At 37.6% G+C, this 72089-nt stretch overlaps 1 long non-coding RNA gene and 1 pseudogene across 1 annotated transcript; both read right to left on the reverse strand.

Annotated features, from left to right (window-relative positions):
• Positions 1-1853: 1853 nt before the first annotated feature.
• On the reverse strand, positions 1854-2883 carry LOC131221666 (uncharacterized). The gene is made up of 3 exons (XR_009159515.1): positions 2798-2883; positions 2551-2715; positions 1854-1946 (listed from the first exon to the last, which is right to left on the reverse strand). It is a non-coding gene; the product is annotated as an uncharacterized LOC131221666 (long non-coding RNA).
• Positions 2884-15918: 13035 nt separating this feature from the next.
• Positions 15919-16932, reverse strand: LOC131220241 (cyclin-D2-2-like; annotated as a pseudogene).
• Between the last annotated feature and the right edge of the window lie 55157 nt (positions 16933-72089).

A 72089-nucleotide genomic window follows, 5' to 3' on the forward strand; every position in this document is an offset into this window, starting at 1 on the left:
ATCATTCATTCATTCAATAATGAATCAATTACAATCCTTCATTTAATCAATTACAATTACAACAATCTAGTTAAAGTTTTCAAAACAAACTTAATTAAACTGTTACACAACATTAGGTTCCACAAATAATAGAAAGTCACAATGCAAGATTTGGGTATGACTTTTGCTTGGCTGATGAACAACTACAGCTTGTTCGGTTGTCTGAAAGCATCTGCAAAGACATTAGCTATAATTTATAGTGTAGTACATCATGAAAAACATATTACACATAAGACAACAAAACTAAAATACACCATTTCCAATTCTTGGAAGAAGAGGGAAAGTGGGAAACCACCATGCCACATCATGAAAAACTAACGCAAAGAACAAGCATAACCCAAAGAACCTTAAAAGCTGACTGGATGTAAAACCTGGACCAGATTGGATGAATGGACTAGTTTGTGCTGGAACCAAGCATGGAAACAATTATCTTTGTGATTCACAATACAAAACAAATATAATTCTAAATATGAAACAAATAAAAAAGTAAATTAGAGAACTCTAGGAAAATAGGTACACACCAAATAGATGGGCTGGCATTTGCAATAAATGTTGTTTTTGAATTTCCACCAAGAGCGTCTTGGAATCAAAGACTTGTATTGAGGAACAATCAATTATAAGCAAATTGGACCATAAGCTCATTTTATGAGGAAAATAAAGGCTTATCTTGTAAATCATGAGATATATTGTCATATTCACATCATCCACAAACTCAAGGGATATATTTACCAGTAAAGTATTTCTGCAGAGGTAGCTTTCAGGCAACTTTGGCAAGATGTGATGGTTGATATATGTGGGATACAAGTAACTCAAATTAATATAAGAGTTAGCGATTTTGTTATTCCTAGTTGTAGAGCTTCCAAGATCCTATAGTATGAGCATGGCTCAAATATATGACATGTGACTTATAGTTAGGAAGATATATGGGCAGCCTGACTGTAGGAACAACAAACCTACATGCCTTCAATATTATTGATACCAACACCAATATCAGCCTCTTGAATCATGCCAAACAGCTCCAATCCAGTGAATATGCACCAGCCGATGCATACTCGATTTCATTCTCATTCTGGGATACATCTAAACATGTCTTCAAATACAATACATAAATGCAGGTGAGAGTACTGGGATATTAACATACAATACACAAATGCAAGTAAGTAATGGTGGATTTTACTACGTTACAAGCACAGAGAAATACTCTATAATGAGAATTTCAAACTTTAGATGTTCCAAAACTCAAAAGTCGGGACTTATACAAACATAAACACAACCTGAGATGTTCTAAGAAGGCTTAGGACTTCTTAACGTCTGATTTAAGATAGACTATTACTCACAATTTCTGTACCAATGAAAATAAGTGTAGCTTAGGGTGCAGTTGGTTGCACCAAACATCATGACATTCGGTTTATACCATTGAAAACTAACCTTCCACTTTAATCTTGCCAACTACTTTCTTTGCCACTCCATATATTCACTCATATCCAATCGTATCATGGCTGCTACGACAGCAATGTTAGCAAAAATGAAATTAGCTATATAGTTAAAAGAACCATTGTAATATAGAACTCTCTCTGGCCATTAAAAAAAGACCAGATTTATTTATTTATTTTTTTAAAAAAAACCCATACCGTTTCTACCTAGATTTTTGCATTTTCCACCACCTGCATAAACATAATAAAGACGAGATCCAGAATGAAGCTCTAGCTAAACCATCAAGAACCCAAATTCCTCAGTTTAAAAATGACGAATAGAGTCACAGTAATTACAAAGTAGACTGCAACTCAAGCCAACAACTAAAAATCTATAAACCTCTTGATGGGGTTTACTCCAATGCCTTTCAAAACCTAGCCAAATGAACATGAAAACCAAGCCATCAACAAGCTCGTCTGTCCTTCTACACCATGCTGAAAACAAAGACCATAGCAGCACAAATTAAAATTCAAAATTCAGTATGGTGCGCTGTATAGAAAGTGGCTAAAAGATAATGATAGTGCACTCATTGTGTTGTAGTGGATATATCCTCACGAACAACCATGCATACATTAATTTCCAACTATCGAAAGAGAAGTTGGTTTTTCAAACTATCACCAATGAATATTTTCTCCTAACAGTCCCAGGCGTACATGTGTCGCTGGCAAACCTGAAAACACAATTTTATTCTCTTAGTACCAAAAAGAAAAGAAAGAAAAAAAAAGAAATGTGAATATCCAACAAATGATTATAAGCCTGTCAAAACAATAAAACTCAAATCTTTTCTTGTGCATTTTTCTACTCTAAGACAAGCATGGTCTTTAACAGGCCGACTCAGACCAACTCATTCTGTCGATGAATAAGTCATGACTCGCCCATTTCAGGGGCTGACAAGTTCCAGTCGGGCCTATTTTCACCACTGACTCGTGGTGTCAAGCTGGACCTTATAGGAGCATTTCCCACACACACATATAGTGACATTACCATGAATCAGAATATTAAAGAGGTACTCTCCAGTGCATGTGACACAGTACTTACTTGACTGTCCATTTCTGGAAAGGGTGTTTGTCACCCAAGATATATGGAGTTTCAGTACACAATGACAATCTGGAGAAGCATCTCCACTTGTGCAAGTCACAGCAGCTGCCCACTTGCCATCAGTCCTCCCTTACCTGGGCTTGGGACTGGCCGACGTATCACTTCCTAGCATTTTTTTTTAAAAAAGGTAAAAGAAAAACCAGCACAAACCATAGTTCAATTCAGTTGAAAAAGAAGCAGCAAATACCTATAGGAGATGGATATCTCTTGACAGAACAACTTCTTTTTGGGTGATGGTATGTCCTTTGAGTCAAACTACTTTAAGAAACTAGATATATTTTCCATCAAAAAAGGAAACAAATCAATGCAAAAATAAATAAATAAAATAAAAATAGGGAATTCACATTATGAATACAAAATCAAGAGAGTTGCCACATTTATCCTTAGAGATTCCTAGAAATTTTCTATAACTGAAATTTCAATAAAAAGAAAGACGCACTTTTCATTGTTTTAAAAAAATAAAATCAATAATGTTGTTAACAGGAATGTCTATTGTCAATACCTTGAATTTGTTTTGATGAAGGGGAATCCAAACTCTGAAGTTTCTCTACATCACACCATGTCTTGGTGAAAGATGCACTTTTCATTTTATTTTATTTTTTAAAAATCACTAATGTTGCTTATGACAATTATGGGAAAACATACCATGAGAATGAGGCAACTTACTGATGAAAGTCGTAAATTAATCTATTCTGATCAATAGTTGGTTGAGGGACAGAACGCTTAGCGTACTCAACCCATTTTGAGATTCCTCTCACAAACTCTTCTTCAGAGAGTTGATTATCTTTCGATGTATCAAACTCATCCATTACCTTTTTCATAGCATCATCCCTATCAAAATCTATCTTGTCAAATTTGATTCCAATGATCAGTGCTGTTAACTCGCGAATTGATAAAAATGTGTTGTTATCCTCATCGATTCTCTTAAATAATTTGTAATTACAACAGGAAAGAAAATAAATATCAAACATGTATAAAAAGATGTTGAAAAATGCAGAAAGTATTTGTTGGGAACTAACTTCTTTATGATGTCTATGTCAAGCTGATCACCTTCTTTGAGGAGCCTTCCTAGAGTTGCTTCTGAGTGCACGTGCCTTAAAATTCCTGCTATTACATGCTTATGTTTTGCATATGCTAGTCTTCTCTTCTGAATCCAGGGCTAAAAGAATTGGGCAAGTGTCAAGAAGAAAGCCATCAGTCTCAAACACATTACAATCCCACCTGGGCTCTCAGATCTGACCATGGCACATGCTCACACCGACACCATTCACAAGAACATTATAGTCCCACCTGGTAATCTGGTATTGATTCCCAATACCAACTATAAAATGCACACACCAAAGGGCAAACAAAGCATGGTAGGGTGATGGAGGGGTAGTTGCTAGGCAACTACATGGTAATTTGGTATTGATTCCCAATAACAACTATTACATGCACACATCAAAGGGCAAGCAAGCATGGTAAGGCCATGGAGGGGTAGTTGATAGGCAAACCGCTAGGTAAAAAGCACCTTGACATGTAAAACATCATGCCAACTCAAAATAGTAGGGAACCCATTCATGCGTGATTGTCAAATAGGACTCACATGCAGACATGGTCAGTCACTAGGCCATACCCTAGAACCACTGCAGTGCCATATGAATTACCTTGAGCCAGGTAATATCATTATCAATGATTGAAACGTTGGATATTTCTTAACCATGCAAAATGAATATGCTACAAACAAGAAGACCTGAAAAGAAGCAAGGTGGATTAAGAACTGAGTCACCTTGGACATTGTGAGAGTAGGGCTCCAGTGCTCCTTCAAAATGTCGAGGCAGATGCTACCATTACTGTTGATGTTTGGATGCAAAATTTTGGCACGGAAGGCAACCTGAATATTGGATAGATTCAGTCCACTTACTTAGTTTCTCAAAATTGAAAATAGGAAACTGACAAAATCTCATTGTCACATTAGTCTTCCTCAAGATAATAGATCAAATTGAAGGTTAAAGTACTTTTACCACTGCATAAACTACAATAATATATATATATATATATATATATATATATATATATATATATATATATATATAATAAAAATAAAAAAAACATTTGACATCAGCGACAAAACTTTATGGAAGGTGAGAAACAAGGACAATATCCTTTCAAGATATAAATAATAAGAGGCAACGACAAATAGAGCAAGACTTTTTTTCTTTTTCTTTTTAGTTAGCATAGCAGTACACACACCCCACTGCTAGCCCCAACAACAAATAGAGCAGGACTAGCCACACCCAATTTGACTTATATCATCCACCATGGAATTTTCTTCTCAATGGAGTAAGTTAAAGGAGAAAGACCATTTATTTCAGTAAAGAAACTTCCACTTCATCCTGAATAAATAAACCAACCTATCCAAAATAAATATATTCTATGTTTTTTTCTTCTACTAAGATCTGGATGTCAGTACATGCCAAAATTGTCTCCTAGTTAAAACTTCAAATGTTACAAATATTCCTGATTTCAAAGTTTCCTTAAGCATATAACCTTTTCCTATCCCCTAAACTTCAAAACCCACCTTTCTTCATTCAAGGTCCCCAACTGCTCACTAAAATGAGAGATCAGCTGTAGTCACCTTGGGAGGCTTAAAGGGATAATCATCTAACCCATGGCATGGTTAGCTCCATAGAGCAGATTCCATTATTAAATAAAGGAGAAGTTTACTTGGTTAGTCAGTTCCTCAGTTTCCTCTTCGGCCTCATCATCGTCTAAGACATTGTCAAGCGATTCTGACATCATCTCACTCTGCATGGAGGCATGCACTTCAACTAATACATGCTTAAATTGAAGAAACAACAATTTTTTTGTCATTTACTTACTACAAGGATTACTAGCCAATAGAGATGATACCTAAGAAAAGTGTGGAAGGTTTTCCTGGTCTCGACTTGAATTCAGGATGAAACTGGACACCAACAAAGTAAGGATGACTTGGCAGTTCAAGAATCTGCAGAGCAAAAATATAGAAAAATAATAATAATAACCAAGGGGACCAAGCCCTGTCCATACACAACTGGGCCACAACCATTGCCACTCCTATTCAATCATACACATGGGATAATTGTCCCGTAATCCAGACCAGCCAAATTGCTGATATAGCTTAACCGAAAAAGAGAAAAAAGAAGTTGTGCGTATGTGACATCCACTTAATCCATTATTTTACAGTACATACCCCTAAAAATTAGGTCAATCTAAAGCTCAACTGGGCCACACCACAGTGAAAGGTATGGATGGGGGATGCCTGACATTGGAACTGGGGCCTCCCATTATGTTTGTATGTCATCCAACCCGTTCATAAGGTGACTCTAACCCACATCGAGAAAACCAAATATAAGCCTGACCCAAAATTTCGATAAGCTGAAAGGTGGTCTTAATGGTAAGCATCCCAATCTACCTTTTTTTATCTCATGGCGTGGTCCACTCGGTATAGAACAGTGGCAGTTCAAATCTTCACTTGTCCCATCCAAGTGACCATAGCAGCTGGGCATGAGAATCCTGGAGCAACAACCATCAGCTGAGTATGAAAGCTTGAAGAAGGCTCTATGCTGCTTGCGTCTGATCAGGTGTCCCAGATATGATGACCATCCCATCTCTTGTACTATGCTAATCTGACTACAGAGATTGGTGAGAAAGTACAGATTGTTGGTGATGATCTACTCATCACCAACCCTAAGCGTGTGGAGAAAGCAATCAAAGAAAAGGCCTGCAATGCCCTTTTGTTAAAGGTGAACTAAATTGGGCCTGTCACTGAGAGCATTGAAGCTGTGAAAATGTCCAAATGGGCTGGTTGGGGTGTGATGGCGAGCCACCGTAGTGGTGAAACAGAGGATATGTTCAATGTAGATCCCCTTCTAGAGTTATGAAGGTGGAGATCTTAAATGAGTGGGTTTCTTAAAAAAAAAAAAAAAAAACCCAATCCAATTCCACCAAAAAAAAAGACAGCAATATGAATATTCAAAAGAGAAAAAAAGAAGAAAATCATTCTTGCGTACCTAAAATGGACGCGGATTATGGCGTTAGAGAGGGATGTCTTCATGAGATCGAGAGAGAGGGGGTGGTTAGGGAGAGAAAAGGGGTTCGTGAGAGGGGAGATCGAGAGAGAGAAAGGGGCGCTGGAGATCGAGAGAGAGAGAGAGAGAGAGAGAGAGAGAGAGAGAGATGGATGCGGGCGGGGGCGGAATGGGTTTTTTTTCCCAGAGGAGGGAGATGAAAAGTTTTGTGCAAGGGGGGAAATGAAAGAGGGCAGCGCGGGATGAGTTTCCGCTTTGAAACCTGCTACGGCTCTTCTACGGTTTTAATCCGTAGCTAAAAGCCCCATGGCCGTAGCCGTTTACCGCACATCAACTTTCACACGGTTTTAACAGTGACAAACGGCCGTCTCAAGGGCTGCTTTATGGGATCTATCATGATGTATTTCATATATCCACTCCGTCCATTAATTTTTTAATTTTATTTTATAAGGAATGACCGCAAAATATAGGCAATTTGAAGGTCAATTTGAACCACACCATCGATCAATGGTAGGTATTTAATCTCCACTATTTCCAACCATGTGGTCCACTTGAGCCTTCGATCTACTTCCTTTCTTGGGCCCTTGCCCAAAATGCTATTTAAAAATAAATAGATGTCTTAGATGGAGCACACAAATTTTAATGTGCATCGTAGAGTCCCTTATGGGGTCGTCCCATGTTGTAGGTGCGAGGGGTGGTGTTAGCTTTTAGCTACAGTACGATTATTTTTAGCTACGGATTTAAGCCATAGTAGTTTAGCTACGGTTTATATCCGTAGCCAAAAACTAGCATAGTCCGTAGCCATTTATCATTTTTTTGGTAGTGTCTACGTGTCAATGTCACCCTCGATCTCTCTCTTGAGTTCGAGTATCTTCAATGTTGAAACCCTAATTAGGATTTTACAATGGTGAATTCCTAATTAGGGATTTACAATGTTGAAACCTTAATTAGGGATTTACTATGTTGAAACCAAACATTTGAATCTTCAAGCTATCATCCCGTGGGTACGAAACATTTGAATCTCCATGCATGTCATATGCCATATTTTATAGAGCATTTACCTTTCTTCTCTTTTCTTATTCCATATAAACTCACCCTGATTTTTCCCATGTCAATTAGTTCTCAAGTGCTCATGGATATGTTCATTTAGTTAATGTTGTGAACATGATGTTTGAAACACTCTTGATTTGTGCATTGTCTTTAACTTAGCTACTTGATCTTTACTCCTACATCGGCTCTGATTTTGTAGCATTAATTCTGATTGGAAGTTTGTTGCTGGATTTTGCATTTTTTTTCTTGGTATTGTCTATTTTATGGTAAAACAAGAAGCAGAAATATCTTGCTTTACCATATAGATTGTCTGGCGCTTCATAGGGCACTTTGGTATTTCTTGTCATTCTTGCTACGCCTGTTATGTTATTTTGTGATTACCAAAGTGCCATCTAGATAGCTAAAAATCCGAAGTCCAATGAGTGTCCCAAACATAATTGAACAGCCATGGATGATTATAATATTTCACAAATGATACTCTGCTATATGAATGTGGACTCTGCTACATGAAAAGGAAAACACCTACCTCTAGCCGTTTGCATTATGAATATATTACTCAACGTCCGACATGAAACAGGATGTGCCCATTTGCATGAACACAACAGTTTGGGCCCTGACCTAGGGATTAAGATGATCCATTCAACAAGTGGGGCACAACTTGTTGATTTTGTGCAGCCTACATAATAGACTATTACATAACTCTTGTGGGAGTTTGTGCTCTCGTTGTCTGTCACAAGCTGAATTTATCATCGCTGGTCCCGTGCGGTTCGAAAGAATTGAGTGGCAGCTAGCTGAAACATTTGCTGCAACTTTCATCGTAATTGAAGTATGGCCCTTGGTAGAGTGGAATGACGGAACAAGATACTAATAGCTGATTTCTGTTTGTTGGGATAAGGTTTACATGATGGTGATGACGATTCAACTGGTGGGATGTGTAAGTTTAACCTGTATTGTCAGCCAAATCGATTTAACTGTCAGTGGGTTTTTTGGACAGCTATTGGGAATTTTAGCCTGATTCTTGGGCTGGGAAAGCTAACCACTGGGGCCCACCTAAGGGTCTGGACCATCCAAATCATCACCTCATGCATGGTCCAAAATCAGTATGTGATCCTAACCTCTCAATTGGTTGCTGCCACTTTATTAGACTGATAATCAATTCAATTCAATAGTGTCCAAATGCACCCTAAGTGGACTATTTTTTTAATGAAATTTCTAGACATACCTGCTATCCGTATCTATTTTAAAGTAACCATCTCAAGTGGTTCTTATAAAGGGATATTAGATGAAGGCTTTGCAGAAGCTTAGTTTGATTTTTCTCGCTGCTTTTTTATTTCAGGTGCTAGAAAGTGCAATTTACTTCATTGAAGATGGGAGGATGGTTACCGCTGCTTAAACATAAATTGCATGTTTGAGTTTTGAGTGTTTTTTTTTCTTCTTTTTTTTTTTAATTTTTATTTTTAAATACCAGTGCTCCATTGGGTTTGCCTTGCCAGGAAAGTATAATGATATCCCTTTTTTCGCCAAATTATTATGCTCTAACTATAAGGATCACCCTAGATGTGTGTCCTGCTACATCAGTGCTGTTACTTATGGATGTTTATCAAATTTTCCAAGTTACATATATTCAGGTTTCCCGATCTTGTTGCAGAGAGTTTGGTTTCCATTTTCGCACTCAGAAACATGGATATTAATGGGCGTGATTTGTGCAAAGACCATGAAAGAGTTTTGTTGGTTTTTTCTGTGGAATGAGATATTCATGGACATGAATCCGTAATGATCAATTTTGCCAAACAATCTCTGGGAGGGACACATTTTCTCAATTTTGTTTCTGTTTGCCTTTTTGCCCTTTTGGGGGATTCAAAATGCAGAAGAGCAAGAAACTTTTGTTTTTAACGGATAAGAGTAAGACAATCATTCAACTAAATACCTTTTTATACTGATAATGAAGGTTGGATCGGAACATACTTGTAGAGTGGGAGGTGTCTAAAGGACAAAACTTAAGAGTAGATAAAGAACTAAGTTTTTAATATTTTGGAAAACATGTGCACTATTGTCAGAAGTCCAATACACAATGTATTCATGCACCTTGGTATAAATGACTACACAGATATAGGACTAAAAACATTGTCATCCTGGTGCACATGGAATAAAACCATTCAATGTCAAAAATATATAAAACTGTAATATTTTTTCTTCTTTCTAGCCCCACCGATCCATCAGGATGGCCTGTTACGTCTGATTATATCTGATTGATTGTTCTCATGCTTTCTTAATTATGCAGGTCAGCCGTCATTTGGACTTGATATTTCATAGTCTGTATAGCCACAAGGAAGTATTTCTCTGGGAGCTTGTAAGGTCTGTATCTTGCTAACCTAAACTTATAACCTTAACCTAAACCTATTCTCAAATCCCAAAACCTATACTTATAACCTAAACCTAAACCGTAACCTATAACCTAAACCTATACTTATAACCTTAACCTAAACTTTTAACCTTAACCTAAACCTATTCTCAAATCTCAAAACCTATAACCTAAACCTAAAACTTAACCTACAACCTAACCTATAACCTATAACCTATACCTATAACCTATAACCCAAACTCAATTCCCTAAACCTTATCCTATAACCTATAAGCAATAACCTATAACCCAAACTCAATTCCCTAAACCTTAACCTATAACCTATAACCAATAACCTATAACCTATAACCTAAACTCAATTCCCTCAACCTTAACTTATAACCTATAACCTAAACCAATAACCTATAACTTAAACTCAATTCCCTAAACCTTAACCTATAACCTATAACCTATAACCTAAACCTATAATCTATAACCGAAACTCAATTCCCTAAATCTTAACCCATAACCTAACCTAAACCTAAACCTATAACCTACACTTATAACCTAACTATAATCTAAACCTAAAACCTAAGCCTAAAACCCAAACGTAAACCCGATCCCAAACCCGAACCCGATTTCCTAAACCTAAACCTTAACGTATTCTCAAATCTTTAAACCTAAACCTACACCTAATCTTAATCTCAACTCCCTAACCTAAACCTAAACCTAAACTTGAAAACCCAAACCTAAACCCGATCCCGAACCCAAACCCGATTTCTTAAACCTAAACCTTAACCTATTTTCAATTCCCTAAAGTTATAACCTATAACTTATAACCTAAACCTAAACCTAACCTAAACCTATAACCTTAACCTAAACCTAAACCAAAAATCTAAATGTATTCTCAAATCCCTAAACCTAAACCTACAATTAATCCTAATCTCAACTCGTTAACCTAAACCTAAACCTACAATTAATCCTAATCTCAACTCGTTAACCTAAACCTAAACTTGAAAACCCAAACCTAAACCCGATCCCAAACACGAACCCAATTTCCTAAACCTCAACCTTAACCTATTATCAATTCCCTAAATCTATAACCTAAACCTTAACATAAACCTAAACCTAAACCTATAACCTAAATCTAAACCTTAACTTATAACCTAAACCTAAACCTATAACCTATAACCTAAACCCATAACTTAAACCTATAACCTTAACCTAAACCTAAAACCTAAATGTATTCTCAAATCCCTAAACCTAAACCTACACCTAATCCTAATCTCAACTCCCTAATCTAAACCTAAACTTGAAAACCCAAACCTAAACCCGATCCCGAACCCGAACCTGAATCTGAATCCCTAAACCCTTACCCTTAACCTAAACCTATAACCTAAACCTATAACCTAAACTTAATTCACTTAAGTTAAACCTACACCTAAATCCAAGCATATAACTCGAACCTATATTCTGGTCAAACCTATAACCTTTAACAAAAAACCTAAACCTATAACTCAAACCCAAACTTAAACCTATAACCTAAACCTAAACCTAAACTTTAACCTATAACCTATAACCTAAAACCTAAACCTAAACCTAAAACCTAAACGTATTCTCAAATCCTTAAACCTAAACCTTCACCTAATCCTAATCTCAACTCCCGAACCTAAATCTAAACTTGAAAACCCAAACTTAAACCCGATCCCGAACCCAAATCTGAATCCCTAAACCCTTAACCTAAACCTAAACCTAAACCTATAACCTATAACCTAAACTTAATTCACTTAACTTAAACCTACACCTTAACCCAAACAAATAAACCGAACCCGAACCCAAACCTGAACTCGAATTCCTAAACCTAAACCTAAACCTATAACCTAACCTAAACCTAAACCTATAACCTTAACCTTAACCTATAACCTTAACCTAAACCTATAACCTATAACCTAACCTAAACCTAAACCTAAACCTATAACCTAAACCTATTCTCAAATCCCTAAACCTATAACCTAAACCTAAACCTAAACCTATAACCTATAACCTAAACCTATTCTCAAATCCCTAAACCTATAACCTAAACCTAAACCTTTAACCTATAACCTAAACCCAAACCTAAACCTAAACCTTAACCTAAACCTATAACCTAAACCTATAACTTATAACCTAAAACCTAAACCTAAACCTAAAACCTAAACGTATTCTCAAATCCCTAAACCTAAACCTACACCTAATCCTAATCTCAAATCCCTAAACCTAAACTTACACCTAATCCTAATCTCAACTCCCTAACCTAAACCTAAACCTAAACTTGAAAACCCAAACCTAAACCCGATCCCAAACCCAAATCTGAATCCCTAAACCCTTAGCCTAAACATAAACCTAAACCTATAACCTATACTTAATTCACTTAACTTAAACATACACCTTAACCCAAACATATAACCCGAACCCGAACCTGAACCCGAATTCCTAAACCTAAACCTAAACCTATAACCTACAACCTATAACCTTAACCTATAACCTATAACCTAACCTAAACCTAAACTTATAACCTAAACCTATTCTCAAATCCCTAAACCTATAAACGAAACCTAAACCTAAACCTAAACCTATAACCTAAACATATTCTCAAATCCCTAAACCTATAACCTAAACCTAAACCTCTAACCTATAACCTAAACCTATAATCTATAACCTAAACCCAAACCCAAACCTAAACCTATAACCTTAACCTAAACCTATAACATAAAACCTAAACCCAAACCTAAACCCAATCCCGAACCCGAACCTGATTTCCTAAACCTAAACCTTAAACTATTCTTAATTCCCTAAGCTATAACCTATAACTTAAACCTAAACCTAAACCTAAACCTATAACCTTAACCTAAACCTAAAACATAAACTTAAAACCTAAATGTATTCTCAAATCCCAAGCTTGTTTAACTGTATCACATGAAATGATTGTTTCGTGTGTCATTCCAAGAATATCCCAGGCTTCTTTAGATGTATCACATGAAACGATTCTTTTGAATTTATCAGGTGATAGAGCATATGTAATTGCATTTAAAGTCTTAGCATTTACACTTCTTTCATTTTTCTGAGGTGTAGACCATAAATAAAAAGCAGTTTCTTTAATGGACTTGGTTCCATCACTACATAGAATCTCAAACACAGGTGGTTTCCATTTGGTTACCGTAGCTTGCCACACGCTTTTATCAATGGATTTTAAGAACATCCTCATTCTGGCGTTTCAATAAGCATAATTTGAGCCATCAAAGGGTGGTGGCCTGGTAATAAATAAGCTATCAAAATTTGACATAATAAAGCTCTAGATCTTTAAACTCAAGTAACTTAATCCAAGTAAATGAGCAACTTAGCTCTGGTACCACTTGAAAAAGGTAAGCTCTCAGTCCTAGAGAGGGGGGGGGGGGGGCTATGCCAATTTAAAAATTAATGAACTGAAATATTAAATAAATCAAAAATCAGAGATCTCAATTGTAGTAGATTTCTTGACAATAGTCGTTCCTTCGTGTATCATTTCAAGAATATCCCAGGCTTGTTTAATAGTATCACATGAAATGATTCTTTTAAATTTATCAGGTGATAGAGCACATGTAATTGCATTTAAAGTCTTAACATTTACGCTGCTTTCATTTTTCTAAGTTGTAGTGCATAAATGAAAGGCAGTTTCTTTAATCACTACAACAAATAAGAATAACAACGGTACTTTAGGTACCTCTTACACCGGTGCTGTGTAAAATAAGGCCCACGATTGTTTTACCATATATATATATATATATATATATATATATATATATATATATATATATATATAAAACCCTAAGGGCCAGTTTGGATGCCCGTAACTTTTCTAAAATGTGACAAAGTTACAGGTGACTTTGTTATAGTTGGTGTTTGGGGGGAGGAAAGTCACAGGTGACTTTCTCTCAACCTGTGACTTTCTTATAGGAGAAAGAACCGAAAATCTTACAGGCACTGGAGTTATTTTTCAAGTTACATGTAAGTAAGTTACAGGTAACGGTTGAAAATTTTGAAATGAAAATCATTGGGAAGAATCGCACCTGAATTGAAGAAGCGTACCTACCTTCTCAGACGGAGTGAAGGCTGAAGGGCCATTGAAGACTATAGGTGGCATTGAAGGTGAGGCTACAAGAGGCCATTGAAGTCTATCAAGTTACATGCAGGCGCAATGAGGGCTACGAGGCTGACATTGGGGAGAATCAGAGCTCTGTATTGAAGAAGGTTGATGGTCATTGCTGTATATATAGACATCCATCCCTTTCCAATGTCTTCATCTCCCTCTCTCAGCCTCCGTTTCCCTCTCTCAAGTCTCCTTCTCCCTCTCTCAGTCTACTTCTCCCTCTCACATCGAGCTTTCGCAAGGTACGAAACCCCTTTTCTCTCTATTGCGTTTTTCTTTCTTTCCTTTTTTTCCCTTCTGCGTTGACGGAGGCAGTTTGGTGAGGTGGCGTGGATAATGCAGATGATATGTGGGGCCCACCATATTGTATTTGTTTTATCCATGCCGTCCATCCATTCTTTTGGATCGTTTTAGGGCTTGATTCCAAAAATGAGGGATATCTAAATCTCACATGGACCACACCATCGAAAACAATTATGATTAAAAGTCCACCATTAAAAAACTACTAGGGTCCACTGTAATGTTTGTTTCACATCCAAGCTGTTGATTAAGTCATAAAGACCTGGATGAAGGGAACAAAACAAATATCAGTTTGATCGGAAACATTGGTGGCCCACCAAAAGTTTTTAATGGTGGGTGTTCAATCAACATTGTTTCCAGTGATGTGGTCCACCCAAAATTTTGATGTACCTTATTTTTGGGCTGATGACCTTAAATTTTCTGGAATAATGGATAGATGGTGTGGATGAAACAAATACATCATAGTGGGCCCACAAAACACGTCACATAGCCTTCATGACTTCTGTTGTTTTTTTTTTTTTTTTTTTTTTTTTTTGTTTATTTGGTATTGCTGTGGATCCGAAGATTTAGGTCTATTGATATTATTGTAATGAATTTCTTTTTCATGTTTTACTTTTCGTTTTCTTTTTAAAAATGAGGATCTATTTTTCAGTTTCCATTTTGTGGGTTCTGATGATTTAAGATCGATGTTCTTGTTTTTTTTCCATTTCATGGGTAAGAAATGATAGGATTGCTGTCATTTCTGTTTGATCGGAAGATCTTGACCATTTGATCTTTAGCCTTCATCAATTAAAATCTGATTGTTGCCTTCTGTTTTGTGTGATAATGGTGTTACAACTACCTGAACAAGTGAAAAACCAACCCCAGCATGTTTTACCACAGGGGTGAACTGGTCCAGCTGTTTCTTGAAAGTATCTATCTACCACAGGGGTGAACTGGTCCAGCATGTTTTACCCTAGCATGTTTGTGCAGGTGGTTCCGACAAAATGGTAATCCAGACTATTGAGGGACTGTATTATAATGGAAAAAGTGTAATATTGTTGCTAATAAAAATAGAAAAAGAAGTATTCACTTTGATGTTATACAATGGTTCACAGTACATTCAAATTTGTCGTGCTCTTTCAAGTGCTTATCATCGGTAAATTACTGCTAGTTGCAGCCAACTGTTAAGAAGTCCCCACTATGCCTGCATTCATCAATTTCCCATCCATTGACATTAGCCACTATCTGTTTCAAGTCTTTCAAAAAACACTACACCAACCCCTTAATGAAGAGTACACCAACCCCTTAATTTCCCTCTCTTGTATGTTCTTTTGGCACCTTCTAAACCACACCAAAACTCCCACTCAACCAACCAAACTGGCATGTGTGAGAAAACCCCCCCTTATCAAACAACATCATGACTACATGTCCACCTCAGATGATCTGTTTAGCTTCCTCCTCTTAGAGGCTGGGCTAGTGTGAGAATTTGCACATGACCCAACTGTAATTTCATCACTTTTATAGCTCAAGCATGCAGCATCCAGCACCCCAATGGGGCTCTGTGGCACTGGTGAGACTGGCCTACTTACACATTTAACAGGCTTACTGATCAATGTTATCTCTTGAATTAGTTCAAAACACTTCTATACTCTCTCCTGCAATCCAAAGACAGATGAACAAATTGATCAGATGGTTTGAATTTTAAATTGAACTATAAATGATGGAAGATGAAGGAAAATCCTTCTTTAGGTGGGCACAACTATTTACCTTTTTTACATGCATGCCATAGGAAATGGCCTTGTCCAAATACACCGTTTGGGATTCTCCTGATACAGATATTGCCACTGTTAAAGCAATCTCAGAGGGCCTAAATGCCAAGAATTCAATCCATGCATTTTATTTTTAAAAATTTCTCTATTAGAAATTTCCCAACTTTGCAAATCTTGGAGAAGAAGGCAAGATACAGACCTTTAATTGTGCTTAAGATGAGTTTGATGCATCGACAAATTGTGGATCTTGACAGCAATTTACCTTCATTGCTCCTTTGAAGAAAGTAATCTATGAACATGAATGGAGTAACAATTTGCATCCTCCACTTCAAAGTGCTTAACACCAGAAGCTCCATTCTCTGTATAGTCCTAGCTTCAAAGACGAATTTGATTCTCCAACCTGATAAAACACATGATATTGGCATTCAGATGTGAAGAAAAAACATATAACATCTTCCAAAAGAAGAGGACTATAGCAATCCCCAAGCATATTAGATAATTGTCTAAAGAATTGTCCAAAGAATGGATGGCTAGGATCTTCTGATTTGTTGGTTATTTCTGACCTTTATGTGCCTTTTATGTGAGACAGTTGGTTATCTATAAAATTTTATCCAAACACACCTTAAACATGGCGGATTTAGATCTCATGATGGAGCTAAACACCATGGTTGCAGCAGCTGTAGCAAGTGTATTAATGATTTATTGGCTTGAACAAAATAATATGCTAGAAGAGCCTCATGAACAACAACAACCATGTAATTGGACTGGTGCTCAAGCTGCAAATGCGATTATTAATGGGCTAGGGCTAACGTGCTTCAATTACATTCGTATGTACAAAGATGCATTTTTTCACCTTTGTGACATTATATGAGAGATGAGTCACCTACAATGCACATTAGGCGTATCCTTAGAGGAAGGATTGGTGATTTTCCTTCATACACTTAACCATCACGTAAAGAATCGTATTATGCAGCATCAATTCAACCATTCTAGGGAAACGATTAGTCGTCACTTCAATAGGATGCTTAATGCAATCATCGGGCTACATTCCGAATTTCTAAAACCGCCCGAGAAAGGGTTGCCTCCTGAGATATTAAATAGTACGAGGTTTTTCCCTTATTTTCAAGTTAGTAAGTACATATTTTGTATTTTATAAATTCAATCATAAAGTAAGGAAAAATAAGTTATACTTCTTTTCCTTAGGGTTGTGTTGGAGCCATAAACGGCACACACATTCCAGCCATGGTCTGTTTGAAGGAACAAGCTAAGTGGTGCAATTGAAAGGGATATATCTCCAAGAATGTCCTGGCGAGTTGTTCTTTTAATTTATAATTCCAATATATACTAGCTGGGTGGGAGGGATCAACCTCAGATTCACGAATGTTAGCAGATGTTGTAAGCCAAAACAATAAATTGATTGTCCAAACAGGTATTAATTCAAGTCAATCAATAAATACATATTAATTAGTTAATATGTACCTTAAAATTAAGTGACTTCGGGCTTATGTTTCTTGTAGGCAAATATTATTTAGTTGATGCTGGTTTTGCAAACATGCCCAGTTTCCTAGCACCATTCCGTGGAGTTCGATATCACTTTAAGGAATTTAGACAGGGTTGCGAGCAAGGATGAAAGAAGAGTTGTTTAATCTTCGTCATTCCTTGTTATGGAATGCTATAGAACGTGCGTTTGGAGTATTAAAAGCACGATTTCCTATATTGAAGACTACCTCAGCCTATCTTATGCACACACAAGTGAATATAGTTCATGCATGTGTTATCTTGCACAATCACATTGTGAATAAAAATCATGATAAAGATCTTGAGTTGGAGTATAATAATGATAATAATGACGATGATATGGGAGAAAATGTGGACGTAAATGGATATATTCACGGAGAATTTAAAGCGGGTGATAATGAGGATGAAGACGAATTTGAGAATGAATCCATCATAGTTAGAAGGGAGAAGAAGCGATGGAAAGGTTTTAAACTTGCAATTGCATCTGATATGTGGGCAAACTATAATCCACGACTCAACGATAATTAAATGCTTCTTTTTAATTTTTTTTGTAACGAATATTAATGCTCATATCTTGATTTTAGTCTTCGTATATGAATGTAATATTACACGGATGCAATTTAGAGTAATGTTTTTCAAATTCATTTTTTTTTTTTTTTGCAATTGATATATCTTAAGTAACTTATAAATGTGATATCTTTTCAAGGAATGGCGTAACCTTTAAATCTAAGCAATAAAGGCCAAAAGACACAGATCAACTGGATCGACTATATAGACGAATGTATGGCTAATATACTAGTTGATGAAGCATTATTAGGAAGAAAAGCCAATAATGCTTTTAGAGAGGTCACTATCAACAAAGTGTGCAAAATGGTGGAAGAAATATTTTCTGTGCATGTGAGTAGTGAGAACTGCAGGAATTGATTATGACTGTTGAAGAGCAAATACCTATTAAATAAGCTTGTGGTGAGCAAGAGTGGATTTGGCTGGGATAATGAAATAAAATACGTGACTGCCGAAGCAGCGGTTTGGAATGAGTTAATACAAGCAAAACCTGAGATAAAAAAGATTAGAATAAGCCATTCTCACTGCTTAAGCAATTCGAGTCTATATACGGAGACGTTTCTACCACGGAGAGTTACGCACGAACTCCAACTGATCCTGATGAAGAAGATGTCATGCCAACTCATGCCTTTGATGACATCCAGTTGTCTCCAGTTAACTCTGATGCGTATACACCATTTATGCCCATGGACTCTTCATTTTGGGATGGGACACAATTTGAAACTCAATAATCTGGAGGAAGTGGTAAAAGGACTACAGGAACCTCAACTCTAGAGCCATTGAAGAAAAAGAAGGGTACTATCGGATCAACTGTCGTAGAAAGATTTGATGGCCTTTGCAGATCAATAGACAAATTTGTCGTCAGTCTACAACTGATGCTGCACTTATGACAATGAAATTTTGGGAGGAGTTGGAGAACATGGCAACTATCGATGAAGACATGATGTACAAGGCTTTTAGGTTCCTTTCAGATCGGCCGAATCTTATACATGGGTTCCTTCATAGTGTATCCCCTACCCAAAGACATGTATGCTTGGAGAACATGGTTCCTAAATAGATTACTTTAGTTTAATATTATTTGTATTTTACTTTCTTTTTCTTAAAGCATTGTAAACATATCTTGTGAAGAAAATGAAAATTTTTGCTTGGATATGTTACATTCAAGTTTTTTGCTCTCATTACTAGCATTTTGAAAATATGGCCCACTTTTATGGCCCACTAGTTGATTAGTTTAGCCTAAGAATTTGCTAAACTATTCATTTACATGGGCTTAATAAAATGGAATGATTTTATCCCGATCTTTTTTATGTGTCAATCTGATTTTTCAATGATTCTCTATTTCAACACTATCTAGTGTGAATATCTAACTTATTACCTGTAACAAAGTTACAGGTTATCCAAACATAAAAAGAAAGTTACCTGTAAGTAAGTTACAACTTACATCTAAACAGAATTACCTATAACTTACTTACACCTGTAAGTAAGTTACATGTAACTTTCTTACAACTTAAAAAAGTTTCAGGCATCCAAATAGGCCCTAAGGGTCATTTCACACCCGGACCCCGCGCCACTCTCTCCCTCTACCTATCTCGCATTCTCTCTCTCTCTCACATCTCTCTCTCTCTCTCTCTCTCTCTCTCTCTCTCTCTCTCACACACACACACACACACACACACACACTTACATCATCTCCAGATCTCGCACCTCTCTCTCCATCTCTCTCTCTCTCTCTCTCTCTCTCTCTCTCTCTCTCTCTCTCTCTCTCTCCCTCTCTTCCTCACTTGCATCATCTCCAGATCTGGTGCGGCCAGCAGCCCCCTACCCTTCATCTCTTCCCTGGCCAGGTACTCATTTCTCTTAAATAGATATTTAGGTTTTTAATTATTAGATCATAAATATGCAGATTATTAGAGGATACAATATTGGAATTAGGGATTTCCTAAACTCTGTAATGGGAAAAGGATTAAGGCTTTCCTAAAAAATCACTTTTATGGTTTAGTGGTTTGATTTTCTTTAGTACTTCTCATTATCCTTATGTCCATGGCTCAAATCGCTAACAGATGATGTTAATCATTTGTTAGTGGTTCAAATTCCAATATGTGGAAATCCAAACTATCTATTGGAGGTTTGGATGTCTTCAAACTTGATTGCTCTCTAAATCCTGAAGGTTTTGACATCTTTTGCCTAATAGAAGTGAAATCTCTGATAAAATGCTGGGACCGAGGTTGAAGCGTTTGAGTTTGAAGGAAGAGATAAAGAATGTAGGGAAGGATGCAGAAAGAAGGATCGATTAAAAAGAAATAGAGGAAGAAAGCTTACGTAGTTATTTTTGAGGCCGTGTAAAAGACCTTACAAATTGCTTTTCAGGGTGGAAAAAATGAAAAGAATGCATTTCAGCCAATCTAAAAGTCAAGCTCGGTCAAGTCATATCACTCAATTCCATTCACTAGAGTGATGGATGTGCCTTGCCCAAGTTCATGGTTTAGACCAGTCATAAGCATAAGTCGTCTCACTAGTGGATGACTTGAGCAGGCTTGGAGTCACCGAGTTGACTTCCCTGTAAACGAGCTATCATTAGAAGTGTTTTTAGAATATTTGGTACATAATAAGAGCATGTAGCCTCTGATTTTTATTTAGATCTGATCACTCTTTGTTAATGATCTGAAATAGAGATAAGATATATATAGATTCCAAACACTGGCTTATAATGTCTATCAATGAATATATGCGCCACTATAATTGTAATCCTGTGGTCTTATCTCCTTATCAAAGAGACATATTGGGTGGATTCGCAGAGATTGATGAAGGATGTTTTGCACTGATTGTTAGCACTTCACTTTCAGATGTTGTTTGCCTACTTTCATGGGTTTGTGGTTCAAATTTGTGTACCATCATTTATACATGTGTTGATTACATTTCAGTTTTGGACGTTGACTTCTCACTTCTCAGCTGCTGCTTTGAATTTCTGTGTTGCTGTGAAACTTGTTCCTCTGACTGCCATGCACTTTGGATAGAGTTAAACGTCATTGGATTCTATTAAACTTTGATTGATTTAGTTGACAGCTTTTACTTGGAACTTGTATTTTGTTGCTTCACCAAGTACATTTTACTTTTAGTGTATTGGCTTAATTTGCAGGTTTCCTTTTACAACAATCTCGTTGTGGATTTTTTAATGCTTGTAGTCAATCATGAGCTCACTAGTTTTTTGTTGTTGTTTTTTTCTGCCTCTCTTTATCTTGTTGACTTGTTTCTTTTCTTTTCATTTCTTTTTTATTTGTATCCCTTCGACATGTTATCTCTAATACGTTAGAAAATCCTTTTTTATTATGTGACTATGGAAATTGTCATGCTATCCTTCTTAAAGAAAATCCTTTATTGAGTAGGGTTTTTCTAATGTCCACCATATTGGTCTAGTATTTAACGTTTACCAGATGACATGTTTATGGATCTGAATTGTCAAATGTATAGCTTGCCTCCTGGCTAAGTCTTATTCCAAAATGTAAACCAATTAGACACTCAACTTCCTAAAATGGACATTTTGTGGATGCTTGTCAAATTCGCAGCTACAATTGGCTGTAACATGCTACAGCTCATTTTATACCCTACAGGGAGAATCTCATATTCATTTTGTGGTTTACTCTGTGGTTTTTAACACTCGCATTTTCTGTTATCATCCAATGAAGTTCTTTTGAAGTCAGAGAATTAAATGTTGTTGATTTAATATTGCAGTGTGCAAGACCACTATTGTATTCACATGTTGCATTACAACATGAAACACCTTGGCCATTATCATCTGCACATTGTAGATATTGATGAAAACTATAGTTCTGACAATGACCAGAGATGTATCTGTTTTATCAATGGTAGGAAAGATTGAAAGAAACAAACACACACACAAACACAAAGCTCTGCCATATCTAGCTCAGTTGTGCTAAAGGGAGCGCCATGGAAGTCAATCGCTTGTTAAGGAAACAAACTCGAAAATGAAAAACTTTGCCTCTTCAGATGGTTACCTCGGGTATTCGTATTTCACAGTTGGTAGCTTCATCAGCTGCAATGGAAGGGTCGGTGACCATGCCATTTGTGACTTCTTTAAAAAATGCTTCCTCAGTTGATGACTTTGGAGCAGGAGTAGGGGTCAAGCCAGGAACTAGAACCGGACCTCCATGGCTAATTGGGATCCTAGCATCTTCCACACTTATCCAGTTCTCATTGTTTACAACTCTTATATTGCTTCCTACTACATGCCCTACGAGGTTTGGTTCCTTGGTCAGGTTAGCCATCGATTCTTCTGCTAAGCTAACCAATAAATCCCCTGTTGCATTAGCCTTTGATACATTTATCAGATCAGCCAGTGGATCTGTTGGATCGGATGGCTCCACCGTCGATCATAAATGGCCCAAGATGTACCCTTACTGGATGATTATGTCCATTTGAATACGGGACTGTAAAATGGAAATAATGAGCATTTTTAAGGACTTGAATGGCCTGTAATCATTGGTGAGCCCTTGGGCCCCATGTAGGGATTTGCATCATGATAATAAGACAAGAAGAATTCTCATTGCTCCTATTTCTATTATTTCTATATTTTCTTTCTTTCTTGATTTTTGTAGCACTACGCCAAAACTGTGAAAAAAGGACGGTCCGAAACTGTCTCAAATGACCAAAAAGGACGGTCATGGACCGTCGCAAGGGCCGTCAAATTTTGACGTGTCGTATTACTTAATGGACGGTCGAAAACCGTCATTTTTATTGATGAAAAAAAAAACGGTCATGGACCGTCCTAAAAAAGGACGGTCGTGAACCGTCCTTAAAAAAAACGGTCTTAGACCGTCTCTTATAAGCCTTTAAAGGACGGCCAGTGACCGTCCTTTAAAAGGACGATCATGGACCGTCCTTAAAAAAGACTGTCGTAGACCGTCTCTGATAAGCCTTTAAAGGACAGCCATGGACCGTCCTTTAAAAGGACGGTCATGGAACGTCCTTAAAAAGGACTGTCGTAGACCGTCTCTAATAAGCTTTCAAAGGACGGTCATGGACCGTCTCTTATGGGCCTTCTAAGGACGGCCATAGACCGTCCTTTTTATCAGGGTCAATATACACCTGTTACAATATATTTCATCGTATTCTTCCTAATATACACCTGTTATATAATATATTTCATCATATTCACATTCACATCCATCTAAACAACCCAAACTACGTAAATCCAACATAAACTACATTCATCCAAACATAAACTACATCCATCCAAACACAAGCAATTTTATCCACATTACATCCATCCAAACACAAGCAATTTTATCCACATTACATCCATCCAAACACAAGCAATTTTATCCACATTACATTCATCCACACATAAATACATATAAGTTTAACATCATAAATAAAAAAAGAAAAAAATCAGCAACAATTTTCTTTTTGTGTCTTTCACCTGAAAAAAAAAATATTAAACCAACAAAACATTATAATTCAAAATCATGAAGAATTGCATAAACTTCTTCCAAAAAAGTGGGCACTTTTTAAAAATAAAACTGATCATTAAAATAAGTTTAGGTTTAGGTTTTAGGTTTTAGGTTTAAGTTTAATTTTAGGATTAGGTTATAAGTTTAGGTTATAGGTTATAGGTTACGGTTTAGGTTATAGGTTACGGTTTAGTTTAGGTTAATGTTTAGGCTTAGGTTATAGGTTTAAGTTAAGGTTTAGGTTTTAGTTATAGGTTATAGTATATAGGTTATAGCTTTAGGGAATTGAGAATAGGTTAAGGTTAAGGTTTAGGTTTAGGAAATCGGGTCCGAGTTCGGGATCAGGTTTAGGTTTGGGTTATCAAGTTTAGGTTTAAGTTTAGGTTAGGGAGTTGAGATTAGGATTAGGTGTAGGTTTAGGTTCAAGGATTTGAGAATACATTTCAATTTTAGGTTTAGCTTTAGGTTTTAGGCTTATGTTTAGGTTATAGGTTTAGGTTATAAGTGCAGGAAATAGGTTTACGTTTATGTTAGGTTATAGGTTAAGGTTTAGGTTTAGGAAATCAGGTTCGGGTTCAGGATCGGGTTTAGGTTTGGGTTTTCAAGTTTAGGTTTAGGTTTAGGTTAGGGAGTTGAGATTAGGATTAGGTGTAGGTTTAGGTTTAAGGATTTGAGAATACATTTCGATTTTAGGTTTAGGTTTAGGTTTTAAGCTTATGTTTAGGTTATAGGTTTAGGTTTAGGTTAGGTTATAGGTTAAGGTTTAGGTTTAGGAAATCGGGTTCGGGTTCAGGATCGAGTTTAGGTTTGGGTTTTCAAGTTTAGGTTTAGGTTTAAGTTTAGGTTAGGGAGTTGAGATTAGGATTAGGTGTAGGTTTAGGTTTAGGGATTTGAGAATACATTTAGGTTTTGGGTTTAGGTTTAGGTCATAAGCTATAGGTTTAGGGAATTGAGAATATGTTAATGTTTAGGTTTAGGAAATTGGGTACAGGTTCGGGATCGGGTTTAGGTTTGGGTTTTCAAGTTTAGGTTTAGGTTTAGGTTAAGGAGTTGAGATTAGGATTAGGTGTAGGTTTAGGTTTAGGGATTTGAGAATACATTTAGGTTTTAGGTTTAGGTTTAGGTTTAGGTTATAGGTTATTGGTTTAGGTTAAAGTTTAAGTTTAGGTTTAGGTTTAGGTTATAAGCTATAGGTTTAGGGAATTGAGAATAGGTTAAGGTTTAGGTTTAGGAAATCGGGTTCGGGTTCGGGATCGGGTTTAGGTTTGAATTTTCAAGTTTAGGTTTAGGTTTAGGTTAGGGAGTTGAGATTAGGATTAGGTGTAGGTTTAGGTTTAGGGATTTCAGAATATATTAGGTTTTAGGTTTAAGTTTAGGTTTAGGTATAGGTTATAAGCTATAGGTTTAGGGAATTGAGAATAGGTTAAGGTTTAGGTTTAGGAAATCGGGTTCGGGTTCGAGATCGGGTTTAGGTTTGGGTTTTCAAGTTTAGGTTTAGGCTAGGGAGTTGAGATTAGGATTAGGTGTAGGTTTAGGTTTAGGTTTAGGTTATAGGTTACAGGTTTAGGTTTAGGTTTAGGTTTAGGTTTAGGTTATAAGCTATAGGTTTAAGGAATTAAGAATAGGTTAAGGTTTAGGATTAGGAAATCGGGTTCGGGTTCGGGATCGGGTTTTGGTTTGGGTTTTCAAGTTTAAGTTTAGGTTTAGGTTAGGGAGTTGAGATTAGGATTAGGTGTTGGTTTAGGTTTAGGGATTTGAGAATACATTTAGGTTTAGGTTTAAGAAATCGGGTTCGGGTTTGGGATCGGGTCTAGGGTTGGTTTTTCAAGTTTAGGTTTAGGTTTAGGTTAGGGAGTTGAGATTAGGATTATGTGTAGGTTTAGGTTTAGGGATTTGAGAATACATTTAAGTTTTAGGTTTATGTTTAAGTTATATGCTATAGGTTTAGGTTTAGGTTTAGGTTAAGGTATAAGTTTAGGTTTCGGTTTAGGTTATAAGCAATAGGTTTAGGGAATTGAGAATAGGTTAAGGTTTAGGTTTAGGAAATCGGGTTTGGATTCGGGATCGGGTTTAGGTTTAGGTTAGGGAGTTGAGATTAGGATTAGGTGTAGGTTTAGGTTTAAGGATTTAAGAATACATTTAGGTTACAGGTTTAGGTTTAGGTTTATGTTATAAGCTATAGGTTTAGGGAATTGAGAATAGGTTGAGATTTAGGTTTAGGAAATTGGGTTGGGGTTCGAGATCAGGTTTAGGTTTGGGTTTTCATGTTTAGTTTTAGGTTTAGGTTAGGGATTTGAGATTAGGATTAGGTGTAGGTTTAGGTTTAGGAATTTGAGAATACATTTAGGCTTTAGGTTTATGTTTAGGTTATAGGTTATAGGTTTAGGTTTAGGTTTAGGTTTAGATATAGGTTTAACTTTCGGTTTAGGTTATAAGCTATAGGTTTAGGGAATTGAGAATAGGTTAAGGTTTAGGTTTAGGAAATCAGGTTCGGGTTCGATATCGGGTTTAGGTTTGGGTTTTCAAGTTTAGGTTTAGGTTTAGGTTAGGGAGTTGAGATTAGGATTAGGTGAAGGTTTAGGTTTAGGGATTTGAGAATACATTTAGGTTTTGGGTTTAGGTTTAGGTTATAGGTTACAGGTTTAAGTTTAGGTTTAGGTTAAGGTTATAGGTTATAGGTTTAGGTTTAGGTTTAGGTTATGGTTTAGGTTTAGGTTTAGGTTATAAGATATAGGTTTAAGGAATTGAGAATAGGTTAATGTTTAGTTTAGGAAATCCGGACCGGGTTTAGGTTTAGGATTAGGTGTAGGTTTAGGTTTAAGGATTTGAGAATACACTTAGGTTATAAGTTTAGGTTTAGGTTTAGGTTATAGATTTAGGTTTAGGTTAGGTTATAGGTTAAGGTTTAGGGAATTGAGAATAGGTTGAGGTTTAGGTTTAGGTTTAGGAAATCAGGTTCGGGTTCAGGATCTGGTTTAGGTTTGGGTTTTAAAGTTTAGGTTTAGATTTAGGTTAGGGAGTTGAGATTAGGATTAAGTGTAGGTTTAGGTTTAGAGATTTGAGAATACATTTAGGTTTTAGGTTTATGTTTAGGTTATAAGTTATAGGTTTAGGTTTAGGTTTAGGTATAGGTTTCGGTTTAGGTTATAAGCTATAGGTTTAGGGAATTGAGAATAGGTTATGGTTTAGGTTTAGGAAATCGGGTTCGGGTTCGGGTTCGGGATCGGGTTTAGGTTTGGGTTTTCAAGTTTAGGTTTAGGTTTAGGTTAGTGAGTTGAGATTAGGATTAGGTGTAGGTTTAGGTTTAGGGATTTGAGAATACATTTAGGTTTTCGGTTTAGGTTTAGGTTATAGGTTACAGGTTTAAGTTTAGGTTTAGGTTAAGGTTATAGGTTATAGGTTTAGGTTTAGGTTATGGTTTAGGTTTAGGTTTAGGTTATAAGATATAGGTTTAAGGAATTGAGAATAGGTTAATGTTTAGGTTTAGGAAATCGGGATCGGGTTTAGGTTTAAGATTAGGTGTAGGTTTAGGTTTAAGGATTTGAGAATACACTTAGGTTATAGGTTTAGGTTTAGGTTTAGGTTATAGATTTAGGTTTAGGTTAGGTTATAGGTTAAGGTTTACGGAATTGAGAATAGGTTAAGGTTTAGGTTTAGGTTTAGGAAATCGGGTTCGGGTTCAGGATCAGGTTTAGGTTTGGGTTTCAAAGTTTAGGTTTAGATTTAGGTTAGGGAGTTGAGATTAGGATTAGGTGTAGGTTTTGGTTTAGAGATTTGAGAATACATTTAGGTTTTAGGTTTATGTTTAGGTTATAGGTTATAGGTTTAGGTTTAGATTTAGGTATAGGTTTCGGTTTAGGTTATAAGCTATAGGTTTAGGGAATTGAGAATAGGTTATGGTTTAGGTTTAGGAAATCAGGTTCGGATTCGGGTTCGGGATCGGGTTTAGGTTTGGGTTTTCAAGTTTAGGTTTAGGTTTAGGTTAGTGAGTTGAGATTAGGATTAGGTGTAGGTTTAGGTTTAGGGATTTGACAATACATTTAGGTTTTAGGTTTAGGTTTAGGTTATAGGTTACAGGTTTAAGTTTAGGTTTAGGTTAAGGTTATAGGTTATAGGTTTAGGTTTAGGTTATAAGATATAGGTTTAGGGAATTGAAAATAGGTTAATGTTTAGGTTTAGGAAATTGGGATCGGGTTCGGGATCGGGTTTAGGTTTAGGTTAAGGAGTTGAGATTAGGATTAGGTGTAGGTTTAGGTTTAAGGATTTGAGAATACACTTAGGTTATAGGTTTAGGTTTAGGTTATAGATTTAGGTTTAGGTTAGGTTATAGGTTAATGTTTAGGGAATTAAGAATAGGTTGAGGTTTAGATTTAGGAAATCGGGTTCGGGTTCAGGATCAAGTTTAGGTTTGGGTTTTCAAGTTTAGGTTTAGGTTTAAGTTAGGGAGTTGAGATTAGGATTAGGTGTAGGTTTAGGTTTAGGGATTTGAGAATACATTTAGGTTTTAGGTTTGTGTTTAGGTTATAGGTTATAGGTTTAGGTTTAGGTTTCGGTTTAGGTTATAAGCTATAGGTTTAGGGAATTGAGAATAGGTTAAGGTTTAGGTTTAGGAAATCGGGTTCGGGTTCGGGATCGGGTTTAGGTTTGGGTTTTCAAGTTTAGGTTAAGGTTTAGGTTAGGGAGTTGAGATTAAGATTAGGCGTAGGTTTAGGTTTAGGGATTTGAGAATACATTTAGATTTTAGGTTTAGGTTTAGGTTATAGGTTACAGGTTACAGGTTTAAGTTTAGGTTTAGGTTAAGGTTATAGGTTATAAGTTTAGGTTTAGGTTTAGGTTTAGGTTTAGGTTATAAGATATAGGTTTAGGGAATTGAGAATAGGTTAATGTTTAGGTTTAGGTAATTGGGATCGGGTTCGGGATCGGGTTTAGGTTTACGTTAAGGAGTTGAGATTAGGATTAGGTGTAGGTTTAGGTTTAAGGATTTGAGAATACACTTAGGTTATAGGTTTAGGTTTAGGTTATAGATTTAGGTTAAGGTTAGGTTATAGGTTAAGGTTTAGGTTTATGTTATGGTTTAGGTTTAGGTTTAGGTTATAAGATATAGGTTTAGGGAATTGAGAATAGGTTAATGTTTAGGTTTAGAAAATCGGGATCGGGTTCGGGATCGGGTTTAGGTTTAGGTTAAGGAGTTGAGATTAGAATTAGGTGTAGGTTTAGGTTTAAGGATTTGAGAATACACTTAGGTTATACGTTTAGGTTTCGGTTTTAGATTTAGGTTTAGGTTAGGTTATTGGTTAAGGTTTAGGGAATTGAGAATAGGTTGAGGTTTAGGTTTAGGAAATCGGGTTCGGGTTCAGGATCAGGTTTAAGTTTGGGTTTTAAAGTTTAGGTTTAGGTTTAGGTTAGGGAGTTGAGATTAGGATTAGGTGTAGGTTTAGGTTTAGGGATTTGAGAATACATTTAGGTTTTAGGTTTATGTTTAGGTTATAGGTTATAGGTTTAGGTTTAGGTTTTAGTATAGGTTTCGGTTTAGGTTATAAGCTATAGGTTTATGGAATTGAGAATAGGTTATGGTTTAGGTTTAGGAAATCGGGTTCGGGTTCGGGATCGGGTTTAGGTTTGGGTTTTCAAGTTTAGGTTTAGGTTTAGGTTAGGGAGTTGAGATTAAGATTAGGTGTAGGTTTAGGTTTAGGGATTTGAGAATACATTTAGGTTTTAGGTTTAGGTTTAGGTTATATGTTACAAGTTTAAGTTTAGGTTTAGGTTAAGGTTATAGGTTATAGGTTTAGGTTTAAGTTTAGGTTTAGGTTTAGGTTATAAGATATAGGTTTAGGGAATTGAGAATAGGTTAATGTTTAGGTTTAGGAAATTGGGATCGGGTTTGGTATCGGGTTTAGGTTTAGGTTAAGGAGTTGAGATTAGGATTAGGTGTAGGTTTAGGTTTAAGGATTTGAGAATACACTTAGGTTATAGGTTTAGGTTTAGGTTATAGATTTAGGTTTAGGTTAGGTTATAGGTTAAGGTTTAGGGAATTGAGAATAGGTTGAGATTTAGGTTTAGGAAATCAGGTTCGGGTTCAGGATCAGGTTTAGGTTTAGGTTTAGAGATTTGAGAATACATTTAGGTTTTAGGTTTATGTTTAGGTTATAGGTTATAGGTTTAGGTTAAGGTATAGGTTTAGGTTTCGGTTTAGGTTATAAGCTATAGGTTTAGCGAATTGAGAATAGGTTAAGGTTTATGTTTAGAAAATCGGGTTCGGGATTTGAGAATAGGTTTAGGTTATATGTTTTGGTTAAAGTTATATGTTAAGGTTAAGGTTATAAGTTTAGGTTTAGGTTTAGGTTAAGGTTACATGTTTAGGTTTAAGTTAGGTTATAGGTTTCTGGTTAAGGTTTAGGTTATAGTTATAGGTTTTGGGATTTGAGAATAGGTTTAGGTTATAAGTATAAGTTTAGGTTAGGTTATAGGTTTAGGAAATCGGGTTCGGGATCAGGATCGGGTTTAGGTTTGGGTTTTCAAGTTTAGGTTTAAGTTTAGGTTAGGGAGTAGAGATTATGATTAGGTGTAGGTTTAGGTTTAGGGATTTGAGAATACATTAGGTTTTAGGTTTAGGTTTAGGTTATAGGTTTAGGTTTAGGTTTAGGTTTAGGTTTAGGAAATCGGGTTCAGGTTCGGGATTGGGTTTAAGTTTGAGTTTTCAAGTTTATGTTTAGGTTTAGGTAAGGGAGTTGAGATTAGGATAGGTGTAGGTTTAGCTTTAGGGAATTGAGTTTAGCTTATAGGTTTATGGAAAGCTTAGGCTTAGGTTATAGGTTTTGGGATTTGGGAATAGTTTTAGGGTATAAGTATAGGTTTAGGTTAGGTTATAGGTTAAGGTTTAGGGATTTGAGTTTAGGCTATAGGTTTAGGTTTAGGCCTAGGTTTATGTTTGGGTTTTCAAGTTTAGCTATAGGTTTAGGTTAGGGAGTTAAGATTAGGATTAAGTGTAGGTTTAGGTTTAGGGATTTAAGAATACATTTAGGTTTTAGGTTTTAGGTTTAGGTTAAGGTTGAGGTTTAGGTTATAGGTTGAGGTTTTAGGTCATAGGTTTTGGTTTAGGTTAAGGGTATGGTCCCTGCAAATACAGATATAAACACGGCCATCCGGTACAAATGGCCAGGCCCTTCCAATGCTGTCTATAAAAAATGGACAGCTTCATCATGGTCATAATAGCGGTTCCCTCTTTCCAGGGAACCCCGCTCTTCCGAATAGCTCTGACGCACATCCGGGTCTGCTCCATTAATTTCGAGCAAATACATAAACACGGCCTGTCCAAATGGCCAGGCCCCTCCAATACTGTCCATAGGAAATGGACAGCTTCATCATGGTCATAACAGCAGTTCCCACCTTCTAGGGACCCCCGCTCATCCGGATAGCTCCGACGCACATCCGGGAATGCTCCATTAATTTCGAGCAAATACATAAGACATTCTCAAGATTCTCATATATTACCTTAATCAAGATTCTGTCCTGTATCATTGCTGTAGTTCTACTGAGCCTACCAACACAAAAAGCCGCCATGCTTCTAGGCAATCTATTGGCATTCCTCCCTTACCTAGCATTATACAACATGAACGAAACTTGTTATTAGAAAATAATATGAAATACTAGGGAAAACATATAAGTGTGGATGAACCAACAAGAAGACTTAACTCGCTTATGACAATTTGAAGCGAATAATAGCCAAAATGAGAAAAAAATGGAAATATATGAAAGATTTGAAGTGAAATCAACTCATTCATTATTGGAAACCAAACAGACCCTGACTTTTTTAAACTCATCTATATCATGGCATGTAATTAAAAATACTAATATTAACTGAATCATATGTTATCTCATCCTCAGTCACACCACTAAATCATACATAGCCCTATAAAATATCATGAATTCCCAACCGCACCCCTATCCAGACACCTTGAAGCATGTGCAATTCCCATCCCTATTACTTCAATTGCAAGAATGTTGGGTCTAAAATACATACCATATAAAGTACTTGTTAACAACTTTGAGGGCAATTGATTAATTTCTCATCCATATTGCCTCATCATCATAACTGGCTCAGAAATTTTGTTAAGAAAGAGTCTACACTAACAGATACAATTGATAAATATTATAATAATGTGTTTGTCATGTACAACTGAATATATGACACACTCCATGACATTGTAGTTGACTCAAAAGGGTTGATTTAAAAATTTAAAATAAAATAAATAAATAAATAAAATCAAGTTGTGTTTTCTGTTTATTGTGTTATCTATTAAAAAAAAAGATGTACTTCAATTTTTAGCAATTTAGTAAAAAAGGAAGCATTTCAATTCTGATGCTCTGCTTTTAGTCTTTCTGCAATGATAAGATACCAGTACCCTTGTTCTTAATTAACCAGGTAATAGAGATCTAAAATAATTTAGATATTGCATTGAATAGGTCTGTTCGAGGTTTGGGTTGAGTACGGGTGTAACTCACCTGTTTAAAAGCTTCGAAAAATAAATTAATTGATTACTAGAGAAGCTCAGCACGTTTTCCCATATCTAATCAAGTTTTCACTTGCCTAGGTTTGAGCAACTTCCTTTGAAACTTGAGCAGAACCTAAAATCCAATTTTTGGGCTTGTCAGTGTTTTTATCTTTCCAAAGCATTGAAGGTTCAAATAAAATTCAAGTCTAACCCCACTCCAGACCCATTGTTTTCTCCATATCTCCTAGATCCAAAGATTTTATTCATTAGTGACTTAACCAATAACACATGTGACCAACCCAAATTTGGATATTCCACTTCAGTTGACCATCCATCCAATAAACAAGTGTAGAAACACATCGGAGACCAAAAAAAAAAAAAAAAGAGTAAGCTTCTTCAAAACAAAACATGAAGAAGAAAAAATATTGCATCAACAATGTATCGGCACTGCTACTTCAAATAATCTGCTAAATTCATTGAAGCCCTATAATATGCTGAGATGAATGCTACAGCAATGCACACAAGGCAAGACCGTCGAAACAATTTGCAGTCCACGTGTCTACTGGCAAATACGTGAACATTCTCTGATCTTTTACCAGGTGGGTCCCACTGTGAACATGCACTAGCATAAAAATCAGGTTGATCCACTAATCAGGAAGGCAACACATGCACATATTACATTAAATGTCGATCTTTTTTTTCTAAGCACCCTTTTTACTCAACCATATGTGGACAGGTAGGTGGGCAATACTGGCCTGATTTTCAGGCCAGAACATTACAATGCTAGGCCCCATCTAGTGAATGGCAGTGATCTCCAACAGTGCCAGGTTGGCATGTGCCAGGAATTGCTTGCTTCTTCAATTTGCCCATGCAGAAATTGCATTAGCGCCTCTTACTTGCTCAGTTACACGCGCACACACACACACAAAAAAGAAAAAAAACAGAGACAGACAGACAAGAAGACATGGGAAAAAAAAAACAGGAAAAACAAATTCCATATCTTTCTATTTGATCAGTGACAACCAAAAAAAAAAAAAGGAAGAGGAATTTGTTGTAAATTAAACATCCCAAAAATTATAATTCACTTAATTCCTCTAATTTGAAATAAATATATGTGTGTGTGTGTGATAAAATGCCAGTAAAAAAATTTAAAAAAAAAATAATAATAATAATCTTCCAACGTCCTCTTTCACCATCCACTTTAAAAAAGGGTTATAGTTTCAAGCATCAAAATCCACTGGAATCCCATAGATTTACAGTTCCAAACATAAAAACCCATTGAAATTCACTAATATCCTCTAGTTTTTTAAAATTACCTTCACAAAGCCTCTTTTTCAAAAAAAAAAAAAAAAAAGAAAGAAAGAAAGAAAAAAGAAAGAAAGAAAGATGGATTATTCAAGGATCTACAGTTTCGAACGTCGAAAATTTCACTAATATGCCAAAAAATATCCTCAATTTCTTTAAAATTAAAAAAATAAAAAGCAAAAACAAAAACATTTTCGTTTTCTCTCAATAAAACCAAAATGCAAGAGATTAAATCAAAGATTTACAGTCTCCAATACAAACAAGCAATCAATTTCACTACAAAACAAAACCCTAACATCAACCTCTCAATCTGAAATCAACTCAGTCAAAGAAAGAACATGGATTAACGTGATTTTCAATAGATTTGTGTGAAAATACCGCAAAATGATTCGATCTCGAAGCTCTTTTGCGTGGAGAAATTGAAAGGAGGAAGAATTTCTTACGGTTTTTCGGATCTGAGCTTCTCTCTTGAAAGCCCCGCGAGAGAGAGAATGAGTGCCTTCATCGTTGCACGAAGACCCAACTACTGAAGCTGCCATGGATTCTAACAGCTGCTGAGAGGAGGAGAAGACGGACCAGATCTGGGGAACGGAGGGAGAGAGCGAGAGCGAGAGATTAGGGAACGGAGGGAGAGAGCGGAAGATTTGGGAATTGGGGTTTTTTGGGCGCGGCTCCGTTTTTGAGCGCGCGCCCAAATTTAGGCTGGGTCTGGTACGGCTCTGTGGGCCCCACCATGATGCGTGTCAAACATCTAACCCATCAGTCAGATGCACCATCCCATAGTGGGCCCAGGGATTAAAAATAAAATCAATTTATGACTTTTGTGAGCCACACCACATACAAATGTTGAGAGGGGTTACCCTCCATTAAAACATTTATAATTATTTTTTAGGCCCACCGAGATGTGGTCCACAAATCTAGCCCATCCATTATGTGTGCGCCACTTGGATGAGGGGTCATACCAAGTTTCAGACGCATCCAAATTTCATGTGGGGCCCACTAAGTGCTTTTATATGTTTTAGGCATGTCTTCACATGATTTTAGATGGTATGGCCCATCGGAGTTCCGTATATAGCTGATTTTTGGGATATCCCATAATTTAAAGGGGACCCATCAAATGCACGGTTTTGATGTTTGACACATATCATGGTGGGGCCCACACAGATTGACCTCATGGGGATGACATGGATTAAACACAAAGGTCAAGCTGTGTGGGCTCCACCATGACATGTGTCAAACATCAACACCGTGCATTTGATGGGTCCCCTTTAAATTATGGGATATCCCAAAAATCAGCCGTATAAAGAAATTAGGTGGGCCATACCATCTAAAATCATGTGAAGAAATGCCTAAAACATATAAAAGCACTTGGTGGGCCCCACCTGAAATTTTTATGCATTTGAAACTTGGTCCGACTTCTCATCCAAGTGGGACACACATAATGGATAGGCTAGATTTGTGAACCACATCTCGATGGGCCTAACAAATGATTATGAATATTTTAATGGAGGATAACCCCTCTCAACTTTTGTATGTGGTGTGGCCCAAAAAACTCACGGATTGACTTAATTTTTAAACCTTAGGCCCACCATGGAATGGTGCATCTGACTGATGGCGTAGATGTGGGCCCACTTTGATTTATATATTGTATATCCATATGATCCATTTGTTTTGCCAACTCATTATAGGATATGAGCCCCAAAAAGAATCATATTCAAATATTAGGTGGACCACACCACATGAAAACAATAGTGATTGGCTATCGATCATTAAAATCATCGTAAGGCCAACTGTACTCTTTTTTTTTTTTTTTACATTGAGACTATAATTCTTCTTCAAAAGACAATGTTTAACAAGTTCAACTACTGCTACAATAAGGGCAAATACTTCATAACCATGAAGAATGAGTAAATATTTCTATTTTTATTTATTTATTTATTTATTTTATAGGAATAGGATTCCTTAAAATTTCATAAACAAAGGGAGAAATTCGAATTATAAAAGAGATTTTAACATCAAAGCTGGGGAAAAAAAAAAAAGGAATGTGATACTGAAACACCCAAATCGAGATGGACAAAAAACCATCAAATCCCAAAACAAAAGGACATAAATGAAGAGAAAACATAAACATCAAATTGATCTAAACTTCTATGAATGTTATTTTTAATGGTGGACGTTTAGTCCCTACTTTGTAGTCTACTTAAGCTTTGGACCTGCCCTATTTTTTGGTTAATATCTTAAAATGATCCGAGAAAAGCGTTGAACATTATGGAGAAAGTCAATCCATGACTTAGGTGGGCCAAGAGCTTAAAAATAAAGTCAATCCATGACTTGGGTGGGCCACACCACATAATATAATGGAGAGGGGTTTCCTTAAAACATTCATAATCATATATTGGGTCTGCCTAAATGTGATTCACATATCCAACCCACTCATTATGTGTGTCCCACTTGGATGAGGGGTCAGACCAATTTTCAGCCACATCCAAAACTCATACTTTTAAATTTTTTTTGGATGTCTTCACATAGTTTTAGATGGTATGGCCCACTTGAGTTTTCGTATACAGATGATTTTTGAGATATCTTATAACCTAAAGGGGACACATCAAATCCACGGTGTTGATGTTCGACACACATCATATGGGGCCCACAAAACTTACTAACATTAATTCTTAGGTTCTCACGAGGTCAATAAGTTGGGTCACAATTTTGACCAAAATATTTGGCCCATTTTATATATCTGGTCCATTCACTCTATTTTACTAGTCAATACCTCGAATTTGACTAGTTACTCACCTCAATCAGACTACATATGAGAAAAGATTTTGGGTATACCAAGATTGATCAACAATTTCAGTGAAATTTGATTTAAACATCTGAAGTTATTTACTCTTCAATATGAACTGATTAGATTGTCCAAAAACAGTTAAATGTTGTTCATAATATCAAAAATATATGAATGAATAGAAAACACAAACATCAGCTTAATCCAAAACTTTTATGGCCTTCAAGAAATTTTTAAATGGTAGAGGTTCAATCACACTATTTCTTGTGGTGTGGTCCACTTGAGCTTTGGATATATATATATATATATATATATATATATATATATATATATATATATATATATGCTTCCTTTTTGTTCTTTAGACCTCAAATTATCTGTTAACATGGATGAATGGAGTGGATAAAATAAATAAATAACAGTGGACCCCACAGAGTTTACTCTAGTAAGGGTAACAAGTAACTCACCTAAATGTAGTAGAGAAGGGTTTCCTTAAAACATTCATAATCATATATTGGGCCTACCTAAATGTGATTCACATATCCAACCCACTCATTATGTGTGTCCCACTTGGATGAGGGGTCAGACCAAGTTTCAACCGCATCCAAAACTCATGTGGGCCCCACCAAGTGCTTTTATATTTTTAGGATGTCTTCACATAGTTTTAGATGGTTGGCCCACTTGAGTTTCGCATACAGATGATTTTTGACATATTTCATAACCTAAAGGGGACACATCAAATCCACAGTGTTGATGTTCGACACACATCATGATGGGGCCCACAAAACTTACTAACATCAATTCTTAGATTCTCACGAGGTCAGTAAGTTGGATCACAATTTTGACCAGAATATTTGACCCATTTTACATGTCTGGTCCATTCACTCTATTTTACTGATCAATACTCTCATTTTGACTAGTTACTCGCCTCAATCAGGCTACATATGAGAAAGATATTGAGCATACAAGATTGATAAACAATTTCAATGAAATTTGATTTAAACATCTGAAGTTATATACTCTTCAATCTGAACTGATTAAATTGTCCAAAAACAATTAAATGTTCAATTAGTGAATGTGCCTAATAATTTAGTAATTTTATTTTTCACAAATAAATTTAACATTTTTTTTTTCAAAATGTATACTTTTTTTTACTCTTTTAACTAAATATCATTTTTATTATAAATAAATTTAACATTTTTTTTACAAAATTTAGTTCTCTTTTTTAAAAAATATATATTTTTTACAATTTATCAATTTTTTCACAATTTTGTTTAATTTTTAAATTTTTTTTTCAAAATATCATTTTTTAATCTCACTTTTGTTATATAACTTTTTAATTTTTCTTGTCAAAATATAAAATCTAGTTTTCTTTTTTAAAAAATATATTTTTTTTACAATTTGTCAATTTTTTTCATAATTTTGTTTAATTTTTTAAATTTTCTTTTTGAAAATATCATTTTTTAAATCTCACTATTGTTATAAAACTTTTTAATTTTTCTTGTCAAAAAATAAAATCTAGTTTTCTTTTTTAAAAAATATTTTTTTTTTTACAATTTGTCAATTTTTTCACAATTTTATTTAATTTTTAAAATTTTCTTTTTCAAAATATCATTTTTTAATCGAAATCTTGTTATATAACTTTTTAATTTTTAATTTTTTTTTTCGAAATCTAGATTTTTATAAAATTACAGTTTTTTTTTCCAAATTTAAAATTGTCATAAACATTGTTAATTATTTTTCTAAGCTTCTCAACTATTTTTTTTCGTAATTTAAATATTTAGAGTTTCTTAATTTTTTAACATGAGCATTGTGTGAGGCAGGGATATAAGATGGTTTAGGGCCGTCTCTAATAGAGACGGTCTTCGACAGGCTCCAATAGAGACGGTCATTGACGGGCTATGAGACGGCTAAGGACCATCTCTAATAGAGACGGTCTTTGACAGTCTCAGATTACAAGTACAGGACGGCCAATGACCGTCTCTAATTCAGACGGCTAATGACCGTCTCAAATGATTGCATGTAAGACGGTCAAAGACCGTCTCTAATACGGACGGCCAATAACCGTCTCAAATGACCGTATATAAGACGGTCAACGACCGTCCTTAACGATTTGTGAACGTTCAAATTTTTAAGACAATATTAAGGACGGTCAGGAGCCGTCTAAAATTTTAGAGACGGTTTGTGGCCGTCTCTAAAGCGTTTTTAAACCAAGAAATTTTAGAGACGGTCCAGAACCGTCTCGAAATCCATCTTTTTTTTCCATTTTTCACGTAGTGTAGGCATTTTTTGGTTTTCTAATAAAGTTGCTTTCTTTTATGCACAACTCCAATAATAACTTCGTGCTCGAGCTGGACTTTTTGCCCTTCACTGATTCTCTTTTCCTCAGCCTACTCTGTAAAAATCCATTGGCAATGGTGTAGAGTTCCTAAATCAGCACATTTCTTTGAAAATGTTTCATGACAGAGAGAGCTTATGTTGTTTGTGTTGTTTTCTATGACATATATACAAGGAATAGATTATAAATTGGTAAAATGGGAGCCTTCATATCATGATTGACACTCTCTTTATTCATTTGCTTGCCTTTTTATTATGTTTTTTTTATTTTTTATTTTTTATTTTATTTTTTATTTTTTTGTGTCTTAACTCTCTCTTAGTGTTGGAAAAAAATGCATAGGAGTTGTTTGTTAAAACCTCAAAGAAATGTGATTTTGTGGAGAATGGTATGCTTTTAGTTTGGTTCTACTCTCTCTCTCTCTCTCTCTCTCTCTCTCTAAATTCTTGAAATGTGGAAAAAGCAATGGATGATGATATGTCTTGGTTGAATGATTTGAGCCATGAAACCAATGAATGATGTTTAGGAACCCATAAGTAGTTGGTTATGGACATTGATTCCGTTTTTCCTCTGTATTGGGCAGGAATACTTGCTAATGTTTCAGAGGCTTGTAAGCAAGATCTTGACTTTGTGTCCCAACCATTGTAGTAATTCGTTGAATTTCTACATAGGAGATAAAATTACAATTGTTATTTCTAGCTGACTCCAATACTAACATGCTTCCAAGTTCAAATGATTGCATTTATTTCATGATCTTGGAATTAGTTTCTAATACAAGGCGACTGTCCAAACAGAGGACATGCAGTTGGCGTGGGCTACATTTTTGCATTCGCACATGACTATCGGCTCATGGCCTCTAACTATGGTTATATTTTCATGAATGAGGTAATGATTAAAATCACCAAGGGTGCATTTGGATGTGTAATTGAATTGAATTGCAATAACTATTGAATATGTTCTTTCATGACTAAATTGTAATTACACATGAGTGAACCATTGTTCTGTCCATTGGATGGTTTAGATGTCAAAAATCCAGCTCATTCATCAGGTAGTGTACACTTTGCACATGCTCTGGGCCAAAAACTGATGTTGGCCTACTAATCAAGGAAAATTATGCTTCTATGAGAAAAATCCTAGTACACTGCACATATACTCAGGCCAAAGATCATGTTGCTCCTTTGTGATAAATGGGTTGGGAATCTTAAAATCGATTTTTGTGAAGGTTTTAGCATTACAACTGAAATGCAGGTAAGATTCTCACGTGCTTATGTAATTAGTGAATGTAGGGGCGTCTGCAATTAGGCATGAAACAAAATTTCTAGATGAAATAGATCTTTTCCATAAAGAGTAATCAGATACAAAATTTTGGATTCTTAGATTGATATTCAGTCTGGTACATGTTACAGGTTGCACTAATCACAAAGTGGCATTTCATCGCAGATACATTATGCCTCAATAAGGATTTCCACTTGAAGCTGACGCTATTTACTAGGAGAGCTTAGCTGGCCTCCAGGAAAGGATTATATTGGAGACATGTTCTTGATTGGTGTAGTTTGGCACATCAGATTTAAGGTTTTCAAAGGTAAAATGTTTCCAAAACTTGTTTGTTGGAGAAAAAATTCTCAAATTTTTGGTGATTAGCTGTCGCCATCTGGAACAACGTCATATACTTCTGAAATTTGACCTTTGCTATTATGTTTTTTGACTAATTCAAGCAGTAGCAATGGGCTTCCAACTCATGGCAGCAAGCTTTAATCTTCCAGGCTCTGGAGCTTTATATCTATTTGTTGGTGGGATGCTACTGTGAGTAATAACACCCTAGCCTGGAGATTTGATGATCTTGAAGATGAACACAGAAAAAGAATAAGCTTGTAAATATTTAGAAACTAACACCAAATCTTTGAATCTAGCGTACATTTGGAAAAGGCTATTCATACCATTTTTATGGAAGAACCAAATTTCTCTTTCTTAATGGCAAAATCCCTTAGAAGGGTGAGAGTTCTTTATTGGGGGCACTTTCCAGGGATCCCAAAACTTTAGCTTTGGGGAAATGATCCAGGACAAAGGTTTGAACTAATGTATTTTGTTTGGAGGGAATGATTTGAGAGGCAAGGACTCAGAATGTTCTCATCTTCCTTTTCCAACCCTATTTTGGTGATTTCGCCTTCTCAAGCACCCTCTAGTATTTTATCTTTGCCCAAGCTCTGGATTTGCAGTAATCCCAGTGTCTACTTCTTTCTAGTATTCTATCTTTGCATTTTGTAAGGGTAAAATAACTTTCACAAGTTTTATCTTTGTAAGGAAACTTAAAGTTACTTGTTTTCTTGAATTTTCTTTTTACATTGACATAGGGGCATCTTTTTATCTAGAAACTACAAACTATTGGGCAGGTTATGTGTGGTGAGGAATGAAAAATATCATATCATGATCTTCATTGAGTGTATTGGTGATTGGTCTTCTAGTCAATATTCACATTCTCGACTGTCAAACAATTTCACTGCCTTTGATTTCCAGGTAGTTTGATGGCATTCTTTAGGGCCTGTTTGGATACGCGTTATTGGTTGTATTGTATCGTATTAGATGGTATGATGTGACATGTACCGTGTTTGGATTAGAGTGAATAGGAATTGAATCCCATGCACGCGAATATAGCCGCGAGCCAAAATTTCCAAAAGGCGGTAGAGTATTGTTAGGATGTAAATAGTTCGTCAGTATTGCACTCTTCATTACGCTGTATTCGGCAGGGGACAAGTTTTTCAAAACTCCAGAGGCTATTCTCTAACGGGAGAAGGAGATATCTCTACACCATTATCCCCTTCGTTTAACATCGATCTTCTGCATGTTGTTTTGCTGTTGAAAATCTTCTCTTCCGCATGCAGGTTACTCTGTTCAGTGGGCAGGATTCTCTGCTTACGACGTTGCGACTTGCCAATCAGGCAATCGCAAACCTAATCGTGGTTTCACTCAACGATCCTACAGGTATGAATCTCCCTCTTCCAAACAAGGCTGATACTAGGAGAGAAAGACCAGTGCGGGTTAGCGGTTTGGATCTGTTTGGCCCTGGTATCGCCCTCAAAGACATGCATGTCCTGTTTTCTTTGCGTCATGGTGTGTATACGGTCTGCTATATACCTCAGCAGATTTGTATAGCATCTACTCCGTATCCACCTATGGCTATACCTCCGCTAGGTTGAAAATCCGATTTAAATCTCTGAGAGTAAGAATCCAACATTGGGATTTTACAAAATCGGGGTGGTGTGTGTGGAAAGCTGGAAATGACAAGAGTATGCGCCACAGAATCAGGTACATGATTCTGGTCGTGGCTTGTAGATTTATCGATGTTTGGAATGCGTTGGTTTATAAAAATCTTATTCCCTGCAAACACGCTTTCAGTTTTCCAGGGTGAGTTGTTTGTAAGGTATTACTCTCCTAAAACACCTGTTTCTCTAAATCGCACTCTCTCTTTTTGCATGTTATCAATTAATTATGGCCCTTTTAAGATGAATCTCCCTCCATCAAATGTTATCCATTTTCGCCAACATATTCCCTGTAAACTGTCGGTAAGATCGTTGTATGATATTCCTGAAATCATCGTTCATCTGCATATTTAGAACTACAGGATTGCTTGGGTACATGTGGCTACCCTGAGATATTCAGTGGTAGTTGCATGCCTTTCAATCTTTGTATATATTTGAAAGTGCCGATAGCTTCATGCTTTCGGTCCTTTGTGGTAACACAGACATGTTTGAGAATGGTGACTGTTAATATCAAAGGTCATATGAGAATATGTTTCCGGTTTTAATGTTCGTCTAAATAGACATATTTTAAACTTCCATCTCATTAATGTAATGTCTGTTTATGGCTGAATCAAAGCCTAACCCCTAAATCTAATCATGCGTCGATGGAGACATTAGCAGTCTCTCCATCTGTCTGTGCAAATTTGACAGTTCATTACAATCTCATTCCTCAGTGAACAAGGTATGTCATTTCTGATTCTCAGATTGTCATTTTTCTTTCGATAGTATGATGTTCACTGATAGCTATCTAAACAGTTACATGTAAATAGAATATGAGAATAGTAAATCTATGATTGACTTTCCATTGTTGGTCTCATATGAAATTATGTTTTCTGGTCAGACATATCTTTCTGTAAATCGATATCTATATTTGCAAAATTAACAGTCAACATATATTCCTGTATTCTTAAAAAATCACGGTAAAGAGATTGATATACTGAATGAAGTAAATGTGGTTATCGTATGCAGCTTCGTTTGAAGTGAAAATAGGGTTTTAAAATTTTGAGACCATAGAAACCAATATTATTATTTTGACAAAGAACTATAAGCAAATATCAAGAATATGTTTAAATTCCCAAAAATAAATATTCATGTGTAGGCCAGTAACTGTAATCACATATTCATGCTTGCTTAATTTCATGTTTTCAGTTTTGCAGTGTTGCGAACATAACTGATTACCATATAGACACAGGTTGAAAACATGAATTTCAAATAAAAAATCTGCTTACATAATTGTGAATATTTCAATGTAAGAATAAACTACAGTTAGTTGACATCCATGCTTCTATCAAATTCATGCCTCATTCACCTGTAATCAGATATTCCTGCTTCAGTCATTTGCATTACAAACTGTAAACAACTCAATAAAGTTTTGCATAACACTACGTGAAAAATGGAAAAAAAGGACGGATTTAGAGACGGTTCTGGACCGTCTCTAAAATTGCTTGGTTTAAAGACGCTTTAGAGACGGCCATAAACCGTCTCTAAAATTTTAGACGGCCCCTGACCGTCCTTAATATTGTCTTCAAAATTTGAACGTCCTCAAATCATTTAAGACGGTCATTGACCGTCTTATATGGGTCATCTGAGACGGTCATTGGCCGTCCGCATTAGAGACGGTCTTTGACCGTCTTATATGCTGTCATGTGAGACGGTCATAGGCCGTCTTTTACTTGTAATATGAGACTGTCAAAGACCGTCTCTATTAGAGACGGTCCTTAGCCGTCTTATAGCCCTGTCAAAGACCGTCTTTATTAGAGACCATCAAAGACTGTCTCTATGGGAGACTGTCAAAGACCGTCTTTATTAAAGACGGTCCTAAACCTTCTTATAGCTCTGTCAAAGATCGTCTCTAATGCTGAGGTCAAAAATTAAGAAGCTTAAAAAAATTATGAATTTCGAAAAAAAAAGTTAAGAAGCTTAGAAAAATAATTAACAATGTTTAAGAAAATTTTAAATTTTGAAAAAAAAAAACTGTAATTTTATAAAAATTTAGATTTTGAAAAAAAAATTAAGAATTTTGAATAATGTTGATAATTTTGAAAAAAAAAAATCGATAAAAAAATGATATTTTAAAAAGAAAATTTTAAAAATTAAACAAAATTGTGAAAAAATTGACAAATTGTAAAAAAATATATATTTTAAAAAAGAAAACTAAATTTTGTAAAAAAAAAAATGTTAAATTTATTTATAATAAAAATGATATTTAATTAAAAGAGTAAAAAAAAAATATACACTTTGAAAAAAAAAGAAGTTAAATTTATATGTGAAAAATAAAATTATTAAATTATTAGGCACATCCACTAATTGAACCTTTAATCGTTTTTGGACAATCTAATCAGTTCAAATTGAAGAGTAAATAACTTCAGATGTTTAAATTAAATTTCACTGAAATTGTTGATCAATCTTGCATGCCCATTATCTTTCTCATATGTAGCTTGATTGAGGCGAGTAACTAGTCAAATTGAGAGTATTGATAGTAAAATAGAGTGAATGGACTATACATGTAAAATGGGCCAAATATTCTGGTTAAAATTGTGACCCAACTTACAGACCTCGTGAGAACCTAAGAATTGATGTTAGTAAGTTTTGTGGGCCCCATCATGATGTGTGTCGAACATCAACACCGTGGATTTGATGTGTCCCCTTTAGGTTATGAGATATCTCAAAAATTATCGGTAAACGAAAATCAAGTGGGCCATACCATTTAAAACTATGTGAAGACATCCTAAAAAATATAAAAGCACTTGGTAGGGCCCACATGAGTTTTGGATGCGGTTGAAACTTGGTCTGACCCCTCATCCAAGTGGGACACACATAATGAGTGGGTTGGATACGTGAATCACATTTAGGCAGGCCCAATATATGATTATGAATGTTTAAGGAATCCTTTCTCTACTATATTTAAGTGAGTTACTCGTTACCTTTACCAGAGTAAACTGTGGGGTTCACTGTTATTTATTTATTTTATCCACTCCATTCATCCATGTTAACAGATAATTTGAGGTCTAAAGAACAAAAAGGAAGCATATCCAAAGCTTAAGTGGACCGCACCACAGGAAATAGTGTGATTGAACCTCTACCATTTAAAATTTCTTGGAGGCCATAGAAGTTTTGGATCAAGCTGATGTTTGTATTTTCTATTTATTTATATATTTTTGATATTATGAACAACCTTTAACTGTTTTTGGACAATCTGATTAGTCCGAACATGAAGAGTAAATAACTTCATATGTTTAAATCAAAATTCACTCAAATTGTTGATCAATCTTGTTTGCCCAATATCTTTCTCATATGTAATATGATCGAGGCGAGTAACTAGTCAAATTAAGGGTAATGATCAGTAAAATAGAGTGAATGGACAGAGTCGATATATATAAAATATATCAAGGTGGGCCCTACACGGTTAAAGTAACACCCACGAAGGAGTTACCTAAATAATGAAATGGTACTATAAAAGGTCACCTCCTGGGAACTTCCCGTGAAGTTAATCTGTGCGCCCAACCATGATGTGTGTAGAACATCAACACCATGCATTTGATGTGTCCCCTTTAGGTCCAAAAATCAGTTGTATACAAAACTCAGGTGGGCCATAGCATGTAAAATTATGCGAAGACATCCCTAAAACATATAAAAGCATTTGGTGGGACACACATAATGAGTGGGTTGGATATGTGAATCACATTTAGTCAAGCCCAATATATGATTATGAATGTTTTAAGGAAACCCCTCCCCACTCCATTTAGGTGAGTTACAAATTACCCTTAGCATATTGAGTAAATTCTGTGCGGTCCACCATTATTTATTTCTTTTATCCACTCCGTTCATCCATGTTAACAGATAATTTGAGGTCTAAAGAACAAAAACAAAGCATATCCAAAGCTCAAGTGGACCACACCACAAGAAATAGTGTGATTGAACCTCTACCATTGAAAATTTTTTGGAGGCCATAGAAGTTTTGGATCAAGCTGATGTTTGTGTTTTCTCTTCATTCATATCGTTTTGATATTATGAATAGGTTGGATGACAAATAAATATTATTGTGGGCCCAAGGAAGGTATTAACGGTGGAAATCATTATTTCACATTGTTTCGTGTGGCATGGTTCACTTAAGTTTTGGATTTACCAAAAATTTGGGATCAACCCGCATCGTTCATCCATTTTTCGAGATCATTTTAGAGAATTATCCAAAAAATGAATCATATCCAAAGATTAAATGGACCGCACCACAAATAAGGGGAACGGATTGGCTACTCCTTCGGACACCGGCCAATGGCTGGTGGTTGGTGCTCTATGGGCCCCACCATGATGTATGTGTTTAATCCATGTCATCCATCTATTTTTAAAAATCATCTTACGGCATGAGACCAAAAATGAGGTATATCCCAATCTGAAATGGACCACATTACAGGAAACAATGTTGAATGAGCGTGAACCATTAAAAATATTCTGGAGGCCATAAAAGTTTTGGATTGAGATGATTTTCATTTTTCCCCTTCATCTAGGCCTGTATGACCTAATAAACAAATTGGATGTCAAATAAACAGTACAGTGGGCCTTAGGAGGATTTTAGTGATGGATATCCAATCACTATTATTTTCATGTGGTGTGGTCCACCTGAGATTTATATCAAGATCATTTTTAGGGATCAACCCTAAAATGACGTTAAGAAATGGATGGATGGCGGGGATAAAACATATACATCATGGTGGGACCCATAGAGCCTACCAGATTCAAAGCTCAACGCTACCGGATCCAAAGCTCAACCGGTTGTTTTTTTATTGTACAGTGACAATGTGTGAGTTTTGTATTTGATGTAAAATGGTGGTGACTAATTCAGAACAATGGTGGCAATGAGATGGTGTTATCCAGACCATCTAAATAATGGGTCTAGTTGTAAATGGCTAATATTTATACTTTTTTCCTATATAAGACTATCTTAATCATCTGTAAATGGTCCATTATATGTATGGCTTTTAATATAGTTTATTTTATAAATGATGAAAGACTCACAACTGTTGGATTTGAAAGTTACATTCATTTTAGAAGAGGATTTCCGAATCCATCTTCCGAGTAGAGGAGGCCGCGCCTTCATTCAAACAAAATTCGCTGGAATTCCTGTTTAGACATTCATTTACGTTGCCAGGAATTTGCGATCGGGAGATTTTTAGGTACCTCGTTTCGATTTCCTCCTCTTTTTCTTTCTATGATTTATCATAATAGAAGAAAATCTCTGCATTTTGGTGTAAATTTTCCGAAGCAGCGATTTTTGGGGTTTCATATACGCCATTTGATTTTTCCACGGTTTTTGCATTTTATTTCTTCCAATTTTTTTGTTTTTCTCGAGTTTTTTTTCGTTTGAATGTCTCAAGGTCAAGCCCCTAGCAGGTTTGGCTATGATTGATGAGGGGGAGCTTGATTGGAAAATAGTTGCAATATCGTTGGACGATCCGAGAGCTTTGCTCGTGAACGATGTTGCTGATGTTGAGAAACATTTTCCGGTATGAAATATTATCATTATTTTCTCCTTTGATAGTAGGTATTTTACAGATGTTGGATTAGTTATAATGTTGTGTCCTTTCTGGATTTTGGAGACAATATTGGATTTGTAATCATTTCCAGATATCCGTGAGCATAGCCCACATGGGATGTATGCCAAATGTGGACGGGAGCTTGTTTACCGGCAGATGAGAATTGATTGAGATTGGACCCAGCACTTTATCATTGCATTCTTATGGAGCAGATTTTGAGGATTGGGGTGTTTAGCCCATCTTATCATGTCAATTTTGTGGAATACATGGGCTCTACTTCTGCGAAATGCAGATGTCCTCGTTGGATGATAGCAGTGAGACCACTCTGGGTCTCCTGGTGGATGGTCAGATGGTCCTGCATCATTAATGCTTTTTAATTTTTGAGGATGGAGATTGAAGTGGCATAATCCATATATCGTATTTGCAAATGTTTGATCATTGTGCGCTAATGCATAAGACTCCTTCACTTTGATTATATGGATAGATATTTTCTTTCAATGAATGTTGACTTCATTTTCTTCTCATATGATTTTTTCAGCTTTCCTGCTATGTAGAAATTGTACTGATGCCACCATCATATGATAAAATGAAGATTCAACTTTGTATTGTCATTTGTCATCTCTAGTGATGCACTAAATCAGTACTCACATGGAATGTATCATCTAATACACGCTGACATGTCTCATTTTGGAGTTTGCTGATACATGTCTGGAGACTGCTGCTTATTTCTTATGATGTGGTTTGAACCATGAAAAACTTTGTTCAAAGTAGGTGAGATACATTCAATGGTCATTTTCATTCACAACTTGGAATTATCCTCTGGCCCTTGATTTCATCTATTAGTTTGCTTTGATGCAGGGAACTCTCACTGCAATTCGGGACTGGTTTAGAGATTACAAGATTCCAGATGGAAAGCCTGCTAATAAATTTGGTCTTGGCAATAAGGTGGCCAGCAAGGTATATCTACTTTTGGTTCTGTTGTAGCTTTCGACCTTTTCAATTTTTGATAAGTCAACTTACCATGTCAGCGGAACAATTACATTCACAAAATGTTGATTACTTGGTTTGAACTTTAGGCCAATCCATGTCGGCGGGACAATTACATTTAGTCATGTGATTAGCTAGATGTCCATTAGCTGGCCATTAATTTTGACTTATGGCCTGCCCAATGAGTAGATTGGCCCAATTTCTATAACAAGTTTCATGGTATGTGACTCACCTTTTGCATGTATTGAATATTTTGCAAATGCAACTCTGGTGGGAAAAAATGCAGAATGTGAAAGTTCATATATAGTTGCTATATGTGATGATTTTGCGAACGCAACTCTGCCCTCCAATCATGTGCAAGGTATGTGCTACCCTCCAAACATCTAGATGGTCTTGACTGACATACATGAATGCTAAATGCACGATTTAAGAAACAGTGGATAGCATGTGTATAACTATGCTATTTTGAAGGATTGCAAAAGTCACATCCTTTTTTTTTTTTTTTTTGAATGCAATAGTTGTGATTTTTTACATTCACTAGATTGAATCTGAAATGGTTTTTTATGTTTTAATTTTATTGTGATTTTCATTTGTTCTTGCATTAATGAATGGAATGTTGCTTTTCAGATTCTTTTCGTTGAATCCGGATTTATTTATTTTTTTTTTAAATTTTAATTTGTTGAATTTATTTATTTTGGGTTAAATGAGAGAATAGCAACATTCTTCTTTTTCTTTTTCTTTTTCTTTTTGATGAGTAGACCAACCTATAAAGTAAGAGTCCAACATCATGGCCCCAACACCCATCCACCCCTTCCAACAGGTGCACCCGGCCCCATCAATTCTTTTAGATGTACAAAATATCAATCTCTCAAATCATCAGGTGGGCCACACACGAATTCTTATTTTTTTGGGTGGCATATAATTGGATCTTTACAATGGATTGCCGATCTAATGATCCCATCAGCCTCAATTTTGAGCCATGAAATCTACCAAGTGGGGTTTAACTGATGAGTGATTCTAATCTTAAATAAGTATTCTTAGCTTACGAGTGTAAGCTTAGGGCACTTTTAAATTATATTCCCGGGAGTCATTCTCATTCTATAGTTTGAAAAGAAGAAAGACAGTTGGGTCCGCATTAGCATTCCCCAGTGCAACGGCAATCACTTTCTTTTTCTCTAATTTATTCCAATCTACTATGATGTAAAACCCAGTCTACCTAGGTATGAAACATCATAGGGTAATAAAAATTTCTTAAATGTATATTTGTATGATGGATAACATGTGTTGGCTTGATTGATTTAAATTAAACATATATAGGAAATAAATATATTTTTGCCTCTTTTTTATTATATATATATATATATATATATATATATATATATATATATATGGGTGGAGGTAGCAAGAAACTAAGAACTGCGACAATTAGGAGTGGGTCAGTTCAAGTTGAAGCCTTTAAGGGAGAGGCCCCAAAGGATATGGGTGGAGGTAGTAAGTTTTTTAAAAGAGGAAAGTTTTTTAAAAGGATGACTGGGTCCACAGGTAAATACACCTGGGTTTTATATATGTTATGGACCTTTATCCCCAAATTTTCAGCCTTTTATCTTTGTTTCATGCTTTCTTTATTTGCCCCTTACCCTTTAGTTTTTCCTTAGTATAAGGCATAATATGTAATTTTTCATTTTCTTCTAATATTATAAATAAGAGTGAGCTGGACATTCCAGCCCCATATGCTCTTTTTCTCACAAATTCTCTCCTGCTTCTTAAAATGTTATTAGAGCCCAAGGGCTCATAGGATTTCTTTTTCTTCTTATGCTTCTTAACATGGCCTGATTTTATTTTATTTTTTCGTCCCTTACATCTTCATGTATCATACAATTTATCATGCAATGCCAAGACTATTTTCAGTTTGTAGAAGTGGGGTCCATCATACAGTGTCTGAATCATTGAGATTTGGGGCCCTACTATAGCAAATATCTCCAGTTTCTATTTCCACAATTATTTATTGCTTTACAAATAGGCTTTAGTTCAAAAATAATTTTTTTAGTTGTTAAGTAATAAAAACTCATGTTTAAAAATATAATTGTTAATTGAACTTGAGTGTACCACCAAAGTCCTACAATACATAGAACTGGACACCTTGCTATGGCGGTTTTGTGAGCTAAATGTTGTTGATGATTATGTCCACCCACTTTATTTAAATATATATCTTAATCTTACTTTTTTGCTGGTATGTTCCTTTGTACTTGCAACCTTATTAGAATCTGTGACCTATCTAGCAATGTTACAAAAACTCCTATATTCTGTTTTAACCAAATATGCTTGCTTGTCACACATGCCAACACACTTATTTGGATAAGATCTATCTTTTTTTTTTTGTTATTTTTTATTTATCGTTTAATTACCATTGCCTTAGTTCCTCTTATAGTTAACAGTTTACTATTAGTGCAGTTTTAATTCACATGTACTACACTAAAAAACTTTCTTAATATTTTGCACTTGAATGATCTAATACTTACAAATGGGTTTGCTAGAGCTGCAAAAACTTTCTCCACAAGCTTCATCCTTTTCTAAGTTATTTTCAGTGTGCACATTGCGACCTGATTCCATAATGTTCTTTGCTTCAAATCTAGCTTCTAATCATAGGGTAGATTTGAAATACCTCAGGAATCTAGAGCTGGCAGAAAGATTTTACATGAAATTGTGATTCAGTAATCTACTTTCCGTTATTTTGTACATTCCAAATTGTACCAGTGAAAATTTGATTGTGATGCAACTGTTAAGGACACTCAAAGAGATGGAGAAGAGTATATCATCACTCCTTGCCTTGAGAGTACAAACCCTATGAAATCCACATACAAACCCTCATGCATGAAATCCACCACTGCATATGGTCAGTAACTATTTCTTTCTTTTTATGAAAGACAATTTAAGAAGTTAATATATATAGTGACAAAGGCATGACTGTTTGTAGCTGATTAGCATGCCAGATTCCCAGGATTAACTGATTCTTTCATTCCTGATGATGAAACCAATATATTTTAGTGTTAGATGCAAATTATATATGACATGGCAGGTTGAAATGCTGCATGCATAAGATAGGTGGCATGAGGATCTGAACGAGCATACCAGATGAAAAGGACCGAATCACCTGCAACAAGCCTCTTTGCACTTACACACTCCATCCAGTTGCAAGAAGATGTTGCTTGGGCTGACTTGCATTAGAAATGGAATCAGGTAAGTACTATCGTGGCTTAGATGATAATGATGATGATGATATATTATGCCAGCAGGTCTTAGACATGTTTGCCCTAGCAATTAGTTTTGCTAATGGAGAACCATGGTCAGATCGTTCAAGCCATTTAATGAGGATTTTTCTGGTTGAATGCGGTCTATAGCTTATTTCTATCCATGGGTGTTCATTTGTTGACTGTTCTAACTAATCATGTGACTTTTAAAATGTGTAGCAACATGAAAAGGCCCACCTGATTCACTACTTGGATCTCATTCTGAATTGTAAAGTGTGACTTTTAAAATGTGTAGCAACATTCCTGTTGGAGTTACCAAAAGAATTAGGGAATTTCAAGAATTTGGTTGAGTTGATGTTGCTACGAAACAATCTGACGGGTCTGATTCCTCATGCTTCGAGTAATTTGAGAAACCTTGCATTGTTACCTTACATTGTTGTTGGTTCGATTCCTCCTGCAGCTAAGCTTGCAACAGTAATTTGTTTATAACTGCAGGTATATGTGTGGCCTTTTGGATTATTAATAAAATTCCATCATTTAAAAAAATGACACAACTGTGTAAATATCTAGGATGATTACATAGCTGAAATGAGAATGTTCAGATAGATTATCAGATATTTCTCATATTATTTATGTGAAGTATATCATTTCATGATTTAGATAATACTGCTTGTTTATTTAGTGTCCAATTTGACAGAGTTGTTTTGCCTTCTATTTTCAAGGTCTGCAAAGTGAAAATCTGGCCCTTTTGAACCTTCCCTAATTGCACAAGTGGCTGAACCGTCTCTTTATGTTACACATAATTTGTCATCCACTAGTTTCTATAAATGAAAATAAGAGGATTGATCTTAACAGTATGTCGTCATGCACATGGACAGAAAATGCTTGCAATGAATGTTTATGAGTACTTGGTAATTTTGGAGTCCTTGGTTAGGGTTTGGGCTGAAAGTACGAGTGCTGGAGTTGACGCTTTCGAAGTCCGAACTCATTCTTTTGAAAAATAGAAAAATGGAAATATTAGTAAATATGGATTTTCTTGTTAAGAAAAAAATGGAAGGTAAAGAAGAGACATAATTGAAACTTTGCCCTGTGAAAAGTAATATTAACCATGTTACTTTCCCCGTTGAATTTGACGTTCAGGAAATGGACCTTTTCCAGAAAACCATGGATTTAAAACCATTAAATCCTTCTTAGAAATCTGAGTTTATTGAACCAAATTGAATTATTACAATTCAATTTTGTTGAATAACCAAACGCAAGGTTTCCATGAATTAGGTAAATGAATTCATTCTAACCCATTTTGTTGAATAACCAAACGCAAGGATTTTTTATTATTTATTTATTTATTTATTATTATTGTTATTATTATTTTTTGTGATATGCAATAGCTTTTTAGAATTCATATGTAGGTGCATACTTGTGCTCATCCACATGGACTTTCACTATCTTTCTTAAATTTCTTTGGTTTTTCTAATTTTTTTTATCTAATTTTGACTTTCTAGGCCCTAAAACAAGATTCGAGGTGCCGTCAACAATGCTAACAGAATCCTCTAGGTCAGATTATTGATTGGACCTAATTTTATTTTAATGATCTTGATAATCCATTTTATTTAAATAAGCAGACCCGGATGTGCGTTGGAGCTATCCGGATGTTGAGCGGGGGTCCATGGAAGGTGAGAATTGCTGTTATGACCATGATGAAGCTGTCCATTTCCTATGGACAACATTGGAGTGGCTTGGCCATTTGGACAGGCCATATTTATGTATTTACTCGAAATTGATGGAGTAGACCCGGATGTGCGTTGGAGCTATCCGGATGTTGAGCAGGGGTCCCTGAAAGATGGGAACCGCTGTTATGACCATGATGAAGCTGTCCATTTCCTATGGACAGCATTGGAGGGGCCTGGCCATTTGGACAGGCCGTGTTTATGTATTTGATCGAAATTAATAGAGCAGACCCGGATGTGCGTTGGAGCTATTCGGAAGAGCGGGGTTCCCTGGAAAGAGGGAACCGCTATTATGACCATGATGAAGCTGTCCATTTTTTATGGACAGCATTGGAGGGGCCTGACATTTGTGTCGGATGGCCGTCTTTATATATGTATTTGCTTTGTAGGGACCATACCCTTAACCTAAACCAAAACCTATGACCTAAAACCTTAACCTATAACCTAAACCTCAACCTATAACCTAAACCTCAACCTTAACCTAAACCTAAACCTTAACTTAAAACCTAAACCTTAACTTAAAACCTAAACCTAAACCTACACTTAATCCTAATCTTAACTCCCTAACCTAAACCTATACCTAAACTTGAAAACCCAAACATAAACCCAATCTCGAACCCGAACCTAAACCTTAACCTTAACCTATTCTCAATTCCCTAAACCTATATCTTATAACCTAAACCTAAACCTAAACCTAAACCTTAACCTATACCTATAACCTTAACCTAAACCTAAACCTAAACCTAAACCTATAACCTTAACCTAAAACCTAAACCTATAACCTAAACCTAAATCAAAACATATAACCAAAACCAAAACCAAAACCTATATCCTAAACCCAAATGCATTCTCAAATCCTATAACCCATAATTGTTGAGGGCCAAATATTGCATATCAGACCCAGTTGCTGCATAGATTTACACGCATGATACCGCTTAATGGCCTGATTTAATTGTGTTTGTGATGCAGAGTGTATCTACGAGAATGGACTGAAAAAGGGTGGTAAATGCAAGGATTTGACGCTCCAGGAGCACCAAGGCAAGGGACGGACTCCAGGGGACCAAGATCGACGCCAGAAATCCAAGAAAACCAAGAAACTGAAGCTCAAGTGGCCTGAAAGTCGGTCAGAATAAAAGATCACAGGGTTTTCACCATCTGTTCGGCTCAAAACTTTATACATGACCTGAGGACCATAAATGAACCGTACACGTCGAATTCCAGCTCCTGGATCTCTGTGGAAGTGGCCCAACGGACAAATCAGCCAACAATTCATTTTTCATATCCACCTGCAAGCTGGATATGCCTCGATTTTGGTACCAACTGTTAAAATGATACAACAGATCGGATGGAAGGATTGGATTTCTCATATACATCACATCGGACCCCACCTTGAGTGGTGTGTGCATAGTGCACAAGTGCACTAGCCGTGTACAGCAACACCAAAGATGGTCGAACCGCCTTTGACTGTAGAAATTCGAAAGAAGGAAATTTCCTTCTTCGTGCACTTACGCAGCCCGTCCTCTGGGAGGGTGAGTGACCCACTTGCATTCATTGGACGGCTGATCCAAACCGACCAGATTGTCCAGGGGAGGGCGCCTACCAAAACCCAATAGATTCCAGGATTCCCATGCAGACAATCAAGACGGTAGCAGAAATTTTTCCTGATACATTGATTAATGGTGTGGCCCATCCGACACACGGATTCACTTCGAATTTGGACTCGTGATCAGGCATGAATACAGAAGCTAGTATAATGGATTTGATTCTCCATAGGATTAGTCAAAGTGGACCCCACCAAGCATCAGCGCCGACCACTTCCGCAAGCCCTGTTGCGCACAGCCGGAACTTCCGGGCCATTCCGTGATCAGGACGGTGATCGGATCAGCAATCCGAATTGTTCATTCTCATCAACAGGGAGCCGTGACCACCTCCAAGAAGTCCAATTCTGCTTTTGGACAATCAGTCGTTCAAAATCTCTGTCCGAACACAAGATGCTTTTGCGTTTCTGCTGCTGCGCACGCTGCTGCCGCGCCTGGCTGCGTAAAGAGGAGTGTCTTCGCACCCTATTCCGGGTAGGACCCCCGGACGACAGTCCTGTATAAGAAGGGGAAAAAAGGGAGAAAAAGGGAGGGAGAAGCACGTTCTGGGAGAGTGTTCTGCTGCTGCTGTACGTGGAAACGGTGAGGTTCTGCTGCTGCTGTACGAGGAAGAGTAGCAGGGACGTGGCTGGTGGCGAGCTTGTTTTTTTAGCGGGGATTGGAGCTTGATTGGCGGAAGGTTTTGAACGTGGGAAGGCTGGAAGGGACGTGAAGACAGGTGCTCGTTCTTGGTTCTCCCTCTTCTTCTTCTTCTTCTTCTTCTTCTTCTCTTCCTTGATATTTCTTTTATTTTATAAGACTTAGCCCATTCATGTGTGGCTAAACCTCTTAGCTAGGGCTAAGAGGTGAAGCCTGTAGTGAGATGGGAGATTTTACTGTTTGTGCCTTTTGTTTAGACTGAATTAAGATTGATTTGAGTATAATTAAGGGATTTTTATTAGTCTTTAATAGTCCGTTGTGACTGAAATTACAATGGGTTTGCAATGGCTTTAAATATTTCTTTCCTCTTTTTATATTTATGAAGTCAGGAAGCCCTGTTGTTCATCATTGTCCCATGGGCATGGTAGGATGACAGTACCTTCCTGATCTTCATACATTGTTGATTGGTTGGAAATTAGTTTAATTCTATTGTTTACTTTGTCTCCTGGGCATGGTTTGGTGATGGAATCCATTCTAATTCATACACCTTTCATCTCTTGAAAACCAAATCAAGTAAGTTTAGTTTGATTTCCATAATCCTTGATGCAGGCATAAGATCTCCCTGATCTCTACAAGTGGATCCTCTGAATCCCTAGTTCCCTTCCTCTGAATTCCTTAAAGTCTTAGATAATTATTCCACAATTATTTCCTAAATTATATTTGGTTTAGATCACTTCTTAGTCTAGTTCTATTTCTACCTAGTTTCAGGAAACGTACAAGTTTCAGTCCCTGTGGATTCGACCTCGGTCTTACCGAGTTTATTACTACATCACAACCCTATACTTGGGGAGTGAACAATAATCTAAACCTAAACCTAAACCTATAACCTATAACCAAAACCAAAACCTGTAACCTAAACCAAAGCCAAAACCTATAGCCTAAACCCGAACCCATTCTCAAATCCAAAAACCTATAACCTAAATCAAAACCTAAAACCTAAACCAAACCTAAACCTAAAACCAAAACCTAAAACCTAAACCTATAATCTATAACTTAAATCAAAACATATAATCAAAACCAAATCCCAAAACCCAAACCTAAACCTAGAACCTAAACCTAAACCTATAACCTAAACTCAAATCCCTAAACCTAATCCTATAACTTAAACTCAAATCCCTTAAACCTGAACTTATAACCTAACCTAAACCTATACTTATAACCTAAAACTATTCTCAAATCCCAAAACCTATAACCTAAACCTAACCTTTCCCTAAACCTATAACCTAAACTCAATTCCCTAAACCTAAACCTAGACCTATAGCCTAAACTCAATTCCCTAAACCTTAACCTATAACCTAACCTAAACCTATACTTATAACTTAAAACTATTCCCAAATCCCAAAACCTATAACCTAAACCTAAGCTTTCCCTAAAACTATAAGCTAAACTCAATTCCCTAAAGCTAAACCTACACCTAATCCTAATCTCAACTCCCTAACCTAAACCTAAACATAAACTTGAAAACTCAAACTTAAACCCAATCCCGAACCTGAACCTAATTTCTTAAACCTAAACCATAACCCATACCTAATCCTAAAATTGAAAACCCTAACCTAAATCCGATCCTGAACCCGAACCCGATTTCCTAAACCTAAACCTCAACCTATTCTCAATTCCCTAAACCTTAACATATAACCTAACCTAAACCTAAATCGATAACCTAAACCTAAACCTATAACCTAAGTGTATTCTCAAATCCTTAAACCTAAACCTACACCTAATCCTAATCTCAACTCCTTAACCTAAACCTAAACCCGATCCCGAACCCGATCTCGATTTCCTAAACCTAAACATTAACCTATTCTCAATTCCCTAAACCTATATCTTATAACATAAACCTAAACCTAAACCTAAACCTAAACCTGTAACCTATAACCTTAACCTAAACCTAAACTTAAACCTGTAACCTATAACCTAAACCTAAACCTAAAACCTAAATATATTCTCAAATCCCTAAACCTAAACCTACACCTAATCCTAATCTCAACTCCCTAACCTAAACCTAAACCTAAACTTGAAAACCCAAACCTAAACCCGATCCGGAACCCGAACCCGATTTCCTAAACCTAAACCTTAACCTATTCTCAATTCCCTAAACCTATAACTTATAACCTAAACCGAAACCTAAACCTATACCTAAACCTATAACCTATAACTTAAACATAAACCTAAAACCTAAATGTATTCTCAAATCCCTAAACTTAAACCTACACCTAATCCTAATCTCAACTCCCTAACCTAAACCTAAACCTAAACTTGAAAACCCAAACCTAAACCCGATCCTGAACCCGAACCCGATTTCCTAAACCTAAACCTTAACCTATTCTCAATTCTCTAAACCTTAACCTATGACCTAACCTAAACCTAAATCTATAACCTAAACCTAAACCTAAAACCTAAGAGTATTCTCAATTCTTTAAACCTAAACCTACACCTAATCCTAATCTCAACTCCTTAATCTAAACTTAAACCTAAATTTGAAAACCCAAACCTGAACCTGATTTCCTAAACCTAAACATTAACTTATTCTCAATTCCCTAAACCTATATCTTATAACCTATACCTAAACCTAAACCTTAACCTAAACCTATAACCTATAACCTTGACCTAAACCTAAACCTAAACCTGTAACCTACAACCTAAACCTAAACCTAAAACCTAAATATATTCTCAAATCCCTAAACCTAAACCTAAACCTACACCTAATCCTAATCTCAACTCCCTAACCTAAACCAAAACCTAAACTTGAAAACCAAAACCTAAACCCGATCCCGAACCCGAACCCGATTCCTAAACATAAACATTAACCTATTCTCAATTCCCTAAACTTATATCTTATAACCTAAACCTACACCTAAACCATCACCTAAACCTAAACCTATAACCTTGACCTAAACCTAAACCTAAACCTGTAACCTATAACCTAAACATAAACTTAAAACCTAAATGTATTCTCAAATCCCTAAACCTAAACCTACACCTAATCCTAATCTCAACTCCCTAACCTAAACCTAAACCTAAACCTAAACTTGAAAACCAAAACCTAAACCCGATCCCTAACCTGAACCCAATTTCCTAAACCTAAACCTTAGCTTGTTCTCAATTTCCTAAACCTATAGCTTATAACCTAAACCGAAACCTAAACCTATACCTAAACCTAAACCTATAACCTATAACCTAAACATAAACCTATAACCTAAACATAAACGTAAAACCTAAATGTATTCTCAAATCCCTAAACCTAAACCTACACCTAATCTTAATCTCAACTCCCTAACCTAAACCTAAACCTAAACCTAAACTTGATAACCCAAACCTAAATCCGATCCTGAACCCGAACCCGATTTCCTAAACCTAAACCTTAACCTATAACCTAACCTATACCTAAATCTATAACCTAAACCTAAACCTAAAACCTTAGTGTATTCTCAAATCCTTAAACCTAAACCTACACCTAATCCTAATCTCAACTCCCTAACCTAAACCTAAACCTAAACTTGAAAACCCAAACCTAAACCCGATCCCGAACCCGAACCCGATTTTCTAAACCTAAACATTAACCTATTCTCAATTCCCTAAACCTATATCTTATAACCTAAACCTTAACCTAAACCTAAACCTATAACCTATAACTTTAACCTAAACCTAAACCTAAACCTAAACCTAAACCTGTAACCTATAACCTAAACCTAAACCTAAAACCTAAATGTATTATCAAATCTTTAAACCTAAACCTACACCTAATCCTAATCTCAACTCCCTAACGTAAACCCAAACTTAAACTTGAAAATCCAAACCTAAACCCGAACCCGATTTCCTAAACTTAAACCTTAACCTTTTCTCAATTCCCTATCCTATATCTTATAACCTAAACCTAAGCCTAAACCTAAACCTAAACCTTAACCTAAACCTAAACCTAAACCTAAACCTGTAACCTATAACCTAAACCTAAAACCTAAATGTATTCTGAAATCCCTAAACCTAAACCTACACCTAATCCTAATCTTAACTCCCTAAACCTAAACCTAAGCTTAAACTTGAAAACCAAAACCTTAACCCGATCCCGAACCCCAACCCGATTTCCTAAACCTAAACCTTAACCTATTCTCAATTCCCTAAACCTATAGCTTATAACCTAAACCTAAACGTAAACCTAAACCTAAACCTAAACCTAAACCTATAACCTAAACCTAAAACTTAAATGTATTCTTAAATCCCTAAACCTAAACCTACATCTAATCCTAATCTCAACTCCCTAACCTAAACCTAAACCCGATCCCGAACCCGAACCCGATTTCCTAAACCTAAACCTTAACCTTTTCTCAATTCCCTAAACCTGTTGCTTATAACCTAAACCGAAACCTAAACCTATACCTTAACCTATAATATATAACTTAAATATAAACCTAAAACTTAAGTGTATTCTCAAATCCCTAAACCTAAACCTACACATAATCCTAATCTCAACTCCCTAACCTAAACCTAAACCTAAACCTAAACTTGAAAACCCGATCCCGAACCCGAACCCGATTTCTTAAACGTAAACCTAAATGTATTCTCAAATCCCTAAACCTAAACCAACACCTAATCCTAATCTCAACTCCCTAACCTAAACCTAAACTTAAACTTGAAAACCCAATTTCCTAAACCTTAACCTTAACCTATTCTCAATTCTCTAAAGCTATAACCTATATACTATAACCTATAACTAAAACCTAAACCTTAACTTAAACCTATACCTTAAGCCTAAACCTTAACCTAAACTTAAACCAAAACCTATAACCTAAACCTTAACCTATAACCTATAACCTAAAACCTAAAACCTAATCCTAAACCTAAACATAAATCTATAACCTAAGCCTAAACCTTAACCTAAACCTAAACCTAAACCAAAACCTATAACCTAAACCTTAACCTATAACCTAAACTTATTACCTAAAACCTAAAACCTAATCCTAAACCTAAACCTAAACCTAAAACCTAAAACCTAAAACCTAAACGTAAACCTATTTTCATGATCAATTTTATTTTTAAAAAGTGCCCACTTTTTTGGAAGAAGTTTATGCAATTCTTCTTGATTCTGAATTATAATGTTTTGTTGGTTTAATATTTTTTTTTTCAGGTGAAAGACACAAAAAGAAAATTGTTGCTGATTTTTATTCTTTTTTTATTTATGATGTTAAACCTGTATGTATTTATGTGTGGAGGAATGTAATGTGGATAAGATTGCTTGTGTTTGGATGGATGTAGTTTATGTTTGATTTACGTAGTTTGGGTTGTTTAGATGGATGTGAATGTGAATATGATGAAATATATTATATAACAGGTGTATATTAGGAAGAATACGATGAAATATATTGTAACAGGTGTATAGTGGCCCTTTTTAAGGATGGTCTATGGCAGTCCTTTTTTAGGACGGCCCATGACCGTCATTTTAAAAGACGGTCTATATCCGTCCTTTGAAGGCTTATCAGAGACGGTCTACGACAGTCTTTTTTAAGGACGGTCCATGAAGGACGGTCTATGACCATCTTTTTTTAGGACGGTCCGTGACCGTCTTTTTTTCGTCAAAAAAAAATGACGGTTTTTTATCGTCCTTTAAGTAATACAACACGTCAAAATTTGACGGCCCTTGCAACGGTCCATGACCGTCCTTTTTGGTCATTTGAGACGGTTTTGGACCGTCCTTTTTTCGTAGTTTTGGCGTAGTGTAACAAATCTTTCATGACACACTTACTTGGAATCTTTGTACTGACTCCTACATATCACTCCCTACATGATTAACAATCTTATTACTTCTTTCCAATTCTCATTCAGATTAATTTCATCTACAATTAGCTTATGGCTTTTGATAATGCTAAAAATAGTGATGAAAGGTCCTCAGCTAGTGATTGGATTGAGAGTGAAGTAGTTGCTGCAATAACAGCCATTGCAGCCTCCGCATGTGTAATGGGCGCTGCAGAATATTATCGTCGTTACTATATTAATCAAAGAATAAGGAATGTCTTATTGATAGGGATATATTTGTCAATGGCATCATAAACAAACGATGTGGATTGCCTTGCATAGCTGAGAATGGGCAGGGATATTTTATTTGAATTATGTTCATTGTTGAGAGATCGGAAACTCTTATCCGATACCAGGAGATGTATTGTGGAGGAACAGATTGTAATGTTCTTACATACTATCAGACACAATGTACGTAATTGTATGATTGGTCATCGATTTACAGGATCTGGTGAGACCATAAGCAGGCACTTTACTAGGGTCTTGGATGCTATCATCGGTTTATATCCAGAATACGTGAAGTTTTCTAGTCTATGCACACCCAAAGAAATATCCGACAATCCGCTATGAAGTGCCTACTTTCAAGTATTATTACACAAGTGTTAGATGTCATTGGTAGGATTTTTAATTTGTAATAGGAATAACGTGTTCATGTGGCACACGTTTGATTGTAGGACTGCATCGGGGCCCTATATGGCACCCATATCCTAGCTTTTTTCCCCAAAGAAACGTGCACAACTGTCAAAAATAGGAAAGAATTTTTGTCTCAAAATGTTCTTTCTGCATGTACTTTCGATATGAAATTTGTATACGTGCTTGCTGGTTGGGATGGCTCCGCATCGGATGCGCGTGTCTTACAAGATGCATTAACCTGTCGCCTAGACTGTTTTCTTATTCCTCATGGTAATCATATATATGGGGTGTTTCTTTACATTTTAGGAGTTTATGTTCATAACATAACTGAAACATATCTTCCAATGTGTAGGAAAATATTATGTCGTTGATGCTGGCTATGCACATTCGCTTAGGTTTATGGCCGCCTATCGAGGTGTGCGATATCATTTGAATGAGTTCCATACTGGAAGGAAGCCTGCTAATAAAAAAAACTATTCAATTATTGACACGCACAATTGCGTAATGTTATAGAGAGGTCATTTGGGCTTTTAAAGTGCCGCTTTCCTATTCTACGTACTGCTCCTCAGTTCAAGTTTAAAACACAAGTTAAGATTGTTATTACTTGTTGTGTCCTTCATAATTTTATTCATGTTAGTGGTGATGACGGACTGGCTGAGGTAGTGGAGGATGATGGAGACAGTATAGAGGATGTTGCACCATCCCCTGTAGAGATATCTACGTTGGAGGAAGGGCGAGCTCTATCTCAGGTGACGGACCACAGTCGGGAGGAATGGTCGAGGAAGAGAGACGACATAACCAAGAGAATGTGGAATGATAGTCTTCCACGCACCAGACGATGTACCTAGTTCTTTTCTAGGATTGTACTTATCTGCTATGTTTATAGCAGGAATATTTTAACAAATATTTACTATTCGTGTGGCTACCCAAACTAGATAACGTTTTTAAACATTTTCATGTTTCATATATGAATCATTACTTTATGAGTTTATCTTGTGATATCTTATGTTTGTAGGTAAAATGAATTTTCTACGAAGCGGTACAAAGGATCCAAGGAATAAAAACATCGAAATTTCACTGTCACATATGGGTGGTTATGTAAGACCTGTATCCTAGTCCGTACTGTTCCGTCGACTCCCGCGATCCTTCCCGACTAATTTTGGTGACTTGTGACCAATAATCGATATTTGCAAATGATCCTAAGTCGTATCCCAAAGGTCTGAGTCGGCCTAATTTGAGACTTGTACCATTGCGACCACACCGTCACTGCGGTTCTAACGCCGCGTCTTGCATACCAATCTGATACCCTGGTAGGGAGATGCGGGCAAGCGTTTATTTCACAGAAAACGCCGCGCGTTTGCAATCCGAAGAGAATCTCTACAATATGTCTCACCAATCAATTACTCAATCAATCAATCAATCACCTCATGTCAAGTACAAGAGCACCCATGCTTTCTTTCTCCACAAGTTAAGCAAACCCCAAAAGTCAACAAGTCTCTCACCTCACCCATCACTTACCTCACATCCATCACTCACCTCACATCCATCACCTCTCCCTTACAACCACCTCTCTATCTCTCTCTCATTCACATATTCCAAGCAAGAGGAGAGGGTGGACGTCCATGCATTCTAAGGAGAGAAAGTGGTTTTGTGTGGCGCACTTTTCACCCTAAGAACTTTCATCCTAGCCATTCATTTCTTATCTTCCACCATCAAAGTGACATACAAGGAGTTCGGCTTTCCATCGGACCAAGAAGATTGAACGGTGGGTGTTACCATAGGCTAGATTTCTTGTTTTGATGAAGGGCCAAGTGAGGCCTACCGATTGATGGTATGGATCTCACTTTAGACCCTAAGTGTGGCCGATGGCCCACCTTGATTCTCATGATCATTCCATGATGGGGCCATTCCCCATGGACCCCATCATGATGTTTATTTTCTTTGCATGGCTAGAGATCATCTAGACTTTTCATTTTGGTGGAGAAGGAATCTCCACCATTGATTTGATTTGGTGGGCGCACATGTATTGGGACCCACTTGATGTATGATGTAAATCATGCAAAGGACCCATAGTGTCAGGGTCCCTCCATCACACGTGTATCTCTCTCTCCCTCTCTCTTTCATTTTTTTTCTTGTTATATGTGATGATGTGGCCGTGTGGCCCACCCGGATGGACCCCACCATAAGGCATGTATTTTATTCAAGTCATCCATAGGTGGGGCCCACTTTATAAGTGTTGTATCCACCTCATCCCTCATTTGGTGGCCCACGTGGGCAGCCCACTTGAAATGCACAACCGTCCAACATCCCTGGACGCTGGACGTTGAATGGAAAACACAGATATTAGCCTTGGTTCAAGGCTATTTGGGTGAGCCACTTGTATAGGCCCCACATTGACGTATGGATTCAATCCAAGCCGTCCATCCTTTTCCCTAACTCATTTTAGGTGTTGAGCCGAAAAATGAAGCTGATCCGACTAACTGGTGGGCCATACCTTAATAAGCAATAATTTTCACTGTTTAAATTCACTTAAATTTTTCTACACGCCAAAACATATCGCATATTGGACTCGTTTGGTCTATCTCGAGCCATAGAATCCAATGGGTGAAGTGGATTTTCCGGATATGGGCCCCACATATGAAAAACCACAAAAGGAAAGAAAAACAAAAAAAAATACACAAACAGCAGAGGCTACTGCCGCTGGACGACAACAGCATCCTGTGCTGCTATGGGCAGATGGGCAAGGACCCACGGTCCCAGCCGTGGGCCCCATAGTGATGTGTGTTGGGCATCCATATCGTGCATCTGATGGACCCCTTGGGGCAGTGGGCCCCCTCCAAATTTTAGCTGTATACATGGCTCAAGTGGCCCACATCAGAGGAAATAATGGTAATTGAATGGCTGCCAATGAAACCCTTTTGAGTATCATAGAAGTTTTGGATCAGTTATGAAATTTGTTGTTTTTCCTTTCATCCAGGTCAGCGTGACCTTATCAACAGGTTGGGCAGCATATAAACATTATGGTGGGCCCCACGTGGAACCACAATGATGTATGTGTTTTATTCGCACCGTCCACAGCAGTGGACGGTGGAACCCACCATGATTTATATGTTTTATCCACACCGTCCACACCTGGACGGTGGGACCCACCATGATGCATGTGTTGCATCCAAACTGTCCAACGATTTGGCTAGCTTGCCTTACAGGCTTGATGTCACGCCCCAAACTCGGAAACCGGGCTCACAAAATTCCCGATCGCCGAATCTGGCGCCGACAACCTCCGTAGAACCCCATTCTCGGCTCCCAGCGCCCATTCGCCAGGTTCCGATCCTGGGATGCCACAAGGAGGATTTTCAACATCAGTTTGAATTGTAATAAGCATAACCAAAGGCATAACCCACAAACACAACCAAAAACATTCATCACATTTCCACTATAATAAAAAAAACTTTACAGGTACACTGAGCATAAGGGAAATACAATGAAGATAGACCAAAACTCCAAAAGAAGATCAGCCACGCGTCCAAGCCTCAGCGCTGCTGCGATCCAACGTCACCTGCACGCAACGGTCGTGCATAAGCTTATAGAAAGCTTAGAGGGTGGTGAAAGTGTATGCTCAAGGTGATAATGTAGTTATGCAGTATCAGAGTAATGCGGAACATGCTGATGAATGCTAAGAATCCCATTAGCCGTACCAAGGCCATGCGGTGCAAAGAATGATGTCGGCCATACCAAGGCCATGCAACGTAAAATGCAAGTCAAGCATACAAATCCTCATCTAAGTCCACATGTCAATACGGCTCAAATCTGGAATATCACCGGGGTCTAGTACACTCCCAGCCAGATTGCCGCCCCATCGCGCGCAATAAGGTGAGTGAAAAAGACCTCACTATCCGCCTGCCAATATCGGGCTCGGCTCGTCAATAGCGGACCCATTCCTCGAGCTGGTCAGACTCAGCCTAGCATTGCCCCTACTCTCGGGCGGGTAAGGCCGCACCCCCTTCCAACCGACCACGACACAGTGGAAAGCGCAACCGTCTGGTAATCGGCACTCAGCGCTCATGCATCCACTCGGTCTAGACGTTGGAGCAACCTTCTGGTACCATAAGGGTTTAGGGACTTTCACCCAGGGATATCTATCGCACCCCATGTAGAACAAGATTTTCGGTATCCAATCTGTCAAAACACGATGCGTCTGTGGAGGCTATGGCCCTGATGTCGCTAGGGCGTAGAGTAACCATATCACACAATGCGAATGCATGAATCACACCATTCAGTCATGCAGCAATCCTGCGCGTATCGTGCGCTCATGTAGGGCAACACCCCCTATGCGGGAGTCCCTAACAATCTACCCAAAGACTTATGCTATGATCAGTCATCCCTCATATCAAGCATACATGTGATGCATATGATCATGAATTATGGAATTTAAACATGCTATATAGGATGGATGACATGCATAACGAAGGTGGGCCTAGACGACCTGCACATAACACGCATGGGCCTAACAATGGGCCCTAGGGAAAGTCATAATGTGGACATTTAACCACATTATACTTGCAATGTGGACGTCAAACCACCATTGCTCCCAAGGCATAGCTCTGACATAAACATCATTACATAAATTATGTTAGGATCGTACATTGCAATGGACCTCAAGCACGTCCCATTGGACCTTAAATACGTCAAATGGGCCATATCATATGGGCCTTGTATTCATCAAGTGGGCCACATCACTGGGCCGCACCAATGGGCCTTATGTACATTGTAATGGACTATGAACCGTGGGCTTTAGAACGTATCAAATGGGCCTAATCTTATGGGCCTTATGTGTATCACATGGGCCACACCAATGGGCCCTAAATGCACATCAAATGGGCCTCAACCCATAGGCCCCAATATGTCTTAATGGGCCTTAAACCATGGGCCCTTAATACCTCAAATGGGCCTTGACCCATGGGCCCATAATACATCAAATGGGCCTCGACCCCTGGGCCTTGCACATACATCAAAGTGGGCCTCAACCATGGGCCACAAGTACTGAGGTGGGCCTTACCTATATATCAAGGTGGGCCTCAACATAGGTAAAAAAATATATATATATACATAAATATAGTATATAATATAGATATAGTATATAATATATATACATATATAATACATAAAATATTATATGAAATATAATATTTTATATATATATATATATATATATATATATATATATATACACACACACACATCACAGTGGGCCCACACACTCATCACAGTGGGCCCACGCACTCATCAGAGTGGCTCCACGTCCACCGTCCAGGCGGACGGTGGGAATGAAACACATACATCAATGTGGGCTCCATGTGGGGCCCACCGCAAGGTTTCTAGGCCATCCGACCCGTTGACAAGGCCGAGTGGGCCTAAATAGAGGGTGGGAGAAATTTTCACCCTGATCCAAAACTTCTGTGGACCCCAAATGGGTTTCAAAGGTAAATGTTCGATTCCACTGTTTCACATGGTGTGGGCCACCTGAGTCTTGGATCGGGCTGATTTTTGGGGTGGGCCCATGTCAGGTAGGGGCCCACCATATGAACGGTTTAGACAACATATAAACATCAGGGTGGGGCCCACGGCTACAGCCGTGGGTGGCTGTACTTGGCCCGTCCGCCCGGACGCTGGCGCAGGCAGCGCCTGCTGCGCTTTCTGACACAGCAGCGTTGCTGCTGTGTTGATTTTTTTTATTTTTTTTTTGTTTTTGTAAGGATTTCGCAGGTGGGGTCCATATCCAGTGAATCCACACCGTCCAGCGTTCTTCCATGGCTCACCACGAGCAGAACAAGTCCAATATTGGACATATTTCAATGTACAACCACTCAAGGAAGTTTTCAATGGTGAAAACCACCATTTGCTACGGTATGGCCCGCCTGAAAGTCTGATGGATCCTATCTTTCAGGTCAACGGCTAAAAAGAGCTTGGGAAGGGAATGGATGGTGTGGATTTAATACATACATCAAGGTGGGGCCTACATGAGGGGACAACCCCCGTGGCAAGCTAATATTTATGTTTTTTTTTTTCCAAAACGTCCAGCGTCCCTGGACGCTGGACCATTGAAAATAAATTAGGGGTGGGCCCTGCTTAGGTGGGCCACCTCATGGAAAATGGTGTGGATATTACACACAAAGTGGGCCCCACTTGTAGGTGATTTGGATGGAATACATACCCTATGGTGGGGTCCATTCAAGTGGGCCACACAACCTCATCATCTTACAACAAAATAAAATAAAATGAAATAAAAATAAAATAAAAAGGGAGAGAGATAGAGAGTGAGACCGTGTGATGGAGGGACCCCGGCACTATGGGCCCTCCCTTGCACTAAATCATACATCAAGTGGGTCCCCTTTTATGTGGCCCATGAAAATTAAATCCAACGGTGGAGATCCCTTCTCCACCAAATTAAGCGGTCTAGATGACCCTAATTATACAAGAAGATAAACATCATGATGGAGTCCATGGAGGATGGCCCCGTCATGGAATGATCATGATGATCCAAGTGGGCCATCGGCCACATCTTAGGGTCCAAAGCGAGATCCAAACCATTGATCGGTTGGCCTCACTTGGCCCATCTTAAAAACATCAAAAACTATCCTATCCAACACCCACCACTTGATCTTCTTGCTCCCTTGGCTTCCTTAGCTCCTTGTGCTACTCTTTGATGGAGGAAGATGGGAAATGGATGGTTGAGATGAGAGATGAAGGGGTGGGAAAGGTGGGCCACACAAGTAGTTTGGGAGAAATGGGAGAGGGTCTCATACGTATGGATTTTTTTTTTTTTTTTGCTTGAAAGAAATATGAAGGAATAAAGGAGAGAGGGAGAGATAAGAGAGAGGGAGAGTAGCTTAGGTAGGTAATGATGAGTTGTAAGAGAGGGTGGCTAGCATTAAATGCTTGTAAGAGGAATAGGGGTAGGTAGGGTGGCTATAGCTAGGGTAGGGTGGCTATAGCTAGGGTAGGGTGATGACATCATTCTCATAATTTCCTAGAGATTAGTGCCACATGGAATAGGTGGGCCCCGCAATACGCGGTCCATGGTCATAATAATGCATAGTCCCCAACTTATGATCTAAGCGTCGGTTTTACGCACAAGACGCGGCGTTGGAATCGCAGCGACGGAGCGGTCGCTATGATACAACTTTCGGATCAAGCCGTCATCGGTGCGCGGAACCTGACCTAGGATCGTGTGCAAACACCGGATATGGTACGAAGGTTGACGGAATTTGACCGGAAGGACCGCGGAAGCCAACGGAACAGTAAGGATTAGGACACGGGTCTTACAGCTCTCCCCTCCTAATAAAAATTTCGTCCTCGAAATTTAAACAATCAACACAAGGAAACATACATCATAATAGAAGAGGAAGCAAGGCATCGCCATATAAATATCAGAGACAACATACAACATGCAATCAATCATCAAAGAGATGAGGATAGCGCTCTCGAATCTCAGCCTCACGCTCCCAAGAAGCCTCCTCAACAGAATGGTGACCCCACTGAACCTTCACCAACGGGATGACCTTGGTCCGGAGGACCTGTTCCTTCCGATCAAGGATACGGACTGGCTGCTCAATATAGGAAGCGTCCTCACGAACCTCTAACGGCTGCCAATCGATAACAGGAACGATGTCTGACCCACACTTCCTCAACATGGAGACATGAAAAACGTTGTGGACGCCAGACAACTGAGATGGCAAGGCAAGCCGGTAGGCCACGGCGCCAACGCGCCCAGTGATCTCAAAAGGTCCTATGAATCTCGGGGCAAGCTTGCCCTTCGCTCCAAATCGAACTACGCCCTTCATGGGCGAGACCTTGAGATACACATGGTCCCCTACATCAAACTCCAAGGGACGACGCCGACGATCAGCAAAACTCTTCTGTCGGCTCTGAGCTGTGCGCATCCTCTGCCTGATGATATCAATAGCCTCTGACGTCTCCTGCACAAGCTCGGGACCTAGGAGACGACGCTCTCCAACCTCGGTCCAACAACTCGGTGATCTGCATGGTCTGCCATATAGTGCCTCGAAAGGAGCCATGCCGATGGTCGCCTGATAGCTGTTATTGTATGAAAACTCAGCCAAACGCAGATGCTCATCCCAGCTACCCCCGAAATCAATCGCGCAGGCCCGAAGCATATCCTCAAGGATCTGGTTGACCCTCTCGGTCTGGCCATCGGTCTGCGGATGGTACGCGGTGCTGAGCTGCAAATCAGAACTCATCGCTCTCTGGAAGCTCCTCCAAAACTGAGACGTGAACCTCGGGTCTCGGTCAGAAACGATCGAGACTGGAATGCCATGCAGTCTCACAATATCCTCAATGAATAATCTCGCAAGCCGGTCCAAAGGCCAAGTCGCACGTATCGCAATAAAATGTGCCGACTTCGTCAGTCGATCAATGACAACCCAGATGGCGTCATGACCGCGCTGAGTCCTTGGCAAGCCCATAATGAAATCTGTCGACACGTGCTCCCACTTCCACATCGGGACACTCAACGGCTGCAATAGACCAGGGGGTCTCTGATGATCGGCCTTGACACGTTGGCACGTGTCACATTCGGCCACAAAGCTGGCGATCTGGCGCTTCATCCCCGCCCAAAAATACTGTCGCCTCATGTCATGGTACATCTTCGTCGAGCCAGGATGGATAGAAAATCGCGATCGATGTGCCTCGGTCATAAGATCTCGGCGTAGCTCAGGAATATCCGGGACACATAATCGGCCTTTGAAGCGAAGTCCACCATCTATACCAATCTGCCAATCTGTCTGACTCTCAGATGCTGCCTCTGCTCGGTGATCCTGTAACGACTCGTCTGCCTGTTGAGCCTCGATCACCCTTGCGACAAGAGAGGGTTGAATCGACAGGCTCGATAACTGCACAATAGAAGACTGCAAGCCAAACTCAAAGTCGTACTCTGCTATATCCTCGAGCATCCGCCACTCCTGAATCATCATATGCGCCACCAGGCCTCGTGGCTGACGGCTGAGGGCATCCGCCACCACGTTCGCCTTACCCGGGTGGTACTGGAGATCGAAATCATAGTCCTTCAGGAGTTCCATCCAACGCCTCTGCCTCATATTCAACTCAGACTGAGAGAAGAGGTACTTCAAGCTCTTATGATCAGAAAAGAGCTCGAACCTAACCCCATAGAGATAGTGTCTCCACACCTTCAGTGCGAAGACAACTGCAGCCAACTCTAAATCATGCGTGGGGTAGTTCAGCTCATGGACCTTGAGCTGGCGAGACGCAAAGGCCACTGGTCTCCCGTGCTGCATCAGGACAGCACCCAAACCAATATGCGAGGCATCGGTGAATACAATAAATCCGTCACTCCCAGAGGGAAGAGTGAGGACAGGAGCGGACGTCAGACGGTCCTTTAACTCCATAAATGCTCGCTCGCAGGCGTCACTCCAAATAAACTCTGCGCCCTTCCGAGTCAACTTGGTTAACGGGGCTGCAATACGAGAGAAGCCCTCAATAAAACGCCGATAGTAGCCCGCTAAACCAAGGAAACTACGGATCTCGGACGCAGTCGTGGGCTGGCCCCACTGACGCACTGCCTCAACCTTCGAGGGGTCCACTGCGACACCCTCCCTCGTCACCACGTGACCGAGGAACTTCACCTCCTCCTGCCAAAACTCGCACTTCTCCAGCTTAGCATACAACTGGTGTGCGCGGAGGGTCTGCAACGTAACCTCCAAATGCTGCTCATGCTCCTCACGAGTCCTCGAATAGATCAGAATGTCGTCGATGAAGACTACAACAAACTGATCAAGATACGGACGGAAGACCTCGTTCATCAGCTGCATGAACA

The sequence above is a fragment of the Magnolia sinica genome, chromosome 12 (genome assembly GCF_029962835.1).
Source record: "Magnolia sinica isolate HGM2019 chromosome 12, MsV1, whole genome shotgun sequence".
Taxonomy (NCBI): Eukaryota; Viridiplantae; Streptophyta; class Magnoliopsida; order Magnoliales; family Magnoliaceae; genus Magnolia; species Magnolia sinica.